The sequence below is a fragment of the Carettochelys insculpta genome, chromosome 17 (assembly GCF_033958435.1).
Source record: "Carettochelys insculpta isolate YL-2023 chromosome 17, ASM3395843v1, whole genome shotgun sequence".
NCBI classification, from domain to species: domain Eukaryota; kingdom Metazoa; phylum Chordata; order Testudines; family Carettochelyidae; genus Carettochelys; species Carettochelys insculpta.
This window is the reverse complement of record NC_134153.1, coordinates 4,132,952-4,200,713: the sequence shown is the minus strand read 5'-3', so window position 1 is coordinate 4,200,713 and position 67,762 is coordinate 4,132,952. Positions and strand designations below refer to the sequence as shown.

Below are 67,762 nucleotides of genomic sequence, written 5' to 3'. Positions count from 1 at the left end.
CCTGCTTCCCGCTCGCAGCCAGCAGAAATGATAGACGCTCTGAGCGGGGGCGGGGGCTGTGTGTCCTAGAAACCTGCTTTTCACAGCTGCCTCGGGGGAGACACATGGGAGAGGCGTTTGCCAGCCTCCTTCCACCCCTTCAGGAAGTGCATGCACGAGAGCACACTCCTGGGGTGAGTTAGCAGGGCTGCCAGCCCCTTGACAGGGGAGGTTATGGGGCTGGCGTTTGCGGAGCGAGGGCGGTGTGCCGAAATTTGACCTTTTGACCTCTATGTGTCGTGGGAGGGCTGGTGATACTTTTTTAAAGTTACTAACAGTCCTACTTACAACAGCTTCATTCATAAATGAATTAAGATGCAGAGCTTTGCCATTTAGGTGTTGGTCGGTAGCATTAGCTGGTCTTTTGTTAATCCACAGGCTGCATGGGGGAAAGAGGGGCAGAGGTGAGCTCCTGCCGCGCGTGCCGGTGAAAATCAGGTCATGTGCCCCCTTGGCACACATGCCGGGGGTTTCTGACTCCTGGGGCATTGACAGACAGAGGACACCTGCACATCATCTGTGCCCATGGGGTGAGATTCACCCTCTCTCCAGGAGTGAACCCCATCCACTGTTCTTAGCTGCCAGTATGAGCCCCTAATCAGCATTAATAATCAGCTGGCAAATTACACAGTCACCAACAATTATATTAATCCTAGGCCAGGCTCTAGAGACCTGCCTGTCTTCTAATCCCTCAGGCCCCTTGTTCTGTCCAGGTCAGTGCATTGCATGTGGATTTACAAAGCGGAGATGCCAGCTTTATGGGGCGGTTATTTAGTGTTTTTGTTCGATGAGGGAAATTTAGTCCAAAGTTTTAACTCAGTGCAGCACAATTCCTGTTTCAAGCTGACAGGCCGACGTCACGCAGCGCCTCTCGCTGACCTGGGTTTTCACACGTCGTTCCTAGAGGCGCTTGGAAAATTGTCTGTGTTATGCCCTGGCGCACCCTGGCACTAAATTGCTAATGGGGCAGGGTGGGCAGGGAAGAAAGTACTGCAGAGGGAGGAGTGTTGTACAGAAACTGTTCCTATGACAACCCCAGCCTCAGACCTCCCGATCCTCTTTCTTAAAAGCCTTCCAGTAGACCACCAAACGAGATGCAATAACTTGCTTAGGAAAGAGATCGGTAACAACAGAAAACGTGGGGCCCTTTGGCTTTCACTGTGCTCCTTTCTCCGTAAAGAAAACGCCGTCCTAGTAAGTAACCAGCGGAGATTCCTGGTGGGTTTGGCCTTTGCATCTCTGGTGCCTCCTCTGAGCTTGCGGAGCAAAACACATGCCCGAGGAAGAAGACGAACGGCCTTTTCGACACAACTTCATTTTCCCTCCGGTGCAAACCATGCGAGTGGTGGCACGTACCACTTGGTGCTTTGGAAAGCCGGGGAATGAAAAGTTGCGTATGTGCGCGTGTCGAACAGAACAAGGGTCCCTAGCTGGGCACAAGTAGCTAGCGTGGTGTGCTGGGCCTGGCAGTGGGATGGTATTGCGCTGGGTCCGAGGTAGCTGGGCAGCAGAGAGGAGCTTACACTGGGGCTGTCCACTCCTCTGCTTAATCAGTGCTTGCACGGATCAGCCTCAGACTCCGGGGCTTGGTGTCTAACACCGCTCACAAGCCCTGTGTGTTCCTCATCAACAAAAGCGAGAAGTACTGGCCTGGGAACGCAGCCCTCCCACCCTTCCTGCAAATATCAAAGGTCAGCGGGGCTGCTGACCCCGCAGCACGCCGAACACGGCGGAAACGCCGGCCCCTTCTGCTTTGGCCTGCGGTGGGGAACAGCTCACTCCCAGGTAGGCGCTGGAGCCACCACACTTTGGAAATACTCCAGGGTGGAGGAGAAGGGGAGAGCCCCAGCAGCATGCAGACACACAGGAACGTTTCTGCACTGGTGTGAGACAGCATGGGCCTGATCCGTCAAGCCGGGAGTTAAAAACCTCAAGGGATGGAGAATCCACCGCCTCTCTAGGCAACGCATTCCAGTGCTTCACCACCCTCCTGGGGAAGTGGTCTTTCCTAATATCCGACCTACACCTCTCCCTCGTTAACGTCAGACCATTGCTCCTTGTTCCGCCACCTGTCACCACTGAGAACAATTTCTCACCCTCCTCTTTAGAGCTCCCCTGCAGGAAGTTGAAGGCTGCTATTAAATCACCTCTAAGTCTTCTCGTCTGTAAACTAAACAAGCCCAAATCCCTCAGCCTCTCCTCATAGGTCTTGTGCTCCAGCCCCTTCATCACTTTTGTTGCCCTTCCCTGAACCTGCTCCAGCACATGCACATCCCTTCTATACTGGGGGGCCCAAACTGGACACCATATTTCAGATGTGGCTTCACCAGTGCTGAATAGAGGGGAAGAATCACTTCTCTAGAGCTGCTCGAAATGCTCCTCCTAATGCACCCTAATATGCCGTTAGCCTTCTTGGCTTACAAGGGCACACTGCTTACTCACATCCAGCCTTTCATCCACCATAACCCCTGGTCCCTTTCTGCTGTACTGCTCCTGCTTATCCAGTTGGTCCCCAGCCTAAAACAATGCTTGGGATTCTTCTGCCCCAGGTGCAGGCCTCTACACTTCTCCTTGTTGAACCTCATCAGATTTCTTTTGGCCCAGTCCTCCAATTTATGCAGGTCACTGGATTCTCTCTCTACCCTCCTATGTATCTACCTCTCCCCCTAGTTTTGTGTCATCCTTCAACCTCCTGAGGGTGCAATCCAGTCCCTCATGCAGGTCATTAATAAAGATGTTGAACAACACTGGCCACAGAACCAAGCCTGGCAGCACCCTGCTTGAAACCAACTGCCATCCAGATATTGAGCCATTGACCACTATTCATTGGGCCTGACCATTAAACCAGCTTTCTACCCATCTTATAGTCCAAGGATCCAATCCATATTTCCTTAACTTATGGGCAAGAATATTGTGGGAGACCGTATCAAAAACTTTGCTGAAGTCAAGGTATATCATGTCCACTGACTTCCCCATGTCAACAGAGCCTGTTACCTCGTCATAGAAGCTAATCAGATTGGTCAGGCAGGATTTGCCCCTGGTGAATCCATGTTGGCTACTTTTGATCACTTTCCCCTCTTCCAAGTTCTCCAAAATGGATTTCTTGAGGATCCCTTCCATTATTTTCCCAGGGACTGAGGTAATGCTGACCGGTCTATAGTTCCTTGGATTGTCCTTCTTTTCTTTTTAAAAGATGGGCACTACGTTTGCCTTTTTCCAGTCATCCAGGATCTCTCCCAGTCTTCAAGAGTCTTCAAAGATAATGGCCAAAGGTTCGGCAATGACATCTGCCAATTCCCTCAGTACCCTGGGGTGCCTCAAATCCAGACCCATGGATTTGTGTACATCTAGTTTTTCTAGATAGCTCAGAACTTGTTCCTTCCCCACAGATGGCTGCCCTCCACCTTCCCGTACTGCATTGTCTAGGACTGTACTGTGGGAGTTGACTTTGTCTGTGAAGACTGAGGCAAAAAAAGCATTGAGTACTTCAGCTTTTCTTACATCATCTGTTACTAGGTTACCTCCCTCATCCAGTAACGGCCCCACACTTTCTCTGATAACCCATTTATTGTTAACATGCCTGTAGAAACCCTTCTTGTTACCCTTCACATCTCTTGCCAGCTGCAGTTCCAATTGTGCTTTTGCTTTCCTGAATACTCCTCAGCATTCTCCAGCCGTATGTTTATACTGCTCCTTAGTCAACTGTCCACGTTTCCATTTCTGGTACACATCCTTTTTGAGTTTAAGCTGACTAAGGATTTCCCTGTCAAGCCAAGCTGGTTGCCTATCATGTTTGCATTTCTTACTATGCAGCGGGACGGTTTGTTCCTGTGTCTTCAGTAAGATTCTTTAAAATACTGCTAGTTCTCTTGAACTCTTTTCCCCTTCATCTTCGTTTCCCAAGGGATCCTGCTCATCAGTTCTCTCAGAGAGTTGGTCTGCTCTTTTGAAGTCAAGCGTCTGTATGTTATTGCTCACCCTTCTTCCTTTTGTCAGGATCCTGAAATCTACGTTCTCATGGTCACTGCAGCCCAGGTTTCTACCCACTTCTATTTCTCCTAGTAGTTCTTCCCTGTTTGTGAGCAGCAGGTCAAGTTGCGCATGGCCCCTGGTTGGTTCCTTCAGCACTTGTCTGTTCTGGTCTGGCTACGGTCTGAAGAAGTGGGTCTGTCCCATGAAAGCTCACCTAATAAATTATTTTGTTAGTCTTTAAAGTACTACTTGACTGCTTTTTTGTTTTGATAGTATATAGACTAGCACGGCTTCCTCTCTGTTACTATTGTACCAAGAAGTTATCCCCAACATTCTCCAGAAACTTCCTGGATTGTGTATGTGCTGCTGTACTGGTCTCCCAACAAAAGTCTGGATGATTAAAGTCTCCCATGAGAACCAGGGCCTGTGATTTGGAAGCTTCACTTAGCTGACTGAAGAAATCCTCATCTATCTCATCTCCCTGATCTGGCGGTCTATAGCAGACACCAACTACAACATCACCTCTGTCACTTCCACCTCTAAGCTTAATCCAAAGACACTCAACTGGATTTTCTCCCTCCTTATACTGGAGCTCTGAGCAATCATACTGCTCCCTCACGTAGGCTACGTCTACACGTGCACCCAACGTCGAAATAGCTTATTTCGATGTTGCGACATCGAAATAGGCTATTTCGATGAATAACGTCTACACGTCCTCCAGGGCTGGCAACGTCGATGTTCAACTTCGACGTTGCTCAGCCCAACATCGAAATAGGCACAGCGAGGGAACGTCTACACACCAAAGTAGCACACATCGAAATAAGGGAGCCAGGCACAGCTGCAGACAGGGTCACGGGGCGGACTCAACAGCAAGTCGCTCCCTTAAAGGGCCCCTCCCAGACACACTTTCATTAAACAGTGCAAGATACACAGAGCCAACAACTAGTTGCAGACCCTGTATATGCAGCACGGACCCCCAGCTGCAGCAGCAGCAGCCAGAAGCCCTGGGCTAAGGGCTGCTGCCCACGGTGACCACAGAGCCCCGCAAGGGCTGGAGAGAGAGTATCTCTCAACCCCCCAGCTGATGGCCGCCATGGAGGACCCCGCTATTTCGATGTTGCGGGACGCGGATCATCTACACGTCCCTACTTCGATGTTGAACGTCGAAGTAGGGCGCTATTCCCATCCGCTCATGGGGTTAGCGACTTCGACGTCTCGCCGCCTAACGTCGATTTCAACTTCGAAATAGCGCCCAACACGTGTAGACGTGACGGGCGCTATTTCGAAGTTACTGCCGCTACTTCGAAGTAGCGTGCACGTGTAGACGCAGCCATAGAGCGCAACTCCTCCTCCTTTTCTCCTGTCTGTCTGTCCTAAACAGTTTATAACCTTCCATGACCGTGCTCCAGTTATGTGAATCGTCCCACCAAGTGTCCATTATTCCAACCACTTCATACGTCTCTGACTGTGCCAGGACCTCTAATTTTTCCTGTTTGTTCCCTTGGCTTCTGGCATTAGTGTACAAGCATCTTAGAGAAGGGGCCGATTGGCCCACTTTCTCCTCTTCACCCAGGTAACCCACTTGATTGTTCCCTCCTCCTTTCCCACTTATCTCAGGACTTGTGTCACCTTCCCCAATAAACCTAGGTTAAAGCCCTTCTTACTAGGTTTGCAAGCCTGCCTGCAAAGATGCTCTTTCCTCTCTTCGTTAGGTGGATCCCATCTCTTCCCAGCAATCCCTGTTCACGAAACAGAATCCCATGGTCAAAGAAACCAAATCCTTCCCTGCTACACCACCTATGCAACCACGCTTTTACCACTGCGATTCGACGATCCCTACGCGGACCCCTTTCTTCCACAGGGAGGACAGACGAGAACACCACTTGTGCACCGTATTCCTTGATCTTCCTTCCTAGGGTTATGTAATCTGCCGTGATCTCATCAAAGTTGCTCTCACCTGTATCATTGGTTCCTATGTGGAGAAGTAGGAAAGGGGTAATGGTCTCCAGGTTTAATGATTTTTTGCAGAGACTCTGTAATATCCTGGATTCTAGCTCCCGGCAAGCAGCAAACTTGCCGGTATTCCAGGCCGCGATGGCAGATGGATGACTCTGTGAGAGTCCCTGACCACCACCACCCGCCTTTTTCTCTTAGGGGTGGTGGTCATAGAACCCCCATCCCTAGGACAGCACATCCCATGCCTTAGAAACCATGGGGACTCCTTCTGCTCCAATCCCTGTGAGGTATCGGCCCCAGTTATCTCCACCGTATCATCTGTGGAGAGAAGTTGAAAGTGGTTGCTTAAGTCTCCTGGAATTGGAGAGACCTGAACTGATTTTCTCCTCCTGGAGGTAACATGCTTCCAGTCCTCTTCCACGGTTTGAGCAGCATGCTGTTCCTGCAGTATTATCTCTTGCCTTCTATCCAGAAAGTCTTCACCCTCTCTGTTGGACCTGAGGGTTGATATTTGCGCCTCAAGTCCTTTAACCTTCTCTTCCAAAAGGGTGACCCACTTGCACTCAGTGCACAGAAAACCCTTTCTGTCGTCCGGGAGGGAGACAAACATGCCCACGCCTTGCACGTCACACCAGCAGATCTCTCACAAGTCACGTCACTGCTCATTTTTTTTTCTCTTTTCAGAGAGATCCCTGATTTGTTTCTTGTGCCGCCTTGAAGGGCACAAGAGAAACACCATATAAGAAAGGGAAACCCTGGAGGTTTTTAAGTCCCGGCTGGACAAGGTCCTGGCTGGGATGACTTAGTGGGGGTTGATCCTGCTTGAAGCAGGGGGCTGGACTAGATGACCTCCTGAGGTCCCTTCCAGCCCTGGGATTCTGTGAAACAGAGAGACGTGTGTAGGAGGAATTTTTCATAGCTCTTCCGCGGCCCCAGGGCCAGTGACAGTCATATGTCTGCAGTGGCCCCTGTGTGCCGTGCGGACGGCCGTGAAGCGCCCTGGATTCAGCTGGAGTGCTCTAAGGGGGTCTGGTGTCTGTCGCCCAACTGCAGGCCTGATTGGGGGCGGGGGGCAAACGGGCAGTTGCCCTGGAGACCGGTGTTCAAAGGGGCCTGGATCTCCAGCCGCTGCCTCTGCTCCTTTGGCAGTGATGGTGGCCAGAGCTCCGGGCTCTTGTGAAGGGCCATGGCAGGTGCTGCACCGCTGCAAGAGGCTGCGACCAGGGGGGCCCAGTGCCCTGGGCCAAACAGCTCTAAGGGCTGACTGCCTGAGGCCCCGCCCCTTTTGCCTTGGCCCCGCCCCTTCCAGGGATGTGGAGCTGCGCCCCCCTCCCACCTTGCCCCAGGCCTCACCGCCCAGCCGTGGTTCTGGTAGCGGGATAACACCATTTTCACTCAGCCAGTGCCTTTCCTGGGAGCCACGCCGAGCCCTTGTGCTGAGAGAGAAAGATCAAAGAGCTGGAAGCTGGAGCTCAGGCAGCGCAGGAGGAGGGCAAAGCAGAGTCAGGCTGGGAGTGAGAACCGAGTCGCGGGAAAGCACCTGCAGGGAGCAGCCTCCCAGCTGAGAGCAGCTCCGCTCGGCTCCCAAGGCAGAGGGAGGTCCGTTTCAGGTCACTGAGCCGCACTGCTGCCTAGGGAGTCCTGGCTGGAATCTCTGCAGGAGTCTCATCTGCAGGCTGCGCCCACGCTGGCTGGGCGAACCTGCTTGTTCCGTTCTCTTGGCCCGCCCAGCCGGCAGCCGCGAAGGAAGGGGCTGGAGGAGGCAGCCGATGTGAATTGGGCAGGGTGTGTTCTTCTGTGGCTTGGGCCTGTTCACTTCGGCCTGGATTGGCGGCACGTGGTGGGCCAGGTGCCCCTTGCATTGGCCTGAGGCGTATCGGAGCAGCATGGATGGGCTCCCAAAGGGGCCTGCGGGAGAGACGGCAGAGCAAAGGAGGATGGGGGTGGGGACGTGGACAGATCTGCGCAGCCAGATGACAATAGGCCGGGCCATTCCCGCACAGGGCGTACACACCACCGTGCTGTACAGCAGGAGCAGTAGCTGCAGCCCCCAGGGTTTCAAGGCAGTGTGTCGGGGCAGGAGCAATCAATCCAGGCAGCCAAGGGCTTAGGGCTCAGCCAGGGCTCCCACACTTGCTGTTTCTCTCGGCTTTCTCGTCTCTGACATTTGTTACCAACCTGAATCTGGTCCCCAGCTCTCTAGGGAAGATGTTTCCTGAACAGCTGGAGTGTTCTGCGTTGCTATGGTAACTTCAGCAGCGGTGCTCATAGGGGTAACCGGCACCGTACGTTGGCATCTCCCTTCTCTGCCAGCCTGGGTGATATGGGTCTCTTCGCGGCCATGATAGAGGGGCCATAACTTTGCAGATCCATCCTGATCCCCCTCCATGTTCCCCTGACAATGGAGGTTTGATGCCTTTTAGGATTGGGGCCAAAGTGCTTGACACAGTCATCCATCTCATTTCATATCAGCGCTTGGAGGCAGGCAGGGTGTGGTGTTCATTTGTGGGAAACTGAGGCACACAGCATTCACGTGACCGGCTTGAGATCACACAGTGGGTCAGTGACGTGGCTGGGGATGGAGCCCAGCTGAGCCGGCCCTTCCTCCCCTTCCTGAGTCGCTCCCTGATCTGCTCTCATCACCTGGACTGTATGAATGAGGTTCTCTGAACAATTTACTCTACGTTCTTGCAAGCGTTCTTTCAGCTGGCCGATTCCCTGTGCGGTTCGCACGCCCTGTTCTTTCCTGGCTGGCTTCTGTCCCTGCCAGGCACCAGTAATAACCTGGCTCTTGTGTAACTAGCTTTGGTAGCCGCCTGCCTTCCCTGGGTTGCCTCACAAGCCGGTTCCCACCTCCTGTTGGCTGTTTGTCTCCTGGGGTTTAGCTGGGTGCATCGCCTTGAATTAGTGTCACCCCAGCAGGGCTGGTCTTAACTCCCAGCGTCCGTCTGTCTGGCAAGAAGCAGCCGGAGCTGCCTGGGCTGGGTTTGGAAGGCACAGCGGCCCATCTTGTCAGGCCAGGCCGTCCTTTGTACCAGCATACAAACAGGGGTTTGTTAGCAGCAGCAGCAGGAGCTGGTCTGTTTCCTTCTGGCCAATCGGTTCCTGCCAGGAAGTCCAATTTATAGTGTTTCTCTGGTTTTTCTTTGTCCCTCCCGATTGACGCTTCGCTAGTCATGTCAGGAAAGCAGCAGTGGGCCTGGAAGCAGATTCTGCCCGACCCCCTAGAGTCCCCAGGGCCTGGCTGTGCCTCACATCCAGGACTAGTTCTGTTTTCCTTCTCCTGGCTTCAGGCCTCTTCCCAGTCTTGCTGTTGCAGAACGATGTGAACAGCCTCCTTTTGATGCTCATCTGGGCTTCACTTTTCTTTCCCAGCTCCGCTATTGTATTGGGGTGACTAACGAGCTGGCGTCCGCCGGCGTCTTTCTCCAGGTCACAAATCATGGAGCTGGAAGAGCTCTGCGAAATCGCCCAGGCCAGCTCCTCAATGAGAAACTTCTCTCCCCACAGGCCATGCGGCTCTGCCTGAACAGAGGCACTTCTGGGGCCTGCTCAGCAGTCCTAGATCAATGGCTGCGGAGGCTGCATCATCCCTGCCGTGTAACCCACCGAGTTCCACGGGGCCCTGGTCCTGGCTGCCACAGGACGGGCGTCCCAGGTACAGTGCTGGGGCCAGTGTGCCTTTCTGCTAGGGGGCCAGATGCAAAGCTGGGCAGGGTCTGATTTCTGGGTGTTGCTCAAGATGCGGGGCGGTGGAGGGTTGTCTGCTTGTGAAAGTGAATTGCTTTCAAACTCAGCCCCTCCCTGTGGCTGGGCTCTGGACCAGAACTCTGCCTGAAACCTGAGCTCAAGCCAACTCCCAGCTCCCTAGCCCAGCACTGTATGCTTGAGCCCCATAGACCTGCTGGGTTCTGCGCTTGTCAGGTTCTTCGGCTGTTCCCATCACCATAGGCACAGGCACTCACAGCCCAGCTCCTGGGGTCCTGCCTGCTGCCTCACTTGCTGGGGACTCTTCACCAGGCAGTCCCTGCCGCTGCCCTGTGCAGCAAGGGCCCTGCTGCTGGCCCCAAGCCTGGCGTCCTGGCTGTTGCCCCACCTGTTGGAGTCTCTGCTTCTGGCCCCATATAGCAGGGTCCTGGCTGCTGGTCACCTGCACCAGGATTTTTCTCCTGGCCTTAACTGGGGGTGGCGTAAAAGGTGGATTTCAGCAAACCGCCCCCCCCTCTTTAAAATGTTCCTGCCCCACTGCCTGTCACCATGGGACCTGGCAGCTACAGTACATAACTGTGCAGAGCGCTGGAGAGAGGCGCCTGGCAGTCTTGGGGCGACGTGACACGCGGCTCTCTTTGCCATAGGGACAAGCTGCTCTTTCTTTGCCGCTCGCCTTAGTGCAAAAGAAGTTACTCTCGTTTTGCTCATCAGCATGAAACCGTGGTTGCCGCTGCCCGGGTATGTTAGCTGCCGGCATGGCTGGTGACAGGTCAATAAAGCCATCAGCTCCCTCAGGGAAGGAAATGCTGACCTAGGTCCGGCCAGTCCACCACTGTCCCGCTGGTAACCGTCCTTGCTTCCTGCAGACAGGCCTGTCTTGCCCCCGCACTCATTTATGTTCATCAAACCCAGCAACTCATCCGCTTCTTTGCTGTTTCTGTCATGAAACAGGCCAAGCTGGTCCCCCGTGCTCCCCCAGACATCCCAGGTGACTCTGCACCACAGGGGACTTGCATCCCTCCCCAGTCTGGATGGAGTATCTCACTGGCTCTCCATGGTCACCTCTAGTTCTGGCTGCTTTCAGGGCCTGGCTGTCAGTGGTGCTGAAGGCCAGTGGCTCCCACTGAAGGCCAAGGGTCACATTTTCAGAAGCAAGTGGCCACGCATTGCCTGTGCCTCACTTTCTCGGTTCCCCTGTGAGACAGTCCTCAGGGGATCCGAGCCTTCCCAGTGCTGACTGGCTCCCGCAGGAGCTCGGCCCCTCTGCAAACATCCTCAGCTGGACACCACAAACCATGGTCCCTGAAATCGGTGGCCACCGCTGACATCCTGCCTGGCCTTTCCGGCTACAGCGGGGGCCTCCAGCTCGATTTTCTGCGGGGTGCTTGAGAATTGCCGAGCCAGGTCCCCGCCGCTTAACGATCTCGCCAAATGGAATCGGTGCTGTTCTCACTCGGTCGCAAAACGCATCAGCGAAACGCGCCGCATAAGGGAAACCTTCTGAGCAATTCACGCTTTTCCCGTTCCACAAATAAAAGCACAAAACTCATATTTTAACATGCCCTGGTCACCGCAGCCACAAAGCTGAGGCTCGCAGGTAGGGGCTGGTTCTCTCTGGCAGCCACAGCCCTGGAGCTGGGAAAGTCACCTCTTTTTAGGGGCGGCTCAAGAACAGGCGCGGCTCTGGAACAATAACAGTCAAAGCCCCCCCGCAATGTATTAAAATATTAATATAAAGTCATTATTTATGCTTTATCATCTGTTCCTGCTCATTATTACTCCTGATGCGTAACAGAATTACACGTAAGTTCATTTGACAATACAGCACGTTTCTGTTGTCCCAGTAAAGCGAAGTGCTTAAACAAAATGGAGTTATGGCCCCTTGGGGGCCCCTCACGCCTGGGGGTCCTGGGCCATTGGCCCTTAAGGTAATCTGCCAATGCCTCTTTCTCTGGCTGCTGCAGCCCTGTGCATCCCAATGCCTCCGCTCTTCTCACCCCACTGCTTCCCATCTCCTAGTCCCCCCACCTCACCCCACTGCCCCCTTCCAGCTCCCTCCAAAGCCACCACCTCAGCTTAGTGGGAAGGTCCAGGTGTCTTATCAGTGCAGCCACACCTGCAAGCCACTAATAAGGAGGGCAGCCCCTGATTCTCTCATGGGGCGACGTAGGAAGGTGCACGAGGGGTCATGTGCACCCCAGCCCCACTGCCAATGCTGCAGTGCTGCTCTGGGCCTACGCTGCTCTGGGGGCGGGGCAGGGCTGGCCCCGCCCTGTCTTGTATTTCAGCAATGCCACCCCATGTCCCGCGAGTCTGGGGTTGTCCTGCCCTCTCCTGCCCTTCCCGTCGCCTCTGCTCTCCAGCATTCTTAGGGGGACCTGTCTGCAGACCACCTGAATGGAGAGCGTGGACCATCGGAGTCCATGGAGCACAGCCTGAAAGCCTCTACGCTGGAGAAAGCTGGGACTCCTCCTGGCCTGGCAGAGATGGGCTAGTCCCTCTCCCTCGCACCGGCTTCACTGCCTCCTTCCTGGAGACACTACATAGCCTCTGCCTTTAGCACTGACTTCTGACTCATTGCCTGGTTCCTCCCAGCCTGCTCTGCCCAGGCAGGCCAGCGTGAGACCTGCAGGCAATGGGAAGTGCTCTCCCCAGCCCTGCCGCTCCTCTGGATTCCAGTAGCTACAGGGCTCACCAGAGCGGTGTAAAGTCACACCATTATGGCCCCTTGATTTGCGTTCCTGCCGGGTGCTGACACGTGCTGCTAGCTGGGCTTGTGCTTTCCTTGCCCGCAGTGCATGAGGCGGATGGCTTAAAGGATTTTCCCACAATAACCAGCAAATCCCTCTCCTGGCTGGTAAGCCGCAGAACTGTGCATTTCCCAGGTGCTCCTGGCAGAGGGCCACTGCTCTGTGTTTGTTGACCGCACCTTGGAATTTCCCTTTGCTGCCCCAGCCAGGAAGCCAAAAGCCCGACAAACCTCTGAGCCTGGTTTCTTGTCCCCGCAGGCGCCCACCCTCTGTCTCTCTCAGGGGTCAGTTTCAGTCAGATTTCTCCTTTGCGAGAGTTTCCTAAACAGTGGCACCGAGTATTAGTTCGGGGCCCTCCCCGAAGGGAAAGGACCACGCGGTGCAATCGTCAGCTGTTCAGAGAGCATGTGTTTTAATGAGGGGAATGAAGGAGAGCTGTCCAGGGCAGAGGCCCCCACCCTGGGGAGCCATGAAAACATAAAAGATGTATAAAAATGATCACAGAAAATAAGCGCTACACAAATTGCAAAGTGACAATCAATTAAACGCCACTGGGGATTGCACTAGGTGAGCCAACAGTTTATTGCCTATTGTGCTGCAGGCCGAGTCGGTGTGGTTGTGAGGAGACGTGCACTCCAAGTGTTGTGACATTGGCAATGAGTTTGCATCGTTTGCAGTGTTAATTATTGATGTTTCCTTTTCAATGCATGTGGCGGCTGGCGTTGGCTTTGATGGGGGTTCACGAATGGCTTGGAGGGTGGTTGGAGGTCTGAGCGAGTGAAAAGGTTGGGAACCCCTGGTCTTGGGGAATGCTTGCCCTGTGGAGCCTCGCACAGCATAGCTCAGTTGGCATTGGTCATGAAGGCAGACAGAACCTTGGCCGGCAGAGGGAGTTCTTCTGTCGGGATAGGAACAGCACCTCCTGGATGAATTTAGCTCTGTTGATGGATGCCATGTTCTATAGGTGCAGCTGGACCTGTGTGGGGGCGTGGGCTTGGCACAGCTACAACAGCAAGGGGTTGGCTTTCTTTCCTCCAGAGCCGGACTGAGGCAGCTTTGCTGCCATCACTTTCAAGTGTAGACTGAGCCTAATAGTAGCGGAGACCTGAGATGGGGCGTAGAACTCCTGGGTTCCAATCCCAGATCTGCCACTGATGTGTTGGGGCCGTGAAAGGAAGCCTGGTCTACAGTTAAAGTTTAGATCCACAAAGTTACGTAATGGCGGGCAGGCAAAGGGGGCAGCTGCCCTGGGTCCTGGCCAGTCAAAGGCACCTGGGGTTGCCAGTCATCCTTGCTGCCACTGCAGTGGCGGCTGGAGCCCTGGGCCTTTTAACTTTCTCCACAGGCTTTGTGTGGCTCTGAGGGCTGGTGGGGGGCAATGCCGTGGACTGGGTGGATCTCAGGGCTAGCTGCAATGGTCCTGCCCCTTCTGGGGACACAGAGCCAGCCCTGGCCTGGGGGGTGTGAAAACATGCACATCTCTCAGCAGCCTAGCTGTGCCAACCTAACCCCAGTACAGACATGGCTAGGTCAATGGGAGAAGGCTTCTGTCAGCCTTGAGACCGGTGACTGGGGAGGTGACGTCCCTGGACAGCCATCTCTCTCAGCAGTCTGTACCTACTCCATGGGGTTGCAGCCGTATAGCCACAGTGCCGTAGTTACGCCACTGAAGACCATGTATGGACAAGCCCTGAGTCTTGGCTTCTGCATCTCAAATGGGGCTAAAGCGTAACACACCCAGGAGGCTGTTGTGAGATGTAATTGGTTTCTTTGCACAATGCTTTGAGCTCCTCTGTTGAAAGGAGCTAGAGACAGGAGTATGAGGAGGCGCAGGAGAGTCCAGATCTGGCTTTGCCTTTGCATGACCTTGAAGTGCAGGATGTTTTGGATTCAGAGCTTTTCATTTTGGTGACTTATAAAGACGGGGGCCTTCCGCCAACTGGAGATCTGGATTTGCATTCAGGCTTTGAACAAGAAGAGTGGCCAGGGAGGTTCTGACCTAGTGTTCTGCTGAGGGCCCATCATTCACTTTCAAGTTACTTCACCTTTTGTACTCTGATCGCTTAGCAACCACTAATGACCACAGTAGGGAGCTTTTGTTCCTGTCTTGTATTAAGTGTGCAGGTTCCACTGAATTTCATCTCCTTCAGTGAAACAGTTAAAACGCTGCTTTATCGGCAACCGGAGAGGCAGTCGCTTCTCTCACCTACAGCAGCTCAGACGCTGCTTCTGTGCCTGGAATCCACCTGCTGCTTAATTCTCCTCTTTCCCGTCTGATTTTGCCTTTCTGATTTCTTTTCAATGCTTCCTTTCACAGCAAGTTGCTCTGCACAGACCTCTCTGGGCAGCTTGACTTGCCGAATGTCTTTAATACACCCACCCCTTCGCACCGTGACCGAGGCAGTGGAGTGCTGGGATATTGGATGGGAGGCTTGTCATTGTCCACCAGGCGGAAGGCACCAGCACTGTCCATGTTCCTTCCCCAGCATTTGACTGTCAAGGGGCTTTGCAGTCACGCAAATGGATTTCACAAGTGGCCGCTCCTCTGGATTGCCTAATAATAGTTGCTTTCTGTAGAAACTCTCTGGGCTGGTCACAGGAGCCAGTGCATGACTAAGCCGGGTTGTGCTGACAGGGTTTGACAGCTGTCTCATTTCAACTTCTCAGTCTCAGTCTCAGAAAGGGGGCCTTTTAAAAGAACCTGGAAGTTGCCATGAGCCAAACCTCTAAGATTATGGAATACAGCCACGGGTGCAGCCAGTTTTCAGCTCTGTCCATTGGGGTGTGGTTGGGCTTTGAAGTGATCTCTTTCCAATTACAGCTGGAGAAGTGCCTGCCTGCCTGGCTGCGTGTTGTAGGGGACTGGAGTGCATGTGCATGTCTGGAAGCTGGAGGCGGGTCGGATTGTGCGCGTTTGCTGGCTGCACGTGACTTAGGTGGTGTCTGAGTGCTGCGTGGGCATCAGATTGGCTGTTGCACGAGTCTGATGCTCCTTTCCTTCACCCTGTTTTGCACCGGGAAAGTGACCCCCTTTTCAATCAGGATTTCCCCCCTGACCTCCCAGATCTGCTATGGCTGCTGCTAGGGGAACAGCTGTATTGATGTTGAATTCATCGGCGGAATGGACAGGCAACAGCAGACTGGAATCAGAGTGTAACCTGAATGCATCAGCTGCAGCAGCAGCGTTGGAGGGAAAAGGGAGGTCCCAGTTTCCCAGGCTGTTGTGCGTTTCAGTTCCAGACCAACACTGAGCTTTCCAGTGACTGGACCACACCCCCTTCAGGGGCCAGTAATAAAAGCGAAAGAAATAAGGCAGAAAACGTCCCTGTGATACAAGACTTAGCTACTTTTGCCTTTCGATTCCAGGGAGCATTTCAAAGTCTTTGAGTTCTGAGGCCCGAAGCGACTGGCGTTCCCCGATCCGGCGCTGCTGAAGTGCACCAGGGACGCACCAGAATGAGTCAGCCGGGCTCTGTAATGCGATGAATGGAGAGCAAGGCAAGGTGGCACAGGCAGGAGCAGAGACAGTGCAGGGCACACTGAGGCAGTGTGTGTCAGAGAGCACAGGTGCCATTGTGCACAGGAAACCGGCGACAGCAGTGAGGTATAACCTGGACAGAGAAAGAAAACCAGCAAAGGGGCTTTTAGGGCTATTGTCAGCAAAGCTGTTGTTATTTTCTAAGAAGGGTGTTGCAATATAAATGTATTCAGGGTCTTTGTCCGGGGAAGTGATGGAATTCCACAGAAGCGAGCGGCTCTGATAGCACAACAGGGCCTCCTAATTTTTTAAATAAGAGGGAATTTTCCAAGAATCCGTATGGGAAAAAACCATAATGCAAGAGAACAAAGGGGCGAGAGACAGACAAGGACCTCCAGCGACGTGCGGCAGCATAAAGTCTGGGGTCTCATGCTCAGAGAGCGACTGGCTCTGGGGGATGCTGCATCTGAGCTGTGTGCCTGAAGGATGGAGGCAGGAAAGAGAGGAAAGGAACCAGCCCCCAGTTTAGGCACAGCCTGACCCCGAGGAGGGTTGTGCATCTAGACATTGATGCTGAGGGATCCCAGTGGAAGTCAAGTCAGCCTCCTAAAGTACCACTGGCCACGAGCAGGGATCCAGTGTCTTTAGCAGGGGAGGCAGGTGTCTTCAGAATGTGGCTAGATCCCCTGGGCTTTGGTGCTCAATGCATCCTTAAGTCTTAACCCCTTCCTGCCCATGGTTTAGGACAGAGACAGGAGGTGGCTGGGTTATGTTGGTGGCCAGCAGTAGCCTGGAGATGTTAGCTGCCTTTCTGCACTGTATGGGCTGGGAGGGACAAGTGGCTTCCAGCTACTTGGGAATGGTGTTGGTTGGGGTGGGGGAGAGAAGAAACAAGTTCTGCAAGATCAGAGAGGTAGCTGTGTTAGTCTGGATCTTCAAAAACAACAAGAAGTCCCATGGCACCTTATAGACTGACAGATATTTTGGAGCATCAGCTCTCGTGGGCAAAGACCTGCTTCGTCAGATGCACGAGTCAGGGGAGGAGAGTTCAGAGGAGGGTATAAAGAGGGAGTCTCAGTCCAGGGCAGGGCCAGAGTTGAGAAGGTCAGTTCAGTCAGGGAGGCTGTGGCCCATTATCAGTAGCTAATGTAGAGGTGTGAACACAAGAGTGGGGAAACTGCTTTTGTAATTGGGCAGCCGCTCCCCATCTCTGTTCAATCCTTGGTTGATGGAGTCAAATTTGTAAATGAATTGCAGCTCTGAAGTTTCTCTTTGGAGTTTATTTTTGAAGTTTTTTTTGGCGTAGGACTTTTACTTTTAAATCTGTTGCCAAGTGTCCAGGGAGATTGAAGTGTTCTCCTACAGGTTTCCGTACATTACCGTTCCTGATGTCTGATTTATGTCCATTTATTCTTTTATGTAGAAACTGTCCAATCTGGCCAATGTAAATGGCAGTGGGGCATTGCTGGCACATGATGGCACATATTATATTAGTAGATGTGCAGGTGAAAGAGCCCCGATGATGTGGTTGATGTGGTTAGGTCCTGTGATGATATTGCTGGTGTAGATACGTGAGCAGAGCTGGCACTGAGGTTTGTTGCAGGGATTGGTTCCAGGTTTAGAGTTACTGTGCTGTGATCTATAGATGCTGGTGAGAATTTGTTTCAGGTTGTCAGGCTGTCCGAAGGCGAGGACAGGCCTGCCTCCCATGGTCCATGAGAGAGAAGGATCGTTGTCCAGGATGGGTTGCAGATCCCTGGTGATGTGCTGGAGAGGCTTTAGCTGGGGGCTGTATGTGATGGCCGGTGGTGTTCTCTTGTTTTCCTAGTTGGGCCTGTCTTGTAGCAGGTGGCTTCTGGATACCCATCTGACTCTGTCAGTCTGTTTTCTCACTTCCTCAGGTGGGTCTTGCAGTTTGAGGAAAGCTTGGTAAAGGTCTTGTAGATGTTTGTTTCTGTCTGAGGGATTGGAGCAAATGCTGTTGGACCTTAGTGCCTGGCTGTATACAATGGGTCGTGTAGTGTGCCGTGGATGGAAGTTGGAGGCATGTAGGCGTGTAGAGACAATCAGCCAAGGATTGATCAGAGGCTGGGAGTGGTCGGCCCATTACAAAAGCAGTTTCTTCGCTCTTGATGGTCACTCCTCCACATTAACTACTGATAATGGGCCACATTGTCCCTGACTGAACAGACCTCGTCAGCTCTGGCCCTGCCCTGGACCGAGACTCCCTCTTTAAACCATCCTCTGAAAGGCCCCCACTCACGCATCTGACGAAGTGGATCTTTGCCCACAAAAGCTTATGCTCCAAAATATCTGTTGCTTGCAAGGTGCCACAGGACTTCTCGTTGTGTCTGCAAGATCATCCCTCCCTCCTGCTTCCTTGCAGCTGAAATCAGCTCCTGTCCCTTCCCTCCCACACAGTGCTGAAAGAAAAGAAATCTCAGGAGGGGTATATGTGACCCAACACCCACTTCCCCCCGGTTCCCGCAGGAAGATGCTGTGCGCCGGGTACCAGGAGAGGCAGATCCATCCCGGGGGCCCAGCCAGGTGTGGAGGGCAGTGAATACCCAGCAGGAGGGGTTGGGTCAGTTGGTCACCTTCCTTGTGAGAGAGGCATATGGGAGCGTGTGTGTGTCACCCGTCCCTGGTTGAACCCTAAAGCCGTAAAGATACGAAGGTAAATAAGGACTCCCGCTACACAATGCTCCTTTTTAATGGGGACTCACCCAACCTGATGTCAATTTGAATGTTTGCACGATTAATTGCCATTAAACTCACTTGAACACAAGTCATTTTACCAGGTGTCCTATATTCAGCATAGGGAAATACGGCCACCCTCTGGTGGTGGTGTCGGCCATTATGGTGATGCTTGCTTCTTCCCCTTCTGTCTGTCAGCCAGCCAGTAGAGCCGTCCATCCATCCCACCATGCCTCTTGTTCTACGGACCCGCCCGAAGCAAAACAGCGGGCAGCTCAGCCTCTCCTCTTGCTATTTTGGCCACAGATTAGGCCTAGTTTTTGCCATGCCGGTTTTGTTCCACCAATTTCCACTCCTGCGCTTGTCTTGTTCACCAGGCACGTTCTTAAAGCTGCCCGTGAGTTATAGCCAGAGATCTGTTCTGCGGTCCCTGGAAGCTGAGCACCTGGGCAGCCTCCCAGCAGAGAAGCAGGTGCCGCCCACCTGATTAGCAGAGCGCCCGCAGCTGCCAACGGTGGGCAGCGTGTGTTTCTATGGGTGTTGCACGTGCCTTGGTGCACAGAACCAAATTTATCTGCCCATGGGTGGAAAATTAGAGGGAGCACTGGAGCTGTTTGTTCGGCCGCGGTCAGTCTGGCCGTCTCGCTTTCATGCCTTTTCCTGACAACATTTGCAGACATAGGTTACAGCATCATTTCCGGACCTTTCACTCACTAAGCAGCAGTACAGCGGAAAGGGACCTAGGGGTTATGGTGGATGAAAGGCTGGATATGAGTAAGCAGTGTGACCTTGTAGCCAAGAAGGCCAATGGCATACTAGGGTGCGTTAGGAGGGACATTTCGAGCAGATCTAGAGAAGTGGTTGTTCCCCTCTATTCGGCACTGCTGTGGCCACATCCAGAATATTGTGTCCAGTTTTGGGCCCCCCGGTATAAAAAGGATGTGGATGTGCTGGAGCAGGTTCAGTAGAGGGTAACAAAGATGATTAAAGGCCTGGAGCACATGACCTATGAGGAGAGGCTAAGGGATTTGGGCCTATTTAGTTTACAGAAGAGAAGACTGAGGGGTGATCTAATAGCAGCCTTCAGCTTCCTGAAGGGGAGCTCTAAAGAGGATGGAGAGAGGCTGTTCTCGGTGACACCTTATAGACTAACAGATATTTTGGAGCATAAGCTTTCGTGGGCAAAGACGCACTTCGTCAGATGCATGTGATGAAGCGGGTCTTTGCCCACAAAAGCTGATGTTCTAAAATATCTATTCGTCTATAAGATGCCACAGGACTTCTTGTTGGTTTTGAAGATACAGACTAACATGGCTACCGCTCTGATACTTGTTCTCAGTGGTGACAGGTGGCAGAACAAGGAGCAATGGTCTGAAGTTACAGAAGGAGAGGAGTAGGTTGGATATTAGGAAAAACTACTTCCCCAGGAGGGTGGTGAAGCACTGGAATGTGTTGCCTAGAGAGATGGTGGAATCTCCATCCCTGGAGGTTTTTAAATCCCAGCTTGACAAGGTCCTGGCTGTTATGATTTAGTTGGGGTTGGTCCTGCTTTAGGCAGGGGGCTGGACTAGATGACCTTCTGAGGTCCCTTCCAGCCTTAGGATTCTATGATTCTAGGATTTTAAGGGGATGAGCTGGAAATTAGGGTAAATTTATAGGTCCAGTTGTCACAAGATCACTACCGAGTGGCTGCGCTACAGCGGGGGGCAGCCAACCCCAGCACGGGTGTCAAGAGTGGATTTTTATCAGCACGTGAGGCAGGAGCTCAGCCCGGCCTCTCCTCCCGCACGTAGCTGCTGGGAGCTCGCTCAAAGCCAGGCCGCCTGGGGATTAACGAAAGACCAGCTAATGCTGCCAGCCGCCACCTCAACGGCAAAGCTCTGCATCTTCATTTATTTATGAATGAAGCTGTTGTAAGTAGGATTATTAGTGACATTAAGTATCGCCAGCCCTTGGACTGGTGCTCGGACCCTATGTAGAAGTCAAAAGGTCCAATTTCGGCCCTTCGCCTCAGAAAGGTTGCTGACCCCTGTGCTATGGCTTAGGGTAAAGGCTGCATTGTCTGCGACTCCATTATACCGCCATTAATTTACAACCCATTACACTGGATTTCTACGTGCTGCAGGTGGTTGTACTGAGGTGGCCTTTCTGCATGGGAGGAGATGTCGGGGAACCTGGGAATGTTGGTAGCCGGTGTGGGGGCAGTCGGGCACCGAGGTTGGGGTGCGAGGCCCTGAGAGAGCCACAAAACCTGGTGCGCCAAAGCTCCAGGGGTTGGCCTGTGCCACCTTGGGGTCATGGCCAGGTCCTAGTCCCATACATCCTGAAGCATCACAGACATCACCAGCACCTGTCCCTCCTAGCTGCACGGAGCTGGGGGCAACCCATAGCTCTATCCCTTCATCCGAGTGTGAATGTGGCACAGACGATTCAATACCTTAAGTTGCTTAAATATTGGATTAAACAGCAAATCTGTAGATTTCCCTTTACAAGGTAAAGCACCAACTGCCTCCTCCTCCTCCTCTTTCTTTCCTTCCTCAGTAGCCTCTGAGAAACTGACCCCGTGGCATACGGATGCCCCATGCTGCTGGGAGGTGATTTACAGGGTGCTGCTGAACAGATGCTCCGTTAAATGATTCTCGTGGGCAGAAGGCCAAATCCTAAAGGGCGCTGAGCCTCCCAGAGCTACTGTTGCTGTTCCTGGGAGCTGGATAGGCCCTGTGCCACTCAGGATTCGGCCTGCTGTTTGCACAGAGCGTTGGGATTGTCTTGGAGGAAGATGCTTTATTAAATGCATGAAATTACACAACCTGACCGCTCCAGAAGGCTTTGAACATGATTAAGAGCTGCAGGCTGGAAGGCAGCTTGAGAGGCCAAGTAACATGAGGACAGTTCTAATACAATTAGGTAGCAAAAGCGCCAAGGAAAGAGACAGCCAGCAAAGGTAGGAGAGCACGTTCCGTGTCCTGCACTAGAGGGAGCTGTTTGATTAATGAAGGCCCTGCTTTTGGTTGGGGATGGGGAGTTTATTTTGCTCTCCTGTTACTAGACAGGGACAAGTACCAGGCTGAATCTGACGCAGTCCTTTTGCTGGGCCATGAAAGAGCAGTAGCATTCCTGAATATTGTCGAGAAGGGGCTGAGAGCAATGCCAAGGAGAGAACCTGGCTTAAGATGCTTAACTCAGCTCGGTTCCCGGCTCTTTCCACGTGCTCTTGAGACAGGTGGGTTTGCAAACCCTGGACGTCATGGCTTGGGATTTCAGTGTTAGTTTTAAACGCTCTTTCTGGACAAAATTCAGGAGCACGAAAGGTGCTGGCATGTTCTCAGCGCTGCGCCGGAGCCCTCCTCGTTTTTCCACCACAAGGAAGACAAAGGAATTCAGCTCTGTAGTGTGCATTAATTACTAATCTAAACTCGAAGCAGGTCTTTGCCCACCAAAGCTTATGCTCTGAAATATCTGTTAGTCTAGAAGGTGCCACAGGACTTCTTGCTGTTTTTGAAGGTACAGACTAACTCGGCTGCCCCTCTGAGACTACTCTAAGCTCTATGCTACAGAAAACTGTGCTGGCCTGGTGCAGGGTCATCCTCTTTGCATACCCGTTCAGACACTAGACATGCAAACTGCCCCCTTGTTTCCCGCTCCTTGTTTGCATGCAGCGAAACTCCCCGGCTTGCTGCCTCCCGACGCTAATTAGCACAGCAGGCTGCTTGGGGGGGTCTGCTGGAGTCGTACTCCAGCCGCCTCTGTGATGAGAACACGATGTAGCACCATCCGCGGCCCTCGCTCCCAGCCGGGGGCCTGAGTCTCATGTCAGTTACACAGAAGTGAATCAGGGGCGACTCATGGGAAGTTGGGGGGAGCCGAGGGCTTCACAGGGGTAAGCGAGAGCAGCATCGGGCAGAAAGAACCTGTGTTTGTTTCAAGACGCATCCGTCAACCCAATCTGCTGCTCGCTGTGCAAGTGAATCATGCAGGGCCAGATGGCGCCAAGCCCTGGGTGGGGGCGCAGAGGGGGCGGGCGGCGGAAGGACCCTGCTCCCCACCCTCTTCCCTGGCTTATATAAGCTAGACAAAACGACAGCCCTGGCACCCTGGGGTGTGCAAGGGTTGCTCCCTCCCAGCTCCCTTGGGAGAAACAGGCTGCAGCTCAGTCCTGCATGTCTGCTGAGTCAGTGGTGCTGTCTGGGCATGCAGGGCTGAGCCGCCTCCTGCGGGAAGGAGGCTCGGCGGGGATGCAGCCTCTGTCTGCAAACTCTTCTGGGCCAGAGCCTGAGCTGGTACCCATTGGTGCAGCTGCACTGGTTCATTCCTGCTGAGGATCTGGCCCCATGAGGCAGAATCAGAAGAGCTGAAACAATTAGCATCGTAACAGAGGGAAAGCCGGGCTAGTCTATAATCTATCAAAGCAAAAGAGCCGTCCAGTAGCACTTGAAAAGAATAATACCAGACGGCTCTTTTGTTTTAATTAGCATAGTGGGGGGGGCCGGGCCGGTGCTGGGAGCTGTTGAACCCAACTGGAAGCCCTGTATAGAAAGGAAGCCACTTCAAGCTGGGTGGTGTAGCAACACCACCGGCACCCCTACATCCAGCACCTATGGGCAGAGTGCCGCCTGCTGCACCCCTGTGGGGGTGCAGCTCCGCCCCACCCCTCGCTGGGGGCTGTGCCAGCCCGGCCCCGCCCAGGCCTCCATTATGGACTCAGGTCCCTTCAGGGACTGGTTCAGTCTGGTTTCACAGGGCGGCTGGCTCCCGGGAGCAGCAGGAACGAGGGGCTAACGCCTGCAAGGGAAGGGCCCCGTCACCCTCCTCAAAAGGCCCCCTCGGGCAGGTCTTTAGGCGTGTCACGAAGGGGTCTTTGTCCACAGAAGCTCATGCTCCAATACGTCTGCTAGTCTCTAAGGGGCCTGCCAGGAGGGGCCCTGCCCTCACCACCACCCCTCCGTTCCAGTTGGTGCTGCTCTCTCCCGTCTCCGGCGAGGCTCGGGCTTGGGCTGTGCAGTCTGCCCCATGCTCTGGGGCTGGGTCTATGCTGCTTCCACCTCCTGTGCTTCAGAGCTGTGGGTTCACCCCCACCATCCCGCCCCACTCTGGAGCTGGGGGTTCATGCTCATAGAGTCACAGACTCCCAGGGCTGGAAGGGACCTCAGGAGGTCACCGAGTCCAGCCCCCTGCTTCAAGCAGGATCAACCCCATCTAAGTCATCCCAGCCAGGACCTTGTCAAGCTGGGACTTAAAAACCTCTAGGGATGGAGATTCCACCACCTCTCTAGGCAACGCATTCCAGTGCTTCCCCACCCGCCTGGGGAAGTGGTTTTTCCTAATATCCAACCTACACCTCCCCCTCTGTAACTTCAGCCCATTGCTCCTTGTTCTGTGCCACCCAAGGCGGGGGCGAGATTGACGGAGATGCGACCAGCGTCCGCAGTGGGGGTTAGGTTGCCCCAACGACGTCACACCCGGAGCAGCGATTTGCACAGCCCTGAGCGATGGAGCTGGTCGATCGAATGCTGAGGGGTTGCCCAGGCCTGAGGTTGTCAGGCTGGACTGATGGATGGCCATGGGGCGTCCCAGCATCAGTCCCTGTCTGAAGCAGAGCGGGTCTGGTAGAAGCCCTCCAGGCTAGAGTCAAACACTGGCAGTGATGGAGACACCGTCACGCACCCAGGTAAATTCTTCCCATGGTTAATGACCCTCATCTGAATCTGGCTTCCGCTGCCAGCTGTTGAGCTACATTACAGCCAGCGTGAAGAGCCCTCGGTGAATGCTCAGTTCCCCGCGTACAGCAAGACCGAGGGCTTGGGACAAGAAAGGGGCGGGGCCAAGGATGGAAGGGGCGGGGCCGAGGGCAGTCAGCCCTGAGCGCTGCCCAGGTGGCGGTACTGGGCTTCCCACCTGCCCCACAGCTGCAGCAATTCAAAGGGGCCTGGAGCTCAGGCCAGTGCCATGGCCAAATTAGCAGTAGCGTTAGCTGGAGCGCTGGGGCTTTGAAATGCCCCTTGCCTGTGGCCAGGCAGGTGGGCTGAAGGAGGGAAGCACTGCAGCCAGCCCAGGCGGGGTCGGGGAGAGAACAGAAACACACAGCCAAGCTGCAGCGTGAGGCGCTCACCTTCTCAGGTAGCTCCTCCGGCCGGAGCAGGGAGACAGTCACTTCCATTTCTTACAGGAGCTCTCCTTGTGCAACCTGGGGCCCTGCTGACTCTTCCGTGAGGTCCCTTCCAGCCCTGGTATCTCTCCTTCCTGGAGCTGCGCACCAGGTCGCACCTGCTTCCTTTCACTGCTGGGGGGAGCAGCAGCGGGGCGGGTAGCCAGGGAAAGAGGGGCGAGGGGAGTGCGCTTCACTCTCACCAGGGAAAGCTCAGGCCCTGGGGCGCTGGCCAAGAGGAGCCAAGCTTTGCATGTGCCAACGTCCCATATGGCCCAGGCCTGGGAGAGCTTCGCCGCCCCTCAGCTGAGCTCTGCAGTGGTGGGGATGAAGCTATTTCCAGCCTGTTTGTGACCCGACCCTGTGGGTCCCCAGGCAGAGGCGCTTAGCACCCTCTGCTCCTGCTCCCCCTGCCCTAGATCCTGCCCCCAGGGCGTGTGAGGCTGCTCTGTGCCTTAGGCATCCCCCCATCTGAGCCACGGTACCCTGATGCCCCTGCAGACAGGTTCCCAGGGCCCTGGTGCTCAATGTATTTGTAGAGCTTAACACCTTCCTGTCTGCGCTTTATCCCGAGAACAGGAGGCGGCTGGGTTGTGTTGGTGGCCAGCAGCAGCTTGGCGGTGTTAGCTGCCTTTCTGCACTGTGCAGGTGGGGAGGGACAAGCTGCTTCCAGGCATAGGGGAGCAAGGGATGGGAGGGAAGAGACGACCTCTGGGAAAACACGGGTCGGGTCATCCCTACCTCCACCCACCTCATTCTGCCGGAAGCAGCCCCTGTCCCTTCCCTCCCCTCCTGCATGGTGCCGAAAGGCTGCTGCTGGCCACGGTCTGGTGTGAGCCCCGACAGAAATCCCCCATGCTTTACCCCACTGCTCTGGCTCATACAGAGACTTGGTAGAATGAACTTTTTACTTTCCCTCACTTTAGTGTGGAATAAAAATTGTTTATTTTTAAGCTTTTTGTGTTTTTATCATTTTTAATTTTCACAGTTTTGGGATGCTATGGGGGGAGGTCAGGTCATTTTTTAATGACAGTGGAAGTTGAGATGCCAAGAGTTCAGAACTGTTAATCCACAGAGACAGGCAGTGGCTGAGGCCTGTGAGGTAAGAGCTTTTTCTGTTTTGACCCTGCTTGGGTGGGTGAAAGAGATCAGCAGATCTGAGCTCTGCAGACTGGGAGAAGGGCTCTGTCAGCTAGAAAACTTGTTTCTCTCACCAACGAGATTGATTCAGTAACAGATACTTCCTCCCCCTTCCCTTGTGGTTCTCCTCCTGTCACCAATGTGATGCCAACGAAGCAGCAAAAACCACTGTGCCAGCTTCACATACACTAAATAAATCTCCCCAAACTGGACGTGATTTGTTGTTTCAACTCGCCGGTCCATTTGTATCAGAAGTTTTGTGTCACTGAAGCTGAGCTCTAGCAGGTTCTCACGCAGCATTTTTCTTCCTTTCTCTATTTGTCAATTTCAGCGATTGCTGATGGAAATCCAGCATGTTTGTGGATTTGCGCGAAAAACCTTGTGAGGGAGTGGAGGAAGGGCCTGGCAGCCCAGGGGTTAAAGAGAGCCTCTGGGCCCAGCTAGCTCCGCCCCACTTTTCCTGCAGCCAATTCCAGCCCTGGCGGGAGGATAAAAGGAAGGAGCATGGCAGGTTTGAAGCTGACTTGCAAGGAGATGGGAGGAGGTTCATTGGAGGAGCCAGGGTCTGCCTACCTGTCAGTCCTGGGTGCATGTAAGCCCCCACCTTACCGCTCTGGGAAAAGGGAAACACCCAAAAGACCCCAACTAAGGGGGGATTTGGGCTAGTGGAGCCATGCCCCAAACTTGAGGAACAAAAAGGGAGTGGTTCCAGATCCTTGGGACAGACCCGCATGAGGCGGGGGCCAGCATCCCCCCCGCCTTCCCCATTTTGGGCCTGACTTCTTGGGGATCTAGCCACTGGGCTCCAGGACCCAGCCACAAACCTCCCGAGATTTTTCGGGTGCCTGTGTGTCCCCTGGAATTGCAGTAAAAAGCACATCTGAAGTGGTGCTTCTAGTGAGCCGAGTAGCCCAAGATCTGTGGGAGGACTGTGAGTTCTGGCACTGCCCGATGCCCGATTTGAGCCATGCACCCGGGACCCCTGTCTCCAGCAGCAGTCAGGGTGGCAATGTGCCGGGTACCCGGCCAGCTTCACTGCTGCGCTGCGGCTGGCAGTGGTGCCGCCTTCAGAGCTGGGCACCCAGGCAACGCACAGCGGTATCAGGTCGCCCAGTGCTTAATTTGTGCCGGGGCTGAACTCTGACGTCTTTCAACACAACTGAAACACGGCAGCAGAGCCCAGAGGCGATGCGGGGGGGACCCCTGGGGTCCAGGGCTGGTGATAGGGTGATGGCAACGTACGCGTTCACCCAGGGTGCAGTTTTTGCTGAGGCCGGCCCTGCATACGGCCAGCGATCGAGTCGCCCAGTGAGAGGACGGGTTTTCCTGCCCCCTCCCCGGTCAGGGTGGGGTTAAAGCTCTTCTGTGCTCAATCAGCCTCAGACTGGGAGGTTTGCCCAACCTGGAGAGGGGCACGTGGGCAGTAGGTGAAGGCCCAGCTGGGGAAGGCAAGGCCCTGCCCTGTGTAACCAAGTATCCCTGACCCCAGTCTGATCGTGGAGGGCTGGGACTGCTGTGCCGAGGCCCCAGCCCTCCCAGGCAGCTGGGAAGTGCGGGGAGTTTGGGGAAGGCAATGCTGGAGAACGTCGGCCGCTGGACCCTCCGGAGTCGTGGAGGGTCTGTCTTTACTGGGCTTTGCTTCCCCTAGAGCTCAGGGTGCTGCTGCTGGGCCCCCCAGGTGCCTGGGGATTAGAAGCCCTGCCCCCCTTCCCAAAGGTGCTGTGCCTGGCGTGGGGAGCCCTGGCTTTCTTGTGGGCTGCTAGGTTGTCTGCTTTGTCAGTTTGGACTTCAGCCAGGAGTCCCCACAGTCGCTTGGTGGGAATGAGCGGAGTGCAGGGGCAGGGCCTCGGGGAGGAACGGGGGTGGGGAAGAGGAAAAGTCAGCCCCATGTGTGTATCCCACTGTTAGAAGACTCTGTCCTAACACCGAGCTCAGAAATTCCCCCAGGCAGTTCATGGGGTGGCTTCGTTCTGTTCGCGGCCACAGCTCGGCTTTCCCAGGCAAATAGTCGCAGGCTCTGCTTTGCGATCATACAGCCCGAATCTTTACTCGTGTACAGGAACAGGCGGCTGCTGGTTTCCATGTCATGAGTTTCCCCCGTTCTGAGTCACCCCTGTGCCTGCTTAAGTGCCATGGAACAATAGACTGTGTGTCAGTTCGTAGGGAAGTCCTTGGGCGACCTTTGCTTCTCAGAAAGCTGCTACTTCCTCTGACAGCAGCTCCTCCTTTGAGGCCGTCTGGATCCAAGGTGCCGTCTCTCTACCTGGCCACCGTCTGGGTCACCTTAATGGTGGCGTATTCAGCGTGTTCCTCTGGGGCTTTTTTCCTGGGCTGCTGGAGCCCGGCCGGGTGCTGCAGGTCAGCGTAGAGCAAGCTGGCGTCTTTTTCCTCAGGCGGCTAGAAGGGAAGATCACGCATTGCTTCCTGGGGGCAGCAGCGAGCGCTGTGCTGTGTATGGGCTGAGCACACCCCTGCTCCCCGGTTGGGCGTTACTGCCTTTATAAGGACAAACTGCCCTTGTCGTATCCCTCTGAATTACTCCCTGACCCACTGGCGTGCAGTGCTGTGCCCCTGGAGTGGGGAGGCGAGATTGCCAAGTTACATTCAGCCTGAACTTGACCAGTTCCTCCGTCCCCCACCCAATGCTCCCAGAAGCTTATTTCTTTAACCCGCCTCCGCTCTCTGCACAAGCAGCCCTCACAGCAGCGCTTGCCTGCCCTGGTTTGCGCCGTTAGTCGTACAGATCAAACACATGCCCCACGCTGTGTGCAAACTCACAGCTTCTCGGGGCAGGGGATGGTCTAAAAGGAACTGGGGCTTAATGGTTAAATACGGGGGGTTAAATGGTTCACCCGAGGGGTTAATGCCAACTGTGCGGGCAGTGACTCACACTGGAGGGGTTTAAAAAACAGGATGCGAAGACTCTCGAGAAACCCCAGCAGGGACCTGAGCCTGATGGCTGAAACACCCCCAACCTGCATGCCAGTAGCCCTGGGTGGGAAAATCTCCCTGTGCCTTAGCAGCAGCAGGCATGGGAGGGGCTTCTAACCCTAAGGCAAGCAGGAAGATGGGTGGGGCCCCTTCCTGGCCAGGTTCTGCCCCCCTTTGGCAGGAGAGGAATAGTTGGGGTGACTTTGGGTACATTGCCACAGCCGTTGGCGATGGGATCGCAGCACACAGCCACTCTGGCAGGAGCTAAGCCTGTAGTGCTGTGGCGGTGAGCTGGGCTTGCTACCTCAGGAGGTACCCGTCCAGGTCTGGGGAGGCTTGTCAGAGGTGGCTGCCATGGCAATGTGGCAATTGTTAGCACGTCCTCTTGGGTTTGTCTACACGTTCTGCATTGACACCCAGCTCTTGCGTAGATGGGGCCAGAGTGGCCCCTGGTGGCCATGTCCTTCGGGTAGGAATAGGATGAGACTGGGAGAAAGTGGCCCCCACGTTCTGGCAGGAGGAGATATGACCAGGTGTGGAGGTAGGTGGGGTCCCTGCCTTGGCCTCAGAGGAATTACTCCCGACTTACCCCCATGAGTGGAGGACCTGGCCAGTGCCTCTGCGTGCTGTGGGGAGGTGGTGCAGACGGCAGAAGGTCTCAGGCTGTTGGGTGAACCCCTTTGGGAGGTCAGAAGGGGAGCAGCCAGCAGCCCAGTTTGGGGGGGGCGGGCATGCAGCGCTGCTGACCTGAGGCTTTGTGCGGCCTCAGACATCCCGGGAGCACGACCGAATCCCCACGGCCCATGGGGTCAGGCTGAAACCCAGCAGGCCCGGGCCCAGGAAGTGGAGAAGGAGGCACCTGCGGGATGGAGGCAGCCCAGTGCAGCTTGGGATGGGTCTCCACGGAAGGCGAGGCCCAGCTGGAGGAGATGCGCTCCAGCTGGCGTGAAGCCATGGTGGGATGGGCTGGTTGCCCCGAGAACGCTCCTGTGGTCTCAAACGCCTGTGCCCCCAAGTGGCCAGGCTCCCACTGCTGCCTCTATGCTCAGGCTTGAGCCAAGAGACAGCAGATCCCCTGGCTCCTCCTTGGGGAACCACAATCCAAGCTCGACCTGTGGAGAGGGCCACTCTCCCTCCCGCATACCTGGCTCTGGGTCCTCGTCTTTGCTGGAGCCGGAGTTGGAGAGCTGTGAGAAAGAGAGCCCCAGTTAGACTCAAATGAGAAGGTTTCAGCCCCCCAAGAACTGAACTCCTGAAGAAAGAGCAGAGAGACGGGTCTGGCCCTGAAAGTCTGGCTGGGGATCATCGGCCAAACATGAAATCAGCTTTGTGTTCGGCAGTGATTTTGGAGGCTGACAATTGGTGCATTTGCTTTTTGTGTTGCTTAAATCCTCTGGTAACAGGCCCCTGGTAACGCAGGTTTAAGACACATAAAGGACGTTCTTCACACAATGCGTAGTCAACCAGTAGAACTCCTTGCCGGAGGAGGCTGTGAAGGCTAGGACTAGAACAGGATTGTTAAAAGAGCTAGATAAATTCCTGGAGTTAGGTCCATTAATGTTATCAATGGACAGGTAAGGAATGGTGTCCCTCGCCTCTGTTTGTCAGAAGCTGGAGATGGATGGCAGGAGAGAAATTGTTACCTGTTCTGTTCATTCCCTCTGGGACACCTGGCATCAGCCACTGTCGGCAGACAGGATACTGGGCTAGATGGACCTTTGGTCTGACCCAGTATGGCTGTTCTTATGCCTTGGACATGGGGAGAGATGTCCCAGCACAGGTACAAACAACCAGGCTGTGGCATCAGGTAGAATTCAAATGAAAATGACCAGACTTGCCAAAGCATTGCGGATAAAAGCTGTTGTACTGGGCAAGAGAGTTAAGCCAGGAGGCTGTTAGAAAGATGGGTGAGACTGTGTTAGTGTGAGTAACAGAGTTATTGACTTAATACCCATTTTATACAGACCTGGCCATGCCGGGGCTTTTACCTACATGGGCAGAGGAAAGAGAAAATAGTTTGTTAGTTGTGGACCAGCAAAAATATCCCTGCTGAAAATGGGAGTGGCTGGTTGAAATGCTGCACTCACCTCTTTTATTCCTCACGTAGAAGTAAACGGAGATGAGGAGCAAACCGACAAGGAGCACACAGATGATCCCGGCAGCAAGAGTCCCGTGTGAGCCTTCGGCAGGACCTGGGGAAACCAGACATCGTTCTGCAGGGCATCAACAACTGCCTGGTGGGTTTATCTGCAATACATCAATAGCACGTTCCCCAGGGTCCCCCCCTCTTCCATGGCTGCCTAGGTAGGAGCCTGGGAACTCACAGGAATCAGCATCGTTCCTTTATGAGTGAGCAATTGATGTGGCTGGTGTAACTGACCCCTGGTGGGAGGATGTGCCCTTCTGGAATGTTAAACCCTCCGTCTTTAGGAAGGGGGAGCAGGCAGCAGGGGCCAGGGGGTGCCACTTAACAGATCATGTAGAAGAAAATGATTTTGAATGCTTGTGGATCAGCATCGAACAGGTAGAGCACCAGATGGGGCATTAACCCAGATCTGCTACAGACCCTCCAGTTATCCTGGAGAGAATGGTTACAGGCTCCTGCTGCACCTGTCTGTGACATGCATGATATCGGGGCACTTCAGTTTGACTGACGCTTGCTAGTGGTCTCAGGCTGCCAGCATTACAACATCCCTGGAATCAATGTCAAAGCATTCATTATACCTGCCAATTTCCTAACTCAAAAAGTGGTGCACCCAATACAGAGGCATTCTGTATTGTACTTGATCTTGACCGATAAAGAACTGCACAGAACTAAAAAAACAATGGTACTTTTAAGTACAAGTCATTGTGATTTCATCATATTTACAATGTGCAAAGAGAATACAGTCCAGACAAGGGCTTTCATAGGGCCAGTTACAGAAAGCTGAAAACAATTACGAGCCAAATCGGGGGGAGGAAGAATTTAATCAGAAAAAAATGAACAATTAGGAATTATTTAAGAACGCTCTACTAGATGCCCTCAAAGCCACTGTCCTGAAGGCTGCATTGGTTCCAAAAAGCTGTCTGGTTTAGACAATGGTGAAGGCAGCTATTAGGTATCTCTACCAAACGATTGGAAGAAAGGGAAAGCTGACAGCTTCTCATTTACGTTCTTTACTAGGAATTCAGAATTTGATAAAGAAAGCCAAAGGATACAAGATGAAATCTATAACCAGCAAGTTAAGGACAATAAGGAGTTTTAAAACTATAATAAGGAATACTAACAGTGGAACTTGTCCTTGACTTGGAAACAGCAGAATGATCAGTAATAACAGGAAAATTAAGCAGAAGTGTTTTCAGTAAGTATTTCTGTTCTATATTGGGGGGAAACCAGATGACATAGTTATATCATATGATAACACTCTTTCCATGTCACTAGCGTCTCTGGAAGATATTAAACAGTGGCCTCTAAAGCCAGACATTTTTAAATTAGGGAGTCTGGATAACAAACCCAATTCTTTCGCTCCTCCCTCATAGGTCATGTTTTCTAGAGCTTTAATCAGTTTTGTTCTCTGGACTTTCTCCCGTTTCTCCACATTTTTCTTGAAATGTGGTGCCCAGAACTAGACATAATACTCCAGCTGAAGCCTAATCAGCCCTGAGTAGAACGGAAGAATGACTTCCTGTATCTTGCATGCAACGCTCCTGTTAATGCAGCCCAGAATCATGTTTGCTTTTTTTGCAGCAACATCACACTGTTGACTCCTATTTCGCTTGTGGTTCACTGTGGCCCCTAGATCCCTTTCTGCAGTGCTCCTTCCGAGACAGTCACTTTCCATTTTGTACACATGAAAATGATTTTTCCTTCCTGAGTGGAGCACTTTGCATTTGTCCTGATCAAACTTCATCCTGTTTGCCTCAGGCTATTCCTCCAGATCATTTTCAATTCTGACTCTATCCTCCAAATCACTTGCAACCCCACCCAGCTTGGTACCATTTACAGACTTGATAAGAGCACTCTGTAGCCATTATCTAAATCGTTGTTGAAGATACGGAACAGAACTGGCTCCAGAACTGAGCCTGGGGGAGCCCCACTTATTATGCCGTTCCAGCACGACAGAGACTGGTTATTAAGGGTTCACAGAGAACTGTTATCCAGCCAGTTATGCCCCCACCTTATATTTACCTTTCCCTAGTTTATTGATCAGATGGTCAGGGGGGTCTGCCACAGGCACAGCCTCCCTGCACTCACTGGTAGCAGTGGGGGCAGAAGCAGAATGACATGGCCCTAGCTTGCTCTGCTCGCCCAGCTCCCATCCATGTCATTAAGGGAGGGAGAGGGACGACCCTCTGCATTCACAAGCCAACGGTAGCCACACGGTTGGGAGCTGGGGGAGCAGAGTGGGTGGGGGCCACCTCAGTTTGTTTCACCCCCCCACCTCTTCCAATGATTGGTGGGGCCTGACCCCCCTGCTAATCCTCTGGGCCCCATTGCCTGGGGGGAGAGGGCTTGGGAAAGAGTCACGGAGCAGGGGTAGTTGTGGGGGGCAGCAGAGGGAGTTGTCCTGGCCCTCTCCTGGGCTGTGTGTCACAGAGAAGAGTCATGGAGGGGTGGCCTCAGCAGCTGTCCCGGGTTTGATCATATATCCAAGCACCTGTGTGAGGAACACATTTAACGCTTTTTCTGGCAAGCAGAGAAAGGTCTAACACGCCCCGGGTGCTGGGAGCTTAGACAGATTCAGCTGGGCCGCGAGGCCCATCGGTTTTTAACAGTGAAGGTAATTAGCCACCAGAACAACTCACCAAGAGATTGGGGGCAGGGGGGGGCGGATTTTCCATCACTGGCCAATTTTAAAATCAGGCCTGAGATGTCTTTCCTAACGGCGCTGCTCTAGGGGTTCCTGGGAGGCAGTTCTCTGGTCTGGGCTACCCAGCGGGGGCTAGTCCCAAAGGTCCCTTCCACCTTGTGGCTGTGGAATCTCTAGGGGGAAAAGCCAGGCCAGGATTCAGGGGGAGCCTGTGGGGTGACGCTAGGCAGCTGGAGAACCACAGGCTGCACCTGCGTCCTGCAGCCTGGCTGAGATTTCTCTGTCTCACTCATGGCTGCAACTGGAATCTTCTCTCCTGCAGAAGGGAGGTTACACTAGGAGCATAACCAGCAGAAAGAGTGTGAGCAGTGGAGGTTGGGTCTCCCGGGGGGAGGGGCGTGTGGCTGGGCTGGGAGCTCCCACTCACCGCTCACGGACACGACTGTGCCAGGGCCGGAGCTGAGCTCCTCTTCGCCTCCCGCCATCTTCCGAAACTTCACACAGCGATAGGTGCCGGCGTCCTCGGGGCGGGTGTCGCTGATGTGGATGGTGAAGTCTGTGTTAGAACCCGCCAGAGCCCTCGACGCCCGGGGGAACGACCCCGTCTCTGCATAAACGAGCTGGCGGCTGGGGCCTGAGCCCTTGAACCACTTCACGGGTCCCACAGGAACGACCGCAGTCACAGAGCAGGTCAGAGTGAGAGTCCTTCCCTCTGACACCGACTCGGTGTTTTGGGGCTGCAGCACCTGGAACTCCTGGGTCCCGGCACCTGCAGAACAGAGATAATGTGGGAGGGCTTTAGCTAATGACCAGGATAACAGCTTGTTATTGACTGTCCCCATCCGTCAGTACTGTCTTTGTTCAAGAACTCTTAAACTGTAAGAGCTCTGACCACAACATTTGGCGTGCAGCCTCCTCTTCCCCTAACTTAAACCAAGGCCAGGGCTTGGTTGTGCCTGGAAAATGGGAAATGCCTGGAATCCTGGGATTGCCCAGAACGTGGAAAGGGAGGGAGGCGATACTGAGTGTGGCCGCTGAGGGCAGCGGCAGCACCAAGAGAGAGGCCAGCAGGGCCGGGCTCTGCCATGGTGTTCCTTCTGTTGTGTACTATCTGCACAGTGGTCGCAGCCTCTTGGGTGGGATCATCCTCTGTCTCCATCCGCGAAGCACTGGAGACTTGGGTTTAGAAGTCCGGGATTGTTCTGGGCACTCTGAAATCTGTTGGGTTTAACCCTTTATCTCCCTGCACTCTGCTCTGTCCTAGTGACACCCCTTGCTTTGCTGAGTCCTGGAGGAGTGAGAAGGTGAGGTTACATTATGAGAACGGGGGGAGGGGGGGTGTTGTTCTCCCCTCACCCCCTAACACTCATGTTCCTCTCACTCTGTGAACAAAATCCAAGTTACATCCCAGGGCAAATTCCAGGTGTGGATCTCTGCACCAGTGTCATAAATCAGCAGGAACAGATGAGTATTTCCCTAGGCCGATGGCGGGGTTGGGCACCAGATAACCCAGCTCTTGTGCATAGCTCCGGGGACTGCACATGCAAAGGTGCGGGGTAGGGGGCATGCCCGGTTTGCATGACCTTACAGACGCCTTGCTGCGTCTGGCTGCACGCTTTAGCCCACAGGCCTCGTCTCTGCTCTTGGACTGACTTATGTTGGGATTAGTACCGCCCAGATTCAATGGGATTTCACGCACCCCCCCGCCCGAACCCCACAGCAAAGCTGCCCAGAAACCACGTGCAACGTCTTCACTCCAGGCCACTTATGGACATTCAGGCTCCCAGCCGCGGCAGCCTGGGCAGGGGGTTTCCACGCTGCTGTACTGCCAGGAACCGGCCGTGAGTGGCTAAGGACCTGGAGCTGGCAGGAAGGTGCAGAGCTTGGAGGCTGGTGACCACAGTTTCTGGTGGATCCTTCAAGGGCTAATGCTGCTGCTGGGGGTAGGACAAAGCCTCTCCTTTCCCCTCCCCCCAGCTAAAGAATTTGGAAAGCCCCCGCCTTCCCATCCCATGTGTCTCCCATGGCTCTGGCTGTGGATGAGTTCAGTCTGGTTCTCTGGATGCAGCCTTGGGGGCAGTTCATGTCTGGAGGCTGGTGATGGTTCTTGCCCAGCAGGGGCGAAACTAGCTCCTCATGTGCCTTGCGCTGAACATTCAAACGCAGGGAAAACATTGTGGGCAGTGGCTCTGCCTGTTGTGCCTGGGCATTTCTCTTCCCCTTTTTGTATTTATAAACACAGGGCTGGCTCCGTGCAAGGAGGAACTTCCCCTGGTTCAGCGGTCATGTGCTATGGCTGGTTATTCCGACGTGGAGCCGCTGGCTTGGGAGATCATCCAAGCTGTGATGGCCATGGGCAAGGGGAAGAGGAAGGGTCAGATGATTCCTGCACAAACCAGGATGCTGCCCTCCTCACTGATGGGGTCAAGCCCCTGAAGATGCAGCGAACTGGGGGGGTGGGATTTGTTTCTAAGCAAAATGATTTTCAGGAGCTTTTTGGCCAGAGGCGGCTCCTCTTTGGGAAGCTGGATCCCAGCAGCTCTTCCAGGATGACAGCCCTTGCAGCCCTCCCAGGGGATGTGGGAGCAGCGCAGCGCAGCCCAGCTCTGCTGGAGGCAAGTAGCAGCCGGGCAGGGCAGGCTGGGAGCATGGAAAGTGCACAGGATCTGAGTGTGCTGCCTAGGCTGTGCGGTGGTCATGTGCCTGGAGGAAAGCTCCAGGACAAGAGGCCAAGGACTTCCATGTTCTGCAGACCAAGTCCCACCTGGAAGTTGCTTTAACCTTGCAAGGCTCTGTCCCACCCCTCCTGGGCAGGCAAAGGCTGGTTCTTGTAAACGCTTCTGTTACCCCAGGGCTCAGAGAGCCCCATCAAGATGGATGCAGCTGAACACCACACACACACACACACACACACACACACACACACAGAGAGAGGGATGTGAACCCACTGCAACACACACAGAGGGATGTTTACAGAAGAGAAGACTGAGGGGTGATATATTAGCAGACTTCAACTTCCTGAAGGGGAGCTCTAAAGAGGATGGAGAGAGGCTGTTCTCAGTGGTGACAGATGGCAGAACAAGGAGCAATGGTCTTAAGTTACAGAGAGAGAGGTCTAGGTTGGATATTAGGAAAAACTAGTTCCCCAGAAGGGTGGTGAAGCACTGGAATGTGTTGCCTAGAGAGGTGGTGGATTCTCCATCCCTTGAGGTTTTTAAGTCCCGGCTCGACAAGGTCCTGGCTGGGATTACTTAGATAGGGTGGATCCTGCTTGAAGCAGGGGGCTGGACTCAGTGACCTCCTGAGGTCCCTTCCAGCCCTAGGGTTCTATGATCCCACTCCAAAGAGTTTGCAACTGAAAAGACATGTAACGTACAAAAGGGAGAGGGAACCATCAAAGAGAGACATTTTTAACCCTCTCTCTCTCTGTCTTCCCCCTGCACTGAGATCTCTAACTTGCTGTTTTCTTTCTCCGTTTGTTAGCCCAGCCACATTGCACTGCAAAGCCCCCAGCGTGTCCCCCGCGTTGTACTTGCCTGTCTTATCCATGGAAGAGAGACCCAGCAACAAGCTCAGCAGCTGAAGCTGCATGGACGTGCAGAAAGCCATCCGCAGGGCTGTCAGTTGGGGACCAGTCAGCCTACGGTGTTAACAATGGTTTGAGCTCAGCCAGCACAGCTGGCAAAAGAAAATGAGAAGTCACAGCAGGAAATGTCCACAGGCGTAATTAACACTTTCCGTGCCTGCCCTGTGCAACCATCACTCAGGAAAAGAAGTAACAAAGGGTTAAAATGTGGACCCAAAGTGGAATCTCAAACCACATTTATGGTTGAGGCCACGATCTCATTTCCCTCCCTCCAGCCGCTTACGTTGCTATTTTTGTTACAGGCTGGCAGAGGCTGCATCGTTGTGCTCGGAGCTGTACACGCTCCTGCTAATCGACAGTCCCAGCCCCACGGCGCTTGCCATGTAAGAAGCCCCGATGGACGTTGGGCAGGAGGAGGAAGGGGCCATTACTGCCCCTGCATTGCTGGAGACAGAAGCGCAGCAACTGTAAGTAAATTGAGCATTGGCCTCGTAAACCCAGGGTTGTGAGTTTGATCCTTGAGAGGCAATTTAGGGTCTGGGGCAAATCGATTAAAGAAAAAGTCTGTCAGGGATGGTGCTCGGTCCTGCCAAGAGAGCAGGGGGCTGGACTCAGTGACCTCTCAGGGATCTTTGGGATATGGTCCTATGAGATATGTATGTATGTAATTTGCCTAAGGTCACAGAGTTGACTCTGTAGCAGATATAGTGAAAGAACCCAAATCATCTCTGCTGCAGCCAAGGCACCTTTCCTTTCCTCTGACCCACGCTGGCATGTGCAGGGTGGGTTCTGTGTGGGATCCAGAACTGGAAAGGGCTTAAGAATCCTAGGGCTGGAAGGGACCCCAGGAGGTTGCTGAGTCCAGCCCCCTGCCCAAAACAGAATCAACCCCAACTAAGTCATCCCAGCCAGGACTTTGTCAAGCTGGGACTTAAAACCCTCCAGGAAGGGAGATTCCACCACCTCTCTGAGTAACACATTCCAGTGCTTCACCACCCTCCTGGGGAAGTAGTTTTTCCTAATATCCAACCTACACCTCCCCCACTGTAACTTCAGACCATTGCTCCTTATTCTGCCACCTGCCACCACTGAGAACAGCCTCTCTCTATCCTCTTGAGAGCCCCCTTCAGGAAGTTTCAGAGGCCAGATTGGGCTCCCCAAACCCACTGATCTCATAAGAGCTCTACCACCAAACCCCAGCCTCAGCCTAGACCTAATCCACCTCCAAGCCGCCTCCTTGGCCCATCTTTGATCAACACATTCAGGTCCTGTGAGGGGCTGAGCGCTTGCTACCCAATCAGGTGAGCACAGAAGGGAGCTGTGCAGTAACAGGGTGCACAGGGAGTAGCTGTTACTCTCTCAGAGCAGGGCTTCTGAACGTGCTGGGTCTGGCTTGATTTTTGGGGAAGACAAGAGATTTCCTTCTCCTATGTCAGGGGATTTCCTTCCTAAAGAGCAGCACTGCCACATCCCTCTGTGCACCCCTAAGGAGCATTCACACGGGTGCTTTATCTCCTGGGGGTCCCTGGGCTGGGGTAGAGGAAGGTTCACGAGAGAACATGGGATGCCAGCAGCTTTGCTGTGAGACGTCACACCAGCACTGGGGAAGAAAGTTTAGCTTCCATGGACTCAAAGCAGGAAACGTCCCCAACACAACCCACTTTCCCCAGAGCCTTGACACCGACCGAGCCGCTGGAGAGCTGGCACAGGCTGGGGTGTGAGGAGTTCTCCCCCGGCCCCTGTCCATGTCTGGTGCTGCTGCTGCCGCTCCTGGAAATCCCCGGGGAGTGACGCACGTGTTTCCCCTATGGGCACAGGGTGTCTAGTCGGCTCCACTCCTTGCAGTGCTGATGAGTCCCTGATGTGTCAGTGGGAGGTCCCATCAGCAGCAAGCCTGGTTCCCACCTCCTTCCTGATTGGATAGTGGCCCCTTGCTCATCCCCTTCCCTTCCCCGCACACCTGTAAAAAGCCCTCGGAGGGTGTTTCCGACGGTCAGGCTGGAGAGAGTCCCGTTGACTTGGCTTGTTGCAGCAGAGCTCTGCTGGCCTGGCGGGGCGTCTGAGCAACAAAGGGTCTGTCCCTTGGTGGGACACCACAGGAGCGACCCCTGGCTGATGCCGTATGGGGTCGGTGATTTACGGCACCAGGATGCCTGGTCCTGCGCTCTCTGGCCGGACCGTGGGCCCATCTGAGCACTGACCGGACCTGGTGCCCCATGGATGGCAACCTCTTGAGTGGGGAGCAACCTGGAAAACCACAGGGAGGAACCGGGAGACTTCGGGGGGCTCCCAACCTGGCTTCAGCTCGGGCTGCGACTGGCTGCAGGCCAAGAACTGTGTGCGGACAATGTCAGCCAGAAACACCCTTGCTGTTAATGGCTCGGTGCTGCCCAGGGCCATGTGAGGTGCTGGCTCCCGGCAGGACTTCTCCCCCCGGCAGGCAGAAGAAATAACAGTGGGTGGAAAGGGAGAATGGGGGGCACTCAGAGCCCGTGGTGGGGGGGATCCTAGTCTGGGGGAGGGGACAGGGCGCATGCAGAGCCCATGGGGGGGGGAGATTGTAGTCCGGGGGAGGGGACAGGGCGCATGCAGAGCCCATGTGGGGGGATCCTAGTCTGGAGGAGGGGACAGGGCACACGCAGAGCCCATGGGGGGCGGAGATTGTAGTCCGGGGGAGGGGACAGGGCGCACGCAGAGCCCATGGGGGGGGATCCTAGTCCGGGGGAGGGGACAGGGCACACGCAGAGCCCATGGGGGCGGGATCCTAGTCCGGGGGAGGGGACAGGGTGCACGCAGAGCCCATGGGGGGGGATCCTAGTCCAGGGGAGGGGACAGGGCGCACGCAGAGCCCATGGGGGGGGATCCTAGTCCGGGGGAGGGGACAGGGCACACGCAGAGCCCATGGGGGGGGATCCTAGTCCGGGGGAGGGGACTGGGCGCACACAGAGCCCGTGTGGGGGGGATTGTAGTCCGGAGGAGGGGACAGGGCACACGTAGAGCCCATGGGGGGGGATCCTAGTCCGGGGGAGGGGACTGGGCGCACACAGAGCCCGTGTAGGGGGGATTGTAGTCCGGAGGAGGGGACTGGGCGCACGTAGAGCCCATGCGGGGGGGATCCTAGTCTGGAGGAGGGGACAGGGCACACGCAGAGCCCATGCGGGGGGGATCCTAGTCTGGAGGAGGGGACAGGGCACACGCAGAGCCCGTTGCCTGGGGTGGAGAAAAGCAGAATGGGGCACCCGAGCCATAGCACGGCGGGAGGAAAATGGGAAGCTTCTATGAGGGGAGGTTGGACTGCGGGGCCCCAGAGCCCCTGGGCTATGCAGAGCGAGGACGGGGGCAAGAGCCCTGGGGGAGGGTGGCGTGGGGGGACATTTAGAGCCCTCGGCATGGGGGAGAGGTGGAGGGGGGTGCAGGGAGGCCCTGCAGCAGAAAGGTCGGTCTCTTATTCTCAGGCCTTGGAATTTCAGAAGGCTCTGCCTGGGGCGGGGTCCCATTCACCCCAGAAGGGGACCGCAGGGGTGGATGCTTCTCTGGTGCAGGACAGCAGGGTACGTGGCTGGAGGGTGCTCCAGTGAAGGAGATATTGGATGGCCCCAGAGCAAGGCCTGGGGGAGGTGGCAGCTGGGCAGGGGAACCAAGCAGAGGTTGGGCTGTGCACGATTCCCGGCCCTGTCAGTGCCAGGGAGGTGCTGAGTCTCCCAGCCTCCTGCGGAGCCTGCAGCTCTCTCACCCCTGTTTTGTGCAAGGAGAGAGGCCACAGCAGCAGCTCCTCAGGGGTTCCCTGTCCTCCCATTGCTCAGAGGCAGGGCTGCTGCTGCCTGTGGCTGGCTCTTTGCAGCCCTGCTGTCTGGACTGGGCTCTTGCTGGAGGAGGTGCTGACCTCTGCCACACTCCCCTTTGCTCCTGGGATTTCCCTGGGGGCAGAGCTGCCACGCCAAGGCCACAGCAGCAGGGTCTGCAGCCCAGCCGAGGATTGGTTAGACCTGGGGAAACACACATGCGTGCCCCTTGCAGGTACCATGGGTACAGCTGTAGTTCCCCTGGCCTTAGCCATGTGTGTGTCCTACTATCCACCCCCGATCTGAGACCTGAGCGAGTCACCCCCTTCCTAGGGCAGGGGATTGCAATTGCCAGCGTGTCACCCCAGACATTTCCAAAGCAAAGTCCCAACTAACAGTTTTTTCCTCACTTTAAACCTTCATAGAATCCTAGGGCTGGAAGGGACCTCAGGAGGTCACTGAGTCCAGCCCCCTGCTTCAAGTAGGATCAACCCCCACTAAGTCATCCCAGCCAGGACCTTGTCCAGCCGGGACCTAAAAACCTCGAGGGATGGAGATTCCACCACCTCTCTAGGCAACACATTCCAGTGCTTCACCACCCTCCTGGGGAAGTAGTTTTTCCTAATATCCAACCTACTCCTCTCCCTCTGTAACTTCAGACCATTGCTCCTTGTTCTGCCACCTGTCACCACTGAGAACAGCCTCTCTCCATCCTCTTTAGAGCTCCCCTTCAGGAGCTAATAAATCACCCCTCAGTCTTCTCTTCTGCAAACTAAACAAGTCCAAATCCCTCAGCCTCTCCTTATAGGTCAGGTACTCCAGCCCCTTCATCATTTTTGTTGCCCTCCACTGAACCTGCTTCAGCACATCCCCGCCCTTTTTATACTGGGGGGGGGCCCAAAATTGGACACAATATTCCATTCAGTTAGATGGTGATTTACCCCACCCCGATGTTCCCTGGTACATGTGGCACCTGCCCCAGAGAGCTCCTGGCAGGGCTGGGTTGTTACCTGGGAAAGTTCATGGCTTGGCTCAGCTGTCAGGTTCTTTCCTTTTGCAGACCCAGGACTGGTTCCCACTTTCCTTGCACCAGTCGCTGCCTGTCAGCTTCTCGGGGTCTCGCCCTGCAGGCCGAGCACTGAGTTCACAGCTGGAGCTGCAGTATGCCTGCCGGCTGGACCACAGGAGCCCAGACCTCTGAGGAGCTGCATGTGCCAAACTCCCCCACCTCCTGACAGTGAAGAGGCTCAGAGGGGCGGCCGTGTTAGCCTGCACTGTCACAGCCCACCCGCAGTCCTGTAGCACCTCAGACTGACCCGGCGATTTATGAAGTGAGGCGCTTTCGTGGGTAAAGTCCATTCCTTTGGAGGAGCAGAAGTAAGACTCCAGAGTCACACAGCCGGCGAGAAAGGGAGAGAAAGTCAGAGGAGGAAAAACAGGGGCAGGGGTGTAATTAACAGCACCGGTGGAAGAGGTACGTTAAGCGGGATGGGGCCATTCCTGCCCATATCAAAGGTGAGGAAATGGCCTTGTAATGGGTGAGGTGAGGGAGACGCCTGGTAAGCCTCAGGAGACAGGTGTCAGACTTGCAAATGAATTCCAGCGGGGATGGCTCCCCTTGTAATCTAGTGGTAAAACTCTTTTGTAGGGAACGGCCACTTTAACAGCCATTACTGACTGCCCGGGGGGTGCAAGTCTTTCCCTGCAGGATTGGGTGCAGGCCAGTTCCCGAGGGTGGCTTTATGCCTGTTCGTCTTTGGGTGCAGAGACCGTCTGGTTTGGCCAATGCACACGGCAGAGGGGTGCTACTGGCACACGGTGGCGCATATCACATTAATGGATGTGCAGGTGTGTGAGCCCCTGGTGATGTGGCTAGTGCAAACCCTTAAGTGAACGGCTACACTTGGGCATGTTAGGGTGAATTGCACGGGCACTGGAAAACGCAGTGAGGTCCGTGGGGTGGAGGCAGGGTCCAGAGACCCTTTTAAACTGTTATAGGGAAATACGCCTCAGCACAAGCAGGCTAAACCACTAACCCCACACCAAGAACTGAGGAACCAAGTGAATTGGGCCAGTCGAAACCAGTCAGCAACGGAATTGAGTGAATTGCTTGCAGACTGCACTATCTGCAACCTTCCCCCCTGCCCCGTCTAAAAGTGACGAACAGGAAAAACCTATCCAGGAAAGATCCACGGCCTCTGACCTAGCAGCCCAGAGGGCCAGCTGCATACCTTAAAAGGAAAACATAAGCATGAGCTGTATGGTTGTGTAAAGTGGGGAGGGGGGCTGAGAGGGGCTGCGGGGGAAGAGAAGCAGAAGCAACCAGGATGCGATGTGTCAGGCCTCAGGTGGAGCCAGCAAACGGCAGGACCATAAAGGGGGGCAACAACGTAAGGAGGGGGAGGAACTCCCGAATCCTGGAGAGACTGGACGCTGTCTGCGACAAGGACTGATCACCCTTCACCGCTCCTCCTGCCTGCTCCGAGTTAAACAGAGTAGTGTGTGAATACCTATCGGTACCATGAAGGAATATGTAACAGTATAGCTTAGATAGCCCAATGCAGTGTTTGTTTTGTTCCTGTACCTGCTCAGCTGCGTAAGTAAAAGTTAGCATTTGCATTTTTATCTCTGGTTTTCCTTTCAGTACCCTGCCATAGCTACGTGTGTTACTGTGTGTATGTCTCTAGTTTCGTGAGCCTGTAAGGGTCACGTGTCAGGCTGAGGCAGATGCCCCAGAACCTCTGAAAGGGCTTTGACCCAATGACCGAGAAGTTCTGACAGCAAGTGGCCTCGGCTAGGAAGCGTGGTCCACTGAGCCTCATGTTCTACAGGACTGTTCACACTGTCCTATTAACCCTCAAGTCCTACCCCCTGAAACTCGAAACTCTCACTTCCTGGGGATAGATAACAGCTCTTAGACATCAGGATAAATAACAGCCAATGAATTCTCCAGCCCGTGGGCTGTTTTAGATAACTACTGGGAGTTAGAAAACCTTTTCTCTTCCTTTTGGGCGTAATCCTGTTCCTCCTGTTCGTAGTGTGGTGTAAGCCACGGCTATAATTACACCAGTTTCGTAACAGCAAAATCAGTCCCAGTGGTGCAGGTCATTACCGAGAAGCAGCCCTCCTTTTTTTGCCCAGTTTTACATTTCACCCACCTCCACCCTTATTTAGGACTTGGAGCACAGCATATTTGCTCCTCAGCTCGGTCCTGCTGGAGCAGCCAACAGGGAATTCCTGACCTGGCCCCCTACCCCCTCCAGCCTGTCTCTGTGCTATCTGCACTGGCCTTTGCTAGGCGGGGTGCGGCTTAAACACGGGGGGCGATGCACATGATTGTGGTGTTACTCAAGTGTGCCGGCGAGACCCCATGGCCCAGGAGTGGCTCCCCTGAGTTCTAGGGCTTTGATGCTGAGGCTCAGACTCTTGCTGGCAGGAGCAGGGAATTTTGCAGATGTGCCATGGTGTCTCATAGGAGAGAAATAGTCTAGTGGGTCTGCTGGGCCGAGTCACACGGCAGCCTGGTTCTAGCCTGCCGCCATCCTGCAGGAGGCACTGGGCCTGACTGTGCGATGGCGGGGGGGGTGAGAAAACAGGGTGACAAATGGAACCCTAAGTCCGGTGGAAAGGAAGCGATTCGCGGGTCCCGCTGGGCAGCCCCCACCTTCTGCCTGGAGCAAGGCTGGATCCTGGAGCCGATCATGAGGTCTGTGCTCTGGGGTGATGTGTGCAGGGAGCCCAGCCCACCTGTAGCTGCTGGATTGTGCCTTCCTGCGATGCTGGACTCTGGCTTCAGCCTCCTGCCTCAGCTCAGCTCTGAAGAAGTAGGAGATGGCTGTGCGATAGGCTGGGTTTGAAAATAAGCCACTCTGGCATGGTTGAGTCCTGTGACTGAGCTGGCTTGCTTGTCCCATGTCCAGGGCCAAGGCTGCTCTTCCCATGGAGGGGGCGAGGGGGAAGGGATATCACAGAGCAAAGGGCTGTGGTTTTGAAGTCCCGTGTCTCAGAAGGGCCTGTGGAGCAGAGCCCCACCCCGATCCTTAGCCCCACCTGCGAGAAAAGTTTGTACGTGAATGTAACAACTCATCTATCCCTACCACTCATCATAGCGTGTGTTACTGCCATGCTTATCATCTGGCTGGGAAACCTCTCTCTATACCGTAGGTCCTGGAGAGGCAGGTGGGGCCCATGGTTGAAGTGGACACCAGGAAGTGTCATGGTGTATTCACCACCCGGTTTGGGTGACCGGTCTTGTTTTGGATCTCTAACTTTGCTGAGTGCCTCTGGGGTTCTCTGGCCACCAGCCCTGAGCCATCCTTGTAAAACCAGGTGACGTCCCCAGGGCAAACGTCTTGGCCCAGCCTCCCAGGCGGTGAGTGCAGTCAGCAGGTGCCAGTGGTTCCTGGGCCAAGCGTTGAGCTGCTGAGCACCGTTTCAGAAGACAACACTCCATACCGCACAAGCTGCCTTGTGCCTCCCTTTTGTGGCCAGTCCCAGGGCTGTTTCTACGGGGGCAAAAGCCACACCTTCCTCTGCCCCTGCCGAAGAATGTAGAGGCAATTCCTGGACCCTTCCCACAGGGTTTTCTGGCAGGAGGGTTCGATCTGGCCCAGAGGGTCTGTGTCTCTTGGCGTGGCCCAGGCAGGCTGTGCAGAATCAAGGGCCGGGTGTGGGCTGGAGGCTCCTGGGGGGACGGGTGCAGGGTCCAAAGCCTAACACTCTGGTACCCGGCCCTTAGCAATTACACTGCAGAGACCCGTCCGGTTCAGAGAACCCTGCAGCTCTTGGCAACTCTCCCTGCAGCTCTCTTCCCCTTTTCTTTAGCTGTAAACACAGGCCATTCGTCCGAGGGGAGCAGCTCTGTCTGCGTCCTCCCTGGAGCAGCTGATCTCAGAGATCACAATAAAGGTGATGGAAAAGGGCTTCAGCCTCGGCTAGACCTGCCCTGCCAGGACTCTGAGCACACACTGGAGCAGCTGGTCCAGCTACAGGGTATGTCGGTATGTACAGTACTCATATTGGCCATTTGCAGGGTAGACCCAGCCTGAGCCTATGTCTACACCACAATTAAACAGCCATGCCTGGCCTGGCTCAGACGAATCAGGTTTCTGGGGTTCCAGTGGCAGGCTGGTGAAATAGCAGCGTAGATGTTCTGTGATTCTCTCACATCAAGGGCTCCCAGAACTCAGGCTCCAGCATGAGTCCAAACTCCTACACCTCCACTGGAGAGGCCAGGAGCCTGTCCCATGGGCCTGTGTCAGCTGACACGTGCCAGCCGTCGGTGCTTAGCTGCAGTGCAGGCATACCCCACCTGAGCCGCCGTGGTCGCACCGGGAGGGAGAGCTGCTAATTGACCCTAGATCTCCTGACTCCCAGCCCAGTGCTTTTAGGACAAGGCCATCTGTGATGGGGTGTACAACCCTGCACTGGCCATGGGGCGTGGGGCCAGGCTTGTTGAATGGAGAAGGTCTCACCCCCATGGCCCTGCTGGGCATGGTCCAGCTGCAGCCCTAGTATAGAGGCCAGAGAAGCCGGTCGGTTGGGGCTGCCCACCGGGGGTCCCTGTCCTGATTCAGGAGCAGCAGCCACCTGAGTCCAAGAAACACCCTGTGTATCTGGACAGGGGTAGGAAGTAGCCCGGGGCAGGGAGCCAGAAGGCAGCCCGGGGAGCTTGGCATGTCTTGGATTCCCTGCCGAGCTGGGGGTTGGGGTACACCCCCCACCAACAGGGCCCTGGCTGGGGTCTGGTGGAGAAGGCAGGCCTGGGCCATCCGACCCTCACCCCCAGGGAGGGGGAGGCATGAACTGCCATATGGACTGGGCTGCCAGGCCTGATTGAGTTGTTGTGGGGGTGACTGGGCTGCCAGGCCAACTGCCCTAAGAGAGGGTGGTATTGTCTGGCCCCAGGGCTGGAGCGTGGATTCAGCCAACAAGGACTCCTGGCAAGAGGCTGGTCTATGGTCCATGGGGGTCCCATCACACCATCCTTCCCCTCTAGTCCAAACTGGGTCCAAACCGGCCTCCAAAGGTTTGCTTTTGTACAGGGTTCAGCAGAGGAACTGGCCCGTTCTCAGGAGAAAGGCCAGTCTCAGGGGATCTCTGTCGCTTTCGCACTGGAACAGTATAACCAGGGTGGTTTCTCCAGCCATATTGAGAGGCCTACAGCTTGTCTGCTGCCAGGCTAAAGAGCGGCAGCCAGTAACTGTGAAGCTATAAGTCACATACTCATATTCCTGTACAACAGTGTCACATCAGGCTGTTAAGAAGAAGACCCCATCCTAAGGCCACCTGCTGTTAAGCAGATCTCAAGATGGATAAAGAAAACTTGGTTAACAGCATTGCCTCTGACAGGTAACGACTTACCAATAGCTGAGGTTGTGGAACCACCATTCTCTGATGACATGTACCAGAGAGGGAGCTGTGTTAGTCTGTATCTTTGAGAACAGCAAGAAGTCCTGTGGCACCTCTTAGACTTACAGATATTTTGGAGTATAAGCATTCATGGGCAAAGACCGCTTCATCAGATGCATGAGTGGGTGGGTGGTTTCAGACGGGTATTTAAAGAGTGGGGTTCCAGTAAGAGGGAGGGCCAGAGCTGACAAAGTGAATGGCCCAGCAAAGTGGAAATGGCCCATTATCAGTAGTAGGTATCAAAAGAGGAAAAAACCAGTCAGATCAGACAGGGGGATGTGGGACCATTGTCAGAGTCTAATGGGGAGATATTAACACCCAGGGCACAGAAACTGCTTTTGTAAGGGGCCAGCCACTCCCAGTCTGCGTTTAATCCATGGTTGATGGAGTCAAATTTGCAAATAAATTGCAGCTCAGAGATTTCTCTCTCCATTTAAGTTTTGAAATGTCTTTGTTTTAGGACTGCTACTTTTAAATCTGTTACTGAGTGTCCAGGGAGAGTGAAGTGCTCTTCCCGTACATTCCTGTTCCTGGTGTCTGATTTATGTCCCTTTATTCTTTTACATAGAAACTGTCCAGTCTGGCCAATGTAAATTGCAGTGGGGCATTGTCGGCACATGATGGCACGTATTTTATTAGTAGATGTGCAGATAAAGGAGCCCCTGATGGTGTGGTTGATGTTAGGTCCTGTGATGATATCGCTGGTGTAGATACGTGAGCAGAGTTGACGGTGAGGTTTGTTGCAGGGATTGGTTCCAGATTTAGAGTTACTGTGTTATGGTCTATAGTTGCTGGTGAGAATTTGTTTCAGGTTGGCAGGCTGTCTGTAGGCAAGGACAGGCCTGCCTCCCAAGGTCTGTGAGAGTGAAGGATCATTGTCCGGGATGGGTTGCAGATCACTGATGATGCGCTGGAGAGGCCTTAGGTAGGGGCTGTATGTGATGGCCAGTGGTGTTCTCTTGTTTTCTGTGCGAGACCTGCCTTGTAGCAGGTGGCTTCTGGGTACCCATCTGACTCTGTCAGTCTGTTTTCTCACTTCCTTAGGTGGATCTTGTAGTTTGAGGAAAGCTTGGTAAAGGTCTTGTAGATGTTTGTCTCTGTCTGAGGGATTGGAGCAAATGCGGTTGTACCTTAGTTCTTGGCTGTATACAGTGGGTCATGGAGTGTGCCCTGGATGGAAGCTGGAGGCGTGTAGATAAGCATAGTGGTCCATGGGTTTTTGGTATAGGGTGGTATTTATATGACAATCGCTTATCTGGACCCAATCCCTGCAACAAACCTCGCAGCCAACTCTGCTCACGTATCTACACCAGTGATACTCTCTGATGATTGTCTTCACTTTTCTACTATTTTTCTGTATCATCTCTGTCTGGTTTGTAATTGCTCCTGTCTGCTGTATAACTGATTTGGTTCCGTGTAAATCAGTTAAGGTGGTTGGTTATGATTGGTCAGGTAATTCTGTTACAGTAGGTTTTGATTGGTTAGAAAAATTATACTAAAATAATTGGTCAAGGTCTAGCTCATTCTGGGACCTGTGCAGGTAAAAGTCATACCCAGGCTCTGCATGAGACTCCTCAGGGACCAGCTTGCAGACTTCCCTTGGGCCAGTGCTACTGATGGTGCAGTGGGCTGGTGAATTTCTAGATCTTTAGGCAGGCGATCTCCTGGCCTTCAACCTTGGGCAGGCCCCTCAGAGAGCAGCACTCTGCCAGGCCCTTTCTCCACCCTTAAACACCGCCAGATCCTTTGTCACGCACAGATCAGAGCACAAGGAACCCAGGAGCGAAGCGGGGAGGCTTTGTGTGCAGGTAAAGGGCAACGTCCCCTTTGTGGTGAGGCAATATGCGTGCCAGGAAAGGTCCGTCAGTCTGCCCAGGAGGCGTTGCTGATGGCATAGGGAAGTGGCTTTGCACAGCCCCAGCGTTTGCAGGCTTCCCGCAGACAATGGCACGCTGGCAAAGGCTGCACGGGTGAAAGGTCTCCCCTCTGCTGGCTCAATGGCCCCCTCGGCCCGTGGGTCTAGATGGTCCCTTCCATGCCTGGTGCTGGTGCTGGTCCTGCTGGAAGTCTCTGGTGAGTGTAGGACATGGATGGTTCCTGGATGGGCACACACTGCTTTCTGCAGCTTTGGCGGGGCGGGGATAAGCCCTTGGGGTTTTCAGTACTGGCTGAACCTCTCTAATCTGGAACTCTCTCGTCTGGCAAGCTCCATAACGCACCATGAGTTTAGTTAGCTGGATGACCACTTATCCTGGGTGTGGCCAGGTTTCCCGTGGTCCCATAAAGTTAGTTTCCAGCCATCAGCCCTGGTTCTCGGGGTTCTGGGGTGTTATTGAGCTGTAATTTAGACCCAAATGTCTTCTAAGAGCCCAGGAAGCCGTGGAAGTGTTGGGCTAGACAATACTGACCTCCTGTGGTCTGATAACATCCTAAGGGTGCCGGATGAGAGAGAAGCAACCTGTACCGTGAAAGGAAACCTTCCTGCCCACAGCTTATGGCCAGTTTATGCTTTGGTGCATAACAGCTGTTACCAGGGTATGTTTATCCCATTGCATTGGAGTTTTCTGCAGGAGTTGTTTGGAGCTATTAGATCCAGCTGTGCCCTGTGGCAGTGAATTGCGCAGGTTAGTTATTTGTGGGTAAAACTATCCTTCTCTCTCTTTAAACGCGCTGCTTTCCGAGTACGCTAGGTGCCTCTTACTGCTCCTGGGAGAGCCGCACCCATCACACGGCTGCTCATTACTGGAGTCCCCCTCACTTCTCTGATTCTTGTCCATTGCAAATGAAACACCATGACTGTGCACTGTGCTCCCCACCCCATCCCTGGACCTCCGCTGGTGCTGGCTGGGCCCTCCGACAGTTCCCCTCTCGGCAGCATGTCAGGGATTAGCAGCAATGAGTGAGCCTGACCCCCGAGTTAGGACTGATTGGTAGAATGTCGCGCTGCCAGCCAGGGGTGTAACTTCTCCTGTGGCTCATTCATAAATCTACAGCCACTCCCCCATCCCACTGCTCAGCCCAGAGTGCCCTGCCATGAACACCAGGGGCTGGGGAGCCCTGGCACGGGGAGATAGAGGGAAAGCAGAAGCACCTGGATCCCCTGGCTTAGGGGAGTTGATGGACCCCCTGGGATGGGAGGAGGTGGGAGTGGACACACGCAGCCCCTGGCAGGTAGGGAGGAGTGAGGGGGCGTCTCAGGGAGGGCCTGAAGCAGAAGCGGGTGGCCAGTGGTGCACACGGCAGGAATGGGGGGATGCCAGGAGCCCCGGTGGGTGCAAAGCGTTCAGCTCTGGGAGCTCTGACGCTGGCCTGCCCCTCGGTGGCTGTCTCAGTGTGACCCCTGGGGTTGAGTGGCTGGAGCGGCTCAGCAGCCGGGCCCAGGACATTGTCCCTGCTCGTGCCCATGAGGTTCTGCCTCTGCCCCAGCTCACGCTCAGCGCAACAGCTGCCGGGTCCCTGTCTGCTCCCAGGAGCCGGGGCAGAGCTCTGGGAAGGCGGCTCTGGGGCGGCCTGCAGGGGGCGCTGTGGGAGGACCCACAGTTACTCCCCAGGCAGCTAAAGCTCTACCCGGGGCAGGGCTGGGAGCAGGATCCAAAGAGTGGTACCCAGTGTGGGACTCAGCCACCGCTGCTGGGGGGACCGGGCGTGGCAGCCTCCCCCAGGCAGCCTGTTCTCTCCCTGCAGGGACCAGGAACCAGGAGCTCCAGGTGCTGCAGCCCCAGGGCGCCGTGTCAGTGTCAGCGGGAGGGACGCTCACCCTGACCTGCTCTGTGACTGTGCAGGTTCCTGAGGGACCTGTGAGGTGGTTCAAGGAGTCGGCCCCCAGCCGCCAGCTCGTTTACGCAGAGACGGGGTCGTCCCCCCGGGTGTCGAGGGCTCTGCCTGGTTCTAACACAGACTTCACCATCCACATCAGTGACACCCGCCCCGAGGACGCCGGCACCTATTGCTGTGTGAAGCTTAGGAGGGTGGCGGGAGGCGAAGAGGAGCTCAGCTCTGGCCCTGGCACAGTCGTGTCCGTGAGCGGTGAGTGGGAGCTCCCAGCCCAGCCACACACCCCTCCCCAGGGCTGGAAATGAACCCAGCTCAGCCTAGACACCCCCCGGGGAATCGCCGGTGGGAAGCTGCAGGAGGCTCCCCCACCCCAAGGACTCCACACTGGAGTGACAGCTGGCCTGGCGCCAGCCGGCGTTGCTGGTGCAGACCATGGCAGGCAGAGCGGGGCTCTACTGGGTTCCACTGGTCACCAGTGAGGCCTGAGAGCCTCTGTGACAAGCCATGGCCCAGTGCCGTTTCCTCGGAGACATGCCAAGGGCCGGGAGTCAGTGTGGGGATGTCTGGGGCTGGCAGGTCTCTTGGCAGTGCTGCGTGTGCATGGGGGGGTGTGTGCATGGGGGCGTGTGCTTGCACTGTGTGTGTGTCGGGGGTGCCCATGTGCGGGGTGTACATGGGAGTGTGCGAGTGTGTGTGGAAGAGTGCGGGTGTGTCCATGCGGGGAACAAGCCCTGGGACAGGTGCTCGTCATGGGAACTAACCCAAACTTCCCCCTGGATATCCTGCTGAGCTGATGCATTTCCACCGCAGAGCCAGCGTTCCCTCCATGGCCCGGGCTTTTCTCCAGCCCTGCTCTCTGGGTCGGGCTCCTGCTGAAGAAGCTGTTTATTGCTGCCTTCCTCCTCTTCCTCCTCCTGAGAAGCAAAGGCTAACCAGGTAATGCTGCTTTGCTGTGCTTTACCCTGGGCAGAGCTCCCCCAGAACAGGAGCTCCAGGGAACTTCCCAGAAGGGCTCCACCCTCCCAGGGAATCCTCCTTCGGGGCCTGGAGCTGTGTACAGGAAACTGACCCCCCCCAGGTCACTGCCAGCCCCGAGCGCTAGCGACCACTTGGTGCAACCCTCATGGTCCCACACCATTCCACAGAGATGCTGCTTGGCCACCTCACCAGGTGAGCATCTCACATGGCCCTAGCCGCTGCCCCAGCCAGGCCTCTGAGACCCCCAGGACTGAGCACAAGTGGGAAAGACTTGCTCTGCCCCAAAGCTGGGTCCTGCTGGTCCAGGGTGAGCTCCACGCAGAGAGGGCAGGGCTGCAGTGGCCAGGCTGTTCATTGCCAGCTGCGCCTCTGGCACATTCAAGGCCCTTGGCTCTTCCCGTCTGTTTTGCTCAGTCTGCCCCGAGTTTCTCGGCGTTCGTTACAAGAGTAGGAAATTAACTCCCTGGTGTCCGGGCTGCAGAGCGGGCCTGATCCTGGCAGGAAAAAGGCAACAGAGAAAAGGGGAAGACGCGGGATAAAGAAAAGGCAGTTTAGTGCTGTGGGTTAGTTCACGAACTTGGCATTAAGGATTCTCTGGCGGGGCTCTTGCAGCTGCCTGGGTCCCGGGATATTAGAGAGAAGACCCCGGGGTCAGGGTGTGATGGGCTGACAGGCGCGTACTGGAGCAGGTTGTCCTGGGGGCTGTGCCCTGTCTGGGCCAATGCTAAGGAAGGGCGACGCACCGACCCCTCACTCACCTGTTGGTTCTTCCCTTTGCAGCCCCTGGTCTAGTTGCCGATGTTCTCGTCCCCGCCCTGCCTGCCAGCTTCTCCGTCTGCCACCTCTGTCCCCGCAGCCCAGGAGAGGAGTCCCCAGAGGGTGGGGCCGCAGTGAGCCCAGCTGCGACCAGATGGGGCCCCGGCTTGGCAAAGCGAAGGTTCAGGGGACCTGGTCGCTGTCCGGACATCCCCGTGGTGTGGGGAACAAAGAGTTACCCATGGGCGCGTCAGTCTGCCGGGCAAAGGTGTGACACCCGGGCCGGTGTCTGGGCGTTGATGCCAAAGAGATTCAGGCTGGAAATGGGCCCTACGTTGTGAAGGGTGGGAGGGATTTACCCAGGGGCGCTGGGGGATCCTGCCTCACTGAGAAGGTTGCAATCAAGGCGGGGAGTTTCACTCTCACATCCGCTGTCAGGATTGCTGCGGGGGCGTTGTGGGGCCTGTGCTGTGGAACCGGTCAGCCTCGTCCCAGCTGGCCCAGGGAATTTAGTACCCACCACTCACTGACTCTTCCTGTTGGCACAGGATCTGTAACGACTCCTGTGTGGGCTCCCTGCTCCCTTTCACCCCCCCGCCCCCGCACTGTCTGTACGGCCCTTCGCTTTAGGGATAAAAGGAGCACCTGTGTGACATGGGATGTAACAGAGCTGGGTGCGTGGAACACACAGTGTGTCTGTGAGGCCCGGTGGCCCTGGAGCAATTCCCCTGAGTCCTGCAGGATTGTTCAGAGGCTCAGACTCTTGCTGCTTGGCCTGGCAGGAGCTGGGCCTTTGCAGATGTGACTCTGTGACCAGATTGGAAAGAAACAGTCAGACACTGTTACCTAGTCTGCACTAGCCCATGGCCAGGCAGCCGAGAGGGTCCCTGAGGGCCGACCCCAGAGGTGCCCATGTGCAGGGCTGGTGGACTCTTGACTGATGCCCCCTGCTCGGCTCGGCTCTCAACAGGCCAGGGATGTTTGCGTGCTCACTTCGGTTGGAAAATAAACCACCCTAACAAGGGCTGAACTCAGCCCAGGGGCACAGAGCCCTGAGGCTGATCTATCACTGAGCCCCTGGTCTGTCCCATGCCAAGGGAAGCAGCCTTGGGCCAGGGACAGAGGGAGCAGAGCCCGTCAGGGAGCACATCCTGGTTTCCTGGCAGGCGGGTTGGGATGGGTCGAAGTCCCTCGTCTGGGAAGACGTCAGGTCGGGAGGCCCCGTCCACCATCCTGCCGCGACGCTGAGCCTGGGTCCCAACCGCAGAGCAGCAGAGTGCTGGAAAAGACACAGAGCAAAGATCCCACCAGCATTCGGGCTCCCCCTCTCCCAAAGGACCAGCCACTCACCTGCGACGAAATGCTCTGTACGTCTCCCACCCGAGCCCACACTTGTAGCCGGTGAGATATCGGTAGAGTTCTGCATCATCCAGGGCAATGAAGCAAGAGAGTTACTGGCCAGGTTAAACCAGGTAAAGCCAAACCTGCGGTGTGCTCTTGTCTTCAGCTCGGAGAAATTCAAGGAACCTGTATCTGAAGCCAGCCCTGCCTGGCCCTTCACATCTACCCGGGCTGAACGCTGGGGATCTCTTGCTTATGCAGTTGGAAGCCTGGGGGAGAGGGAGCTGGAAGGCAGCCAGCCTGGCTAGGGGGGAAGCTACACCCCAGAGGGACACCCCTGGGGCTCCTCTCCCCAGGAGGGGTTGGAATGACTGTCTCTGCCGGCTGTACTGACACCTCTGTGCTGAGCTGCGCCTCTGTTGCCTAATAAACTTCCTGTTCTACCTGCTGAGTGAGAGTCCCTCCTGCCTGCGGATGGGGTGCAGTGCTTGGGGATGCCTGAACCCCATCGCAGTGCGTTACACAAGCGCTATCAGCCCTGCGACCTGGCAAGGGAGCCTGGTGCCCACTGCCGAGCGCCAAGCCCCACCCACCCCGGGGGCCAGTCTGTGGGGGCTTTGCTGGGCCCAGGCCTGTGTGCAGAGGGGAGGAGTTGGTGGTGAGTGTCCTACCGCAGCCAGCCAGTGGGGGAGGGGTCCGGGGTCTCCAGCAGACTTCAACTGCAGCCGAAGTGGGGAGAAGGGGAGGTTACACCATGAGCCCCCCCCGCCACACACGCACGTGTTGCCCCTGGGTGCAGGCCCTGGGCCGAAGGGCGGTGGCTGGCTGCCCAGCTCTGCCTGTTGAAAGCAACGGATCCTGCCCAGCGCCTGCAAAACCGACAGCTTCTGTTTTTCCACCTTAGCACAGAAATTGGAAGGGGGACATGCAGTAGGGACAGCACTCGGCCCCTGAGCCCCCCCCAGGCATTGCTCTTCCCTGGTTCTTTGTCTACAAGCTCTGGGCATGTGCATGGACGCAGGAACTGTTCCACTTACTGAGGCCAAGAATTGTGCCCTGTGGCGGGGGATCCGGGCGCCCAGGAGACCTGCGGTGGGACTGCGGAGCTGGGCCCCATGACCCCAACCACACCCAGGCCCCATTTCCTGCAGGTCTCCTCAGTGAAAGGAAATAAGAGACGGGCAAAGGGGGGAATTTGTTCCTGAGCGTCTCAAGCCTTTTCCAGCCAGCGGCGGTTGCTGTGTAAGGACTGGGGCCCAGCCGCCGCACCAGGATCCATATGGCCGGGGGCTGTGGCGTGGATCCAGCCAGGAGGTGTGTTAGGAGCTCTGAAGGGCCCCCCGCAGACCTGCTCTGCACAAGGGAGGGCACAGCAATGCTGCTGGGCCAGCTGGCTGTGTGTGTGCCATGGGCCGGGAGGGGAAACTGAGAGGGGTTCTCTGCAGAACAGCCCTGGAGGAGTATCTGATGATAAGGCTGGGTTGAGGGTCGCGGCCCATTCCGGGCCAGTGCTGCTGGGCTGGAGGAAACATGTACAAATACAGGGTCCTGGTCCCAAAGACCCGACATCCAGCAAAACCAGCACTCTGCCATGGAACGTGCCGCGCCAGACAAAGGGCAACGGCCAGATGGGAGCAGAGGCCCCGAAAGACTCAGCGACCTCCCAAGGTCAGTGGGAACTGAACGTAGATCTGCTGGGTCCCAGCCCAGTGCTCTCAGCACAGACCTTCTCTCCTGTCACCCAGACGGGATCCAAACGAGCTCCCAACGCTTTGGGTTTCTCCTGCATCCCAGACAGGACAGCGCTGATCTCATGAGGTTTTGGACACTGTCAAACCCAAACCCCAGCCGAGGTGTAATCCAGATCCAGCGCCTCCCTGCCCCACCCATCCCTAATTAACACACATCGGCTACGTCTACACGTGAAGCCAACATCGAAATAGGCTATTTCGATGAATAACGTCTACACGTCCTCCAGGGCTGGTGCCGTCAACGTTCAACGTCGAAGTTGGGCAGCACCACATCGAAGTAGGCGCTGCAGGGGAACGTCTACACGCCAAGATAGCACGCATTGAAATAAGGGTGCCAGGCACAGCTGCAGACAGGGTCACAGGGTGGACTAGCACTTCTGGGGCAACAGCTAGCCGCTCCCGTAAAGGGCCACTCCCAGACACACACAGCCTGCACAGCACGCGGTCTGCAGAGCCATAGGCATGCACACCTCGGGCGACGCAGTCATGGACCCCCCAGCAGCAGCAGCAGCAGCAGCCAGAGGTCCACCCAGCCGCCCCTGCAGGAGCAGTGCTCGCCCTGCTCGATGCCATGCAGGAGGCAGCTGATCACATCCTAGCCACAGAGGAGGAGCTGCCCGCAGGGGAGGAGGACGCAACCACCAACCCTGCAGCACCCCGCCCCGCCCTCCCCCGCCGCACATGCCGCCAGCTGTGGAGCTACCCCACAAGCACCGACTGGTGGGAGCGGCTGGTGCTCGGAGAGTGGGACGACGACCGCTGGCTCCAGAACTTTCGCATGAGCCGGAAGACATTTCTGGAGCTCTGCCAGTGGCTCACCCCTGCACTCAGGCACCAGGACACCGCCATGCGGCGTGCCCTCAGCATCGAGAAACGGGTCGGCATGGCTGCTGGAAGCTGGCCGCTCCAGACAGCTACCGATCCGCGGGCCAGCAGTTTGGCATCGGCAAGGCCACCGTCGGGGCTGTCCTCATGGAGGTCAGAGGACCCACGGGGGGAGGGGGAGGCAGCCCTGGCAGGGGAGGGCCACACACACCCCTCATCGGTGGTTTCCCATGTGCCTCCCCTGCAGGTCGTCCGCGCCATCAACGCCCTGCTCCTCCACAGGCTCATGCGGCTTGGGGACCCGGATGCCGCCATCGCGGGGTTTGCCACCCTGGGCTTCCCCAAGTGCTTTGGGGCTCTGGATGGGACACACATCCCCATCTGTGCCCCGGAGCACAGTGGAGGATGCTACTTAAACAGGAAGGGCTACCTCTCAGTGGTCCTCCAGGCCTTGGTGGACAGCCGGGGCTGCTTCCTGGACATATATGTGGGCTGGCCTGGCAGCACCCACGACGCCCGGGTATTCCAGAATTCGGGCCTGTGCCGCCAGCTGGATGCGGGGGCCTACATCCCCCAGCGGGAGATCCCTGTGGGGGACACCACCATGCCCCTCTGCGTCATTGCAGATGCGGCATATCCCCTCCGGCCCTGGCTCATGCACCCTTACACGGGCCATCTGTCAGCCAGCCAGGAGCGCTTCAACATGCGCCTGAACCACGCGCGCCAGGTGGTGGAGCGCACATTTGGCCGCCTCAAAGGGCGCTGGAGGTGTCTCCTAACCCGCCTTGATGCGGGCCCCACCAACATCCTCCAGATTGTGGGTGCGTGCAGCACCTTCCACAACCTCGTCGAGAGCAAGGGGGAGGCCTTCTTTCAGGGCTGGGCTGTGGAGGCCGGCAGGGCCGATGTGCCGCCACCCGCTGCCCCCAGTCGCCAGGTGGACCCCCAAAGGGACCCGGCTCTGGGAGGCCCTGTGGGCCCAGTTCGATGAGGCCGCGGTGTGAATGCTGGCAGGCCCCCCACTGCACCCCCCCATCCTCCACAACACTCCCTGCCCCTACGCCCACACCACAGAGCACCGCAGAGCACACCCCCCCAACTTTTCTTGTAAATAAAAAGAGACATTTGTTTGTAAAACCAGATATATGTTGAACTCTTATTATTATCATCATAACTAACTATTTACAGGCAACATAAATAATATATATATATGTATTATAAATAAGATAAGATGAAAGAAAAAAGGGGAAGACAAGGAAGGGGAGAACTATTTACACGGGGGGGGCAGGTATCAGCATAACAACAGGGGTCTAATACAAACTATTTACAAAAGAAGATGATTACTGAAGGGGATATATACAAAGGGCGGGGGCACGTCCTGGGCCCCACACCCCCTAATGTCCAGCGCTGGGGGTGGGCGGCCGCGACCCGTGCCTCGGCCTCAGCCCTGGCTGGGGCTGGCTGGGGGCCGGGCGGACCGGGAGATAAGGCCAGCGGGTGTCAGCTGGCCCCAGGTCCCGCTCGGCGGAAGGGCCCTCGGTGGCGGGTGGCGGTGCGACGGCGGCTGGAGCAGCGGGTGGAGCAGGCAGGGCGGGCAAAGCGGCAGATGGTGCAGCATGGGGGGCCAGGTGCTCTGCGATGTGCTCGAAGGTGCACCTGAAGGCCCCCCATGCCTCCTGGTGCCAGGCCAGCGCCTGCTCCTGGAGTTGGAGGCAGCGTTCCTCCACCCTCAGGCGCTGCTCGGAGACCTCCAGCTGCCGACGGACGATGGCCAGCAGCTGGGGGTCCGTCGCTGTCCGTGGGTGGTGCTGGCTCCGCCGTCGTCCCCACCCTGGGGCCGGTCGGTGCTCCGCCGAGGGGCTGGCCTGGACTGATGGCCCCGGTGGGCTCTCCGGGACCACTGACACCTCGCTGGCGCTCTCCAGTCCTTCCGATGGTGCAGCTGCGGAACACGGGGGGGGAAGAAGAGTGGAGACAGCCGTTAGTGTGGGCCCCGAGCCGTGGCCCTTGTCCCCCCACCCCTCTGCTGCTGGTTCCCCATCCCCGTCCCCGGGAGATGCTGCTGCTGCTGATGGGTGTCCCACCCCCTCCCCCCAGGGGACCCTAGGTTCCGCTCCCCCCATCCCCAGGGATGGGGCATGGCACTGTCCTGCTAGGGGGGCAGGGGCTGATGCACTCCTGTGAGGGACATGCCACTGCTGTCCTGGGGGCCATGGTCATCTGGGCATGTGGAGGGCCCTGGTCATGTCTGTTACCCCCGCCCCTCAACCCCGGGGGTGTGCACCGGGGGGGTACATACCTGATGGTCCACTCCCACAGTCAGGGGACACCCGGTGGGCGGACGCCCTGCTGGAGCTCCGTGATGGCAGCGCGATCCAGAGCCCCCCGTCGCTGGAGGAGGACTCCCCCTCCTCCTCCTCCGGCGTCGCAGGGGTGGGCTCCTGGGGGGGGGCCCTGGGGTGCGGGGCTTACCTCCGGGGCGGAAGCCGCCTCTGGGGTTTGCTGGGGCTCGTCGGCCGAGGTATCAAGAGTGGCCAGAGGGGAGGAGGTGTGCCGGGGGCCCAGGCTGGCCCTGAGCTCCCTGTAAAAGGGGCAAGTGACAGGGGCGGCCCCAGATCGGCCGGCCGCATCCCGGGCCCAGGTGTAACCCTGCCGCAGCTCCTTCACCTTACTCCTGACATGGTCAGGAGTGCGGGCAGGGCGACCCCGGGCGGCCAGGCTCTCGGCCGGCTGAGCGAATGCATCCGCATTCCACCTCTTGCTCCCCATTACCTGGAGCACCTCCTCCTCGCTCCAGAGCCCCAGCAGGTCCCGAAGCTCGGCCTCCGTCCAGGAGGGGCCCCGCTGCTGCTTCCCAGCCTGGCTGCCGGGCTGGGAGCCCTGGCTCCCCTTGGGGGGGTGCTCTGGGGGTGCTTGGGGGGCTGGGGGACGGCCATTGCAGCGAGGGGTGTGTGGCTGAAGAGGGGCGTGCAGGCCGGCCCCGTGGCTGGGCTGCCGCCTGCACACTCTCTCAGCTTCCTGCACAGGAGGGCAGGGGGCGGGGACCTTTACAGGGCCGCTGCATGTGGCGACCATCGAGCTCAGGGGCTGGAGAGAGCGTCTCTCAACCCCTCAGCTGATGCCTGCCATGGTGGACCCCGCTATTTCGATGTTGTGGGACGCGCAACGGCTACACGTGCCCTACTTTGACGTTCAACGTCGAAGTAGGGCGCTATTCCCATCTCCTGATGGGGATAGCGACTTCGACGTCTCGCCGCCTTACGTCGAAGTTGGTGCGGCTACTTCGAAGTAGCTGGCACGTGTAGACGCAGCTATCATGGCCTGGGAACTGTCCGCCCACTGAGGCCTGTGGCTTCTCCCTTTGCTGTTATACCCAGGGACTAGCTAAATTCTCGGTTTGATTTTTGGAAGGGAGATTTAACGACTGTCGGGGAATTGACTTCCCCAAGGGGAGGACAGTGCCAGGGCCCCTCTCCTGCCTTAATGCCCCAGCACGGTTAGCCTGGCTGCTCTATCTCCCGGGGGTCAGAGGGACGGAGGAGGCGGGTGTCATGAGAGAACATGAGTCACCAGCTACTTTGCTGCGAGAAGTAAAACGAAGGGTGGGAAACACAATTCACTGTGCACAGAGGAGCGACGAAGAAGTGTCACTTCCTTCTGCTTTCGTTGAAGGTCTCACCCTGGAGCTCAGACTTCTCAGCAGCTCTTCAGGCAGAGCCGGCAAAGGCTGCGGTGCGGAGACAACGAATGGGGCTGGCTATGCTGTCCCCTGCGTGCGGATTGGCACCTCCAGGCCTGGTGCTGCTGCTTCTCCTGGAAATCCCTGGTGAGTGCAGGACAGAGGCCCTGCCCCGCAGCCCACGCTGCCCAGTCTGCTTTCTTGCTGCTTGCAGCAGAGGGAAATCCGCGCTGCTTTGCAGGGAGGAACAACCCCTTGTGAGCCGCTCATGCTCTGCGGTGCAGGAAGGGGTAAGGGTGCAAGTCGTGCCGGGGGGGGCGGGAGCCAGGGCCAGGGCTGTTCTTATCTAGAGAAATGGCTCATCTTTTTGTGGCAGTCTTACGCAGCAATGAGGTACAACGGTGTCCGGCAGCAGCGATGGCCCAGTCTGCCTGGGTGGGCATGAAAAGTCTCTATACGCTGTTAACTCTGGTCCTGGTCCAAGCCCCCCGCCAGCCCCTCTCCTCTTTCTGCTGCAGCAAGGGGCAGACAGTGGCTCCCACCCCACCCCATCCTTTTCCCGAGTGTGGCTGGAGTCTCATCTCACCCCGTTGCCCCGACCCCGTCCACTGGGTCTCTGGGCGAGGTCCTGATCCCACCCCTGGGCCAGCACAGGCCGACCTGCCCCGCCCAGCCTCCCCTGTCAGGCTGAGGGGCTCAGTGCGGTGCAGCGGCTGCCTGTCTGCACCAGGGCCAGGGCCCAGGCCTTCTCCTCCAGCCCCGTGGTCACCCACTCTCCTGCTTTATCCCTTTCTGCCCCCGGCCCTGCAACTGCTGCTGCGGCACATTCATAAACCTCCTGCCGCCCCCATCCCACCGCTCAGCCCTGGGCGTCCTGTTAACTCTTTCCATGCTGGGAGCGGATCCTCTGTTCTCACCCACCCCCCACCTCAGTGCTGGTTTTGTCTGGCAGTGTTGCCCTGGCTGCTGAGCATCTCCTGCCTGCAGCGTCGAGCTCTGCCCGCTGCTGGGAGCTGCCACGTCGGGACGGGGTGGGGGGGGGTCTCTCCCAGCAGAGATCTGGGTCGCCCCCGGCCACCCACAGGGGCAGCGCGTGGTTCTGGGGGTGGTGCGCCTCCGCCCCGCTGCAGCGCACAGAACAGGGCTTATTCTGCACGTGGATGGGGACGGCTCGTGGGAACGTTGCTGCCGGGTCCCTGTCCGCTCACGGGAGCCGGGGCAGAGCTCTGGGAAGGCGGCTCTGGGGCGGCCTGCAGGGCGCGGTGCGGCCGGACGCGCAGTTACTCCCCAGGCAGCAACAGCCCCTCCCTGGGCAGGGCTGGGAGCAGGATCCAAAGAGTGGCGCCCAGTGTGGGACTCAGCCCCCGCTGCTGGGGGACCGGGCGTGGCAGCCTCCCCCAGCCGGCCTGTTCTCTCCCTGCAGGGCCCAGGGCCCAGGAGTTCCAGGTGCTGCAGCCCCAGGGCGCCGTGTCGGTGTCAGCGGGAGGGACGCTCACCCTGAACTGCTCTGCGACTGCGGCCGTTCCTGTGGGCCCCATGAAGTGGTTCAAGGGCTCAGGCCCCAGCCGCCAGCTCGTTTTTGAGGATAGAGATAAAGGGTCGTTCCCCCGGGTGTCGAGGGCTCTGCCTGGTGCCAACACAGACTTCACCATCCACATCAGCGACACCCGCCCCGAGGACGCCGGCACCTATCGCTGTGTGAAGTTTCGGAAGGTGGCGGGAGGCGAAGTGGAGCTCAGCTCCGGCCCTGGCACAGTCGTGTCCGTGAGCGGTGAGTGGGAGCTCCCAGCCCAGCCACACGCCCCTCCCCGGGGCTGGCACCAGGCTGGGGAGCGAACCCAGCTCAGCCCAGACACCCCCCCGGGAGCTGCGCTTCCCGCCCCCACTGCAGCCAAGCGGGGCTGGGGGGCAGTGTGGGCAGGATGACGTGGAGCCTCCGCTGCCCCCGCCACGCTGGGAGCTGCCCCAGTTCGCAGCCTCAAGCAGTGGGTTCCCCCCGGTACGCTGGTTCTGCCCCCGGAGGGTCAGGGCAGAGGCTGGGCGCGTGGGGGGGCAGGAGCTGGGGGGCCGGGGGGGCTGCAGCCGCACTCACCGGGCTGCCCCTGCGGCTCCTCTCCCCACGACTCCCGGGGCCGAGGGGGATGGGCGCCGCCTGCGCAGCGCAGCGCAGCGCGCTCCCCTGCCCCGCCCCCAGCCGCGGGGGGAAGGAACCATGTGTGCGCTGCCCGCTGGCCCGGGGGAGGGGGAAGCGCAGCAAGTCCCAGCCCCGGGCCTGGGGGCAGGACACCGCCAGCAGCCCGCCACCGGCCCGGCCTCCTGCTGCCCAGCGGGGCGGGGGCGGCGGCGGCAGAGCCCTGGGAGCAGCTGCCGCCGAGCCCCCGCCCACCCGGCGACTTCTAGGTGCAGCGCCGCGCACGGGTGCTCCGGTTCCTTCCACCTCTGCCCCCCCCTCAGCCCCTCCCCCTCCCCGGCCCTGCCCCCAACCCTCAGCCCCTCCCTCAACCAGCTCCCACACGCCAAACCCGTTGGCACCAGCCTGGAGCCCCTCTCCTGCATCCCAACCCCCCACCCCCTCCTGCGCACGGGACCCCTCCTTTTGGGCCCTGCCCCACAGCCCAGGAGGACACACAGGACACGGGTGAAGCCGGCCCGAGCTGCTGGCAGGCTGTGACTGCTCAGATGCTGGCCTCCCAGCCCCCAGCATGGCAGGGTTTTACCCTCCCCTCCCCTCCCCGGGCCCTGCGCAGCCCTCGGGGGAGATGGGAGGGAGGACCGGGCGTGCCAGGCAGCTGTACAAAACCAGCACCTCCTCGTCGGGACAGAGCTGGGGCCAGGCCCTGTGCTGGGGGGTCTTCCCCACCCCCCGCTCTCTGGCTCTGAGCCTCGGGTTTGGCTGCAGTTCTGCCGTTCCTGCGATGGGCTCCCATGGCCTCACCCCGTCCCTCACCCCTTGGCATGAGCGCAGGGGCAGCGGCTCCCTGATCCTAGGCTGTCCCTGCCTGGCTGATAAACCCTCCTCCCCGCAGCCAGGCCGTCGGCCCCGTCTGTGTCCGGCCCCCCCAGCAGGGCAGAGCCAGGAGCCCCGGTGAGTTTCACCTGCACGTCGGAAGGATTCTCCCCCAGAGACATCACTGTGACCTGGTTCAAAAATGGAGACAAACTAGAAGCCCCCCGGCCCCAGGTTCTCCCGGAACACGAGAACGTCTCCTACAGCGTGTCCAGCACCGTGGGGCTGAGCCTGAGCGCAGGAGACGCCCGCTCCCAGCTCACCTGTCAGCTAGAGCACAGCACCTTACCGGCTCCCCTGCGTGGGACGTACAGCCTCAACCGCACCCTGCGAGGTAGGAGCCCGGCTGGGGCTGGGGCTCTCCTTGGGGCCAGGTGGGGGCAGCATCAGACCTGGGTCCTCCGTGGTCTCTTTGAGGTGGGGGATCAGTGCGGGTCAGACACTGAAATCCTAGTTTGGGAGCAGTCGCTGCCCTGCGCCTATCTCTTGTCCTCAGGCCCGGAGAACCTAGAAACCTTCCTTTGGGCTGGGGGGTGCCTGCTCTGGTGGGGAGGGGTCTGTGCATGGGGGGTGACAAGTTGGGAGGTGTTTGTCTCTGTCTGACCGTGGTAAGTTCCCACCCCCCAATGAGGCTTCCCACACGCTGTGCGTGTCTCTGGAGGCGGGGCGGGGGGCGGCATGTGGAACTTGTTTTTGTGCTCAGCTAATTGTGCTGCTCCTTTGAGTAATGCAGGGACCCTTCCCCACCCCCAGGACTGCAGACCCCATGCTGGGCACCGAGGGGGGTCCCTGCGTGCCAAGAGGCGGGGCCCGGGAACTCACCACTGTTCAGATCTACCAGCCTCCAGGAGGGGGCCCAAGGCCTCCTGGCTCCTGCTCATCCACCTGCAGGGCGATGGGGAGGGTTAATTCATGCACATTGGGAGGTGCTTTGAGATCCTCAGGCAGAGGGTGGGGGGCTGTGGACAGGCCAAGAACCACTGCTGTGCAGACCAGCCCTCCCCGTGTCGGACAAGAAGGCATTGGGGATCACATAACTGTCAGCTGCCCCCTGCTCCCAGCTGGGGGGTTGCAGGGGAGGGCTGGGATTAAAGCAGAGATTCTGGTTACCGTTGGCCACGCTCCAGGGAGAGCCCCGGGGGTCAGGCCTGACGGGGACTCACCGGGCAGCTCTGTCTGTCCAGCCCCTGAATCTTCCTGGAGCTCAGCAGGAAAAGGAGAATTTCTTCAGACTCTGAGTGCTGGATATTTGTGTGTTCTCAGTCCCCCCCCAGCTGCGAGTGGACCCTAAGCCAGAGGGGCCCGTCCCAGTGAACACATTGGTGACATTCACCTGCTGTGCGGAGGGGTTTTACCCGAGCGATGTGAGTCTCAGCTGGCTACAGAATGGAAATGAGACGCGCCTGGGGAAATCCTCCCCCCTGGCTGAGAATGCAGACGGGAGGTACACGCTCCAGAGCTCCCTGGAGGTCAACGCAACTGAACAGATGGATCAGTCGAACCTCACCTGTCAGGTTGTCCACGATTCGCAGCCTCCCATCAACATCAGCAAGAGACTGCATGTCTCCCAGCCGAATGCAGAGTCCGGTAAAGATCCCAATGGAACTGAAGCAGGTAAATTTGGAGTTGAACTCTCCCCTGCTTGGAAATACCAGGTCCCTTCTGCAGAGCCCAAGGGCCATTTCAGCCCAGCTCTGCCAGTGGAGCTGTTCCATGTGAGGGTGACACTTCTTCATGGCTTATTGCTCTGCTCTGCTGGGGCCATGGTGTTGGGGAAGGAGAAGGGCAGGAAATGTCCCTCTGGCCCCACTCTGGCTGGCCCTGCAGAGTGAGAATGGCCCTTGGAGAGGTGCAATGCAGAGCCCATTTGCCAAATGGCTGTTCCCAGGTTTGAACTCCCCCGGCCCCAGCACTGGTCAGTGTCATGGGAACCAGGGACCGTGCCTGAGGCCAGGCGGGAGGGCCGGGAAACAGCAGGGGCCGTGCCCCTGGGGTCCCAGGCCATTGGCTGATCTGATGCATTTCCACTGCAGGTGAGAGCCTGTTCTCCAGCCCCGTTCTCTGGATCGGGCTCCTCCTGGACAAGGCGCTGACCGGCGCCTTCCTCCTCTTCCTCTTCCTGAGAAGCAAAGTGTGAGCAGCGCAGTGCGGCACGTGTGAGTTGCGGGCTGGGGTGTTACAAAGGAACCGGGGGGAACCGACCTTAATGCTGCAGCTGGAACAGAGCAGGAGGAGGGTTAAAGGTCGTGGGGGTGCAGGGTGGGGCTGGATGTCTCTGGGACTGCTCACAGGCTACAGCTCCCGCCAGTCCGACGCCTGCCCAGGTCGCTCGTGACCTGGCGGCTTTTTCAGGGTCCCAGGCCAGTTCCTAGATGCCAAATGGCCACATGAGCAGGTGAGCATCTGACCTGGCACTAGCTGCTGCCACTACCAGGCATCGGAGACCCCCAGCGCTGGGCACAAGTGGGAAGTGACTTGCTCTGCCCCAGGGAGGGGGTCCTGCTGGCTGGGTTTGCGCTCCATGGTGAGCTGGCAGGACTGGTCAGCGGCTGGAAATAGTGTCCTAGGTTATTCCATACTCCCCTGCCGCTCCAAACTCCCCTCAGTCCAGCCTGAGGGCCAGGCACTCCCGGGTCCCTGACCCTCTCCTGGGTTGGGTCTGCACAGGGGCCCCAGGGACCCATTGGTGGCTACAGAGCGGAGTCCTTTGTTGCAGAGCCCTGAGTGCGGTGAACCAGCTTTCCCCTTCACTGCTGCCCAGCTCCCCAGGTCTGTGGCCCGAAGAGATGACCCCCAGCTCATCCCATCCTGCTCTGCCTGACCCCCCCACAGCTGGAGGCTCCTTCCCTCTGGGACACTGCAGTCATAGCCTGAATCCTCTGCAGCCTCAAGCCTGGCTGGCTTTCTAAGACTCATGCTCTGGCACTGCCCCTGCCCTGAGGGGAACCCCCACCCTCTTTCTGCGCAGGGCAGAATTCAGGTAGCAGCTGACCTCAGTCACCAGGAATTGAGCAGAGTCAGAGCCCGAGTCTGTCTCCCCTTGGTTTAACCGTGTGGAGTGAGATGACGGCTCACCAAGCAACCCCGGGGTCAGGGTGTGATGGGCTGACAGGCGCGTACTGGAGCAGGTTGTCCTGGGGGCTGCGCCCTGTCTGGGCCAATGCGAAGGAAGGGCGACGCACCGACCCCGCACTCACCTGTTGGTTCTTCCCTTTGCAGCCCCATGTCTAGTTGCCGATGTTCTCATCCCGCCCCGCCTGCCAGCTTCTCCGTCTGCCGCCTCTGTCCCCGCAGCCCAGGAGAGGAGTCCCCAGAGGGTGGAGCCGCAGTGAGCCCAGCTGCGACCAAACGGGGCCCCGGCTTGGCAAAGCGAAGGTTCAGGGGACCTGGTCGCTGTCCGGACATCCCCGTGGCGTGGGGAACAAAGAGTTACCCATGGGCGCGTCAGTCTGCCGGGCAAAGGTGTGACACCTGGGCCGGTGTCTGGGCGTTGATGCCAAAGAGATTCAGGCTGGAAATGGGCCCTACGTTGTGAAGGGTGGGAGGGATTTACCCGGGGCGCTGGGGGATCCTGCCTCACTGAGAGGATTGCAATCAAGGCGGGGAGTTTCACTCTCACATCCGCTGTCAGGATTGCTGCGGGGGCGTTGTGGGGCCTGTGCTGTGGAACCGGTCAGCCTTGTCCCGGCTGGCCCAGGGAATTTAGTACCCACCACTCACTGACTCTTCCTGGTGGCACAGGCTTTGTAAGGACTCCTGCGTGGGCTCCCTGCTCCTTTTCACACTCCCGCACTGCCTGTACGGCCCTTTGCTTTAGGGATAAAAGGAGCACCTGTGTGACATGGGATGTAATAGAGCTGGGTGTGTGTAACACACAGTGTGTCTGTGAGGCCTGGTGGCCCCGGAGCAGGTCCCCCCATCCTTTTGTCATTGTTTCTTTCTTGTTTTTCTTGCCTTGGATGGAAGCTGTTCCTTATCCCTGGTCATTTGTGTTGCCCATCCCTGTATCTTTTCCAAATCCAATATATCTTTTTTAAGACAGGGAGACCAGATATTCACACACACTTTAAGACATAGGCCTACCATGAGTTTATATATTGGCGATATGAAATTTTCTGTCTTACTAGCTATTCCTACCCTAAGATTCAGCCTATTCCGTTAGCTTTTTAGGATGCCACTGCACATTGAGCAGATGTTTTCATGCAACTAGCCACTATGATTCCAAGATCTCTTTCCTGCGTGGTAATAGCTCATTTAGACCTC

The 67,762-nt window shown here is 56.7% G+C and overlaps 4 protein-coding genes and 1 long non-coding RNA gene across 7 annotated transcripts; 3 read left to right on the top strand and 2 right to left on the bottom strand.

Annotated features, from left to right (window-relative positions):
* Window positions 1-27,517: 27,517 nt before the first annotated feature.
* On the bottom strand, window positions 27,518-34,451 carry LOC142022381 (signal-regulatory protein delta-like). Its single transcript, XM_075012154.1, has 5 exons — window positions 34,037-34,451; window positions 30,907-31,011; window positions 30,786-30,807; window positions 29,964-30,006; window positions 27,518-28,285 (listed from the first exon to the last, which is right to left on the bottom strand). Exons 1-5 carry the CDS (start codon window positions 34,449-34,451, stop codon window positions 28,148-28,150), a joined length of 723 nt encoding a protein of 240 aa, XP_074868255.1. The 3' UTR covers window positions 27,518-28,147.
* On the top strand, window positions 34,451-43,596 carry LOC142022054 (uncharacterized). The gene is made up of 3 exons (XR_012647843.1): window positions 34,451-34,913; window positions 35,852-37,662; window positions 42,038-43,596. It is a non-coding gene; the product is annotated as an uncharacterized LOC142022054 (long non-coding RNA).
* Window positions 43,597-49,385: 5,789 nt separating this feature from the next.
* On the top strand, window positions 49,386-51,467 carry LOC142022380 (signal-regulatory protein beta-1-like). The gene is made up of 2 exons (XM_075012153.1): window positions 49,386-49,461; window positions 51,073-51,467. Exons 1-2 carry the CDS (start codon window positions 49,386-49,388, stop codon window positions 51,465-51,467), a joined length of 471 nt encoding a protein of 156 aa, XP_074868254.1.
* Window positions 51,468-58,047: 6,580 nt separating this feature from the next.
* On the bottom strand, window positions 58,048-59,749 carry LOC142022379 (uncharacterized). The gene is made up of 3 exons (XM_075012152.1): window positions 59,727-59,749; window positions 59,113-59,267; window positions 58,048-58,755 (listed from the first exon to the last, which is right to left on the bottom strand). The coding sequence occupies exons 1-3, from the start codon at window positions 59,747-59,749 to the stop codon at window positions 58,208-58,210; spliced, it is 726 nt and encodes a 241-aa protein (XP_074868253.1). The 3' UTR covers window positions 58,048-58,207.
* Window positions 59,134-66,877, top strand: LOC142022350 (signal-regulatory protein beta-1-like). 3 transcript variants are annotated; one of them, XM_075012099.1, is made up of 6 exons: window positions 59,134-60,639; window positions 61,884-62,263; window positions 63,519-63,833; window positions 64,763-65,086; window positions 65,533-65,655; window positions 66,719-66,877. In XM_075012099.1, exons 1-5 carry the CDS (start codon window positions 60,365-60,367, stop codon window positions 65,634-65,636), a joined length of 1,398 nt encoding a protein of 465 aa, XP_074868200.1. In that variant the 5' UTR covers window positions 59,134-60,364; the 3' UTR covers window positions 65,637-65,655; window positions 66,719-66,877. The 3 variants fall into 3 exon arrangements, with proteins under 3 accessions (XP_074868200.1, XP_074868199.1, XP_074868201.1); XM_075012098.1 differs by having other exon boundaries at window positions 59,141-60,639; window positions 64,763-65,113; XM_075012100.1 differs by having other exon boundaries at window positions 60,459-60,639; window positions 61,916-62,263; window positions 64,763-65,113.
* Window positions 66,878-67,762: the final 885 nt, after the last annotated feature.

Bases quoted from the DNA above. Each gene is read 5' to 3' on its own strand.
- LOC142022381 (XM_075012154.1), bottom strand. From the start codon at position 34,451: ATGGGGACAGTCAATAACAAGCTGTTATCCTGGTCATTAGCTAAAGCC. The intron at 30,808-30,906 runs GTGAGTGCAGCA...CTGCCCATGTAG, and splicing joins CTACGTGAGGAATAAAAGAG to GTAAAAGCCCCGGCATGGCC. The intron at 30,007-30,785 runs GTCTGTATAAAA...TCTTTCTCACAG, and splicing joins AAAAGCCCCGGCATGGCCAG to CTCTCCAACTCCGGCTCCAG.
- LOC142022380 (XM_075012153.1), top strand. From the start codon at position 49,386: ATGGCCCCCTCGGCCCGTGGGTCTAGATGGTCCCTTCCATGCCTGGTG. The intron at 49,462-51,072 runs GTGAGTGTAGGA...CTCTCCCTGCAG, and splicing joins GGTCCTGCTGGAAGTCTCTG to GGACCAGGAACCAGGAGCTC.
- LOC142022379 (XM_075012152.1), bottom strand. From the start codon at position 59,749: ATGGCCGTCCCCCAGCCCCCCAA. The intron at 59,268-59,726 runs GCACCCCCAGAG...CCCGCACCCCAG, and splicing joins GCCGTCCCCCAGCCCCCCAA to GGCCCCCCCCCAGGAGCCCA. The intron at 58,756-59,112 runs GTATGTACCCCC...CGTGTTCCGCAG, and splicing joins CTGTGGGAGTGGACCATCAG to CTGCACCATCGGAAGGACTG.
- LOC142022350 (XM_075012098.1), top strand. From the start codon at position 60,365: ATGAGAGAACATGAGTCACCAGCTACTTTGCTGCGAGAAGTAAAACGA. The intron at 60,640-61,883 runs GTGAGTGCAGGA...CGGGCGTGGCAG, and splicing joins GCTTCTCCTGGAAATCCCTG to CCTCCCCCAGCCGGCCTGTT. The intron at 65,114-65,532 runs GTAAATTTGGAG...TTTCCACTGCAG, and splicing joins TCCCAATGGAACTGAAGCAG to GTGAGAGCCTGTTCTCCAGC.